We start from the raw sequence: 72,089 nt of genomic DNA, 5'->3' as shown, positions 1-72,089 counted from the left end.
CTGGTAGCAGTTGGAGCTTGCTGGGAGCCTCCTCTCCTCAGTGATGAGGGCCCTCTGGCGTCCGGCCCTAACTGCTGGGCTCCCCACATTTTCTGTTGTGTGCCCACTGGTGCGATGACACTCCTGCTTGGTTCCCTTCCCCATGGGGATGTGGGCCTTGTGCTCTGAGGTCACAACGGCTGGGTTGCTTACAGTATCACGATGAGGGCCCTCTGTTGTGAGTTCATCACTGCCTGGATCCCATAGCCTCGGTGCTCTGGGCCGCCTGCTGGGATGTTCCAACTGCTGGATTCCTCACCTTTTTATACAATGAGCCATGTGTTTTGAGGTTAATCCTGCCTGCCTCGCTCTGAGACCCATGGTGATGTGGGTCTTCTGGTTTGAGGCCACATGTGCTGGGTACCTCAACTTTCGATGATGTGGCCCCACGGGTGTGAGGACACTCGTGCCTGATTCCCAGCCCCTTGCTTATGTGGGCACTCTGGTGAGAGTCTGATCATGACTGGGTTCCTTACCCTTCTGTGAGGTGGGCGCTCTGATGTGAGGTCACTCCTGCCTGGATGGCTCACGTCGCCTTGGCGACGTAGGCCCTCTGTTGGCCACTGAAGCATGCTGGGAGCCTCCTACCCTCTTTAATGAGGGCCCTGGAAGAAACGAATATGCTCTTTTTGACCAAGTGCATCATTGTCGAAGTTCTGCCTCTTCTCCTATACTTTCAGAGGACTTCCCATCTACCTCCTGAAATCGTATTCCTGGAATTCTGCCCCGCGTTCAAGTCCTCTTTGCAGCCTTACTTCAATATATTTTTGGACGATAGCTGTCATTTATAACTCTGCAGGTTTGTGAATTACAGTGCCCCTGAGCTCCATTCTTCAACTCGCTTTCTTGTGAGCTGGCCGCAAAACCGCAGGATTGCTTCAGGCCCTAATCTGGTTCCGGCACGGCATGTTGAGCCTTTGGCTAATTCCTCTTCCTGATGGGAAATGAGCGTTAAATTTGCTCGTGCAGACACCTACAGCTAATCTCTCATTGGTTCTCCCTATTCCTGTTCATCTTGCTCAGAAATTCCAAACTGTGCCAAACAGGAGGTTAAAGGCACTGACTCTCCAATTGGGGAAAGAGTTAGTAAAGCGTCTGGAATGGTAAAACCGAGTATGAGGGGAAGAAAACTGAGATGCATTTAAAAAGGTTTCCCGGTCACACGGTGGACCATATTCTGGGTTTCCCATGCGTGTTTTACCTGAAGGAAGAATCCCTTAAACCTGGAGAGGTGGGACCCATGCAATGGGTACCATGCAGTATGACTTCAAATGGCCTGCATTTTCTCACCGAACCTCACCAATGCTATCAGCCCAAAGTGTCGAACCTTATGTCTCACTCAGCTCTAGGTGTAGATGTGGTAAATCCAGGTTGCATCACAAGCCCTGAATGAATTATTTAAGAATTGCTCTCTATTTCACTGTAATTGTGTTTGTTTTTGTAGTTTATTTTGATAATGGGATTTATCGGATTTTCTCTGCTGCCTTCATGCATGTGTACACACACTTGATTCTCTTACGGAGACATATAAATCCATGGGTTTCAAGATTCTACTAGTCATGTGTAATCCTAGGAGTTGAATATGGTGTGTTTAGTCCATTTCGTTGAGCAAGGTGTAAGTCTTGACTATTACATATTTGGCTTATGGAAAGGTATGTGTGCTAATTTCTATCTCTGGTTTTATGCAGCACCCCACCTCACCTTTCCCCATAAGCAAGCATAAGTTGGTGTTCTAAATTTGAGACCCTGTTCTGTTTTGTAATTCAGTTCATGTGTAGCCAAGTTTACATTCCGTGTATTAGTGATATCTTATGATGTTTCATTTTCTGTGTGACTTATTTCACTTAGAATCATCGTACCTGGATCCACTCAATATGCCGCGACGGGCCTGATGACATAGATTTCATTGGTGAGTGATATTGCATTGTACGTGCGTACCACAACTTCTTTAACCATTTTTCACATTCTGGGATATTTAACTTGGACCGTAGACGACGTTCTTGTAAACAGAGCTGTCCCAAACTTTGGGGTGGCTGTGTGTTTTTGATTTTAATTTCCGTAAGCTATAGGACCATAAGTGGAAGTGACATAGGCTCTGTTGCTTTGTTTCCTACGTGTTTCAGGAAACCCCATAAACTTCTCCAGAGTGGCTGTTTGCAATTTACATCCCCCCCATCAGCATAACAAGTCTCCCTGTTCTCCATGACCTGTCCTGCCTTTCTGGATTTTACCCTTTTTCAGATGCCCCTTTTGACCGGGGGGCAGTGAGACTTCATTGTAGTGCAGATTTCATTTACCTGCTTGCTTGCTTGGCCAAAAATGGCGTATGCGTTTTTTCCTGAATATATTCAGGAAAAAACGCATACGCACTTTTTGGCCAGTGCATCATTGTCGACATTCTGCATCTATTCCTATGCTTTAAGTGCAATTCCAGTCTACCCCCTGAAATCGTTTTCCTGAAATTCTGCCCCGCTTTCAAGTCCTCTTCGAAGACTTACTTCAATACATTTTTGGACGATAGCTGTCATTCATAACTCTGCAGGTTTGTGAATTACAGTGCCCCTGAGCTCCTTTTCTCAACTCGCTTTCTTGTGAGCTGGCCGCAAAACCGCAGGATTGCTTCAGACCCTAATCTGTTTCCGGCAGGGCACGCTGAGCCTTTGTTTAATTCCTCTTCCTGGTGGGAAATGAGCGTTCCATTTGCCCGTGCACACACCTACAGCTAGTCTCTCATTGGTTCTCCCTATTCCTGTTCATCTTACGCAGAAATTGCAAACTGTGCCAAACAGGAGGTTAATGGCACTGACTCTCCAAGTGGGGAGAGTGTTAGTAAAGCGCTGAAATGGTGAACCCGAGTACCAGGGGAAGAAAACTGAGATGCATTTGAAAACGTTTCCCAATCCCACGGTGGACCATACTCTGGGTTTCCCATGCATGTTTTAGCTGAAGGAAGAATCCCTTAAACCTGGAGAGTTGGGCCCCATGGAATGGGTACCATGCAGTGTGACTTCAAAGGGTCTGCGTTTGCTCACCGAACCTCACCAATGGTATCAGCCCGAAGTGTCCAGCCTTATATCTCATCCAGCTCTGGGTGTAGATGTGGTAAATACAGGGTGCATCACAAGCCCTGAATGAATTATTTAAGAATTGCTCTCTATTTCACTGTCATTGTGTTTTGTTTTTGAAATTCATTTTGATAATGGGATTTATCGGATTTTCACTGCTGCTTTTAGGCCACTGTACACACGCTTGATTTCCTTATGGAGACATATAAATCCATGGGTTTTAAGATTCTTACTTGTCAGGTATCTTCCCAGGCAATGAATATAGGGTGTTGAGTCCATTTCGTTGAGCAAGGAGTAGGTCTTGTCTATTATATATTTGGTTTATGGAACGGTATCTGTGCTAATTTCAATCTCTGGTTTTATGCAGCATCCCAACTGACCTTTCCCCATAAGCAAGCATAAGTTGGTTTTCTAAATTTGAGACCCTGTTCTGTTTTGTAATTCAGTTCATGTGTAGCCAAGGTTACATTCCGTGTATTACTGATATATTATGATGTTTCTTTTTCTGTGTGACTTATTTCTCGTAGAATCATCGTACCTGAATCCACTCATTATGCGGCTACGGGCCTGAAAACGTAGATTTCATTGCTGAGTGATATTCCATTGTACGTGCGTACCAGAAATTCTTTATCCATTTTTTCACTTCTCGGGTATTTAACTTGTACCGTAGACGAGGTTCTTGTAAAAAGAGCCATCCCAAACTTTGGGGTGGCTGTGTGTTTTTGATTTTAATTTCCCTAAGCTATAGGACCATAAGTGGAAGTGACATAGGCTGTGTTGCTTTGTTTCCTACGTGTTTCAGGAAACACAATACACTTCTCCAGAGTGGCTGTTGGCAATTTACATCATGCCCATCAGCATAACAAGGCTCCCTGTTCTCCATTACCTGTGGTGCCTTTCTGGATTTTACACATTTTTCCGATGGCCCTTTTGACCGGGGGGCAGTGAGACTTCATTGTAGTGCAGATTTCCTTTACACGCTTGCTTCCTTGGCCAAAAAGGGCGTATGCGTTTTTACCTGAATATATTCAGGAAAAAACGCATACGCCCTTTTTGGCCAAGTGCATCATTGTCGATATTCTGCCTCTTTTCCTATGCTTTAACTGCCATTCCAGTCTGCCCCCTGAAATCGTTTTCCTGAAATTCTGCCCCACTTTCCAGTCCTCTTCGAAGACTTACTTCAGTATATTTTTGGACGATAGCTGTCATTCATAATTCTGCATGTTTGTGAATTACAGTGCCCCTGAGCTCCTTTCTTCAACTCGCTTTCTTGTGAGCTGGCCGCAAAACCGCAGGATTGCTTCAGGCCCTAATCTGTTTCCGGCAGGGCAGGCTGAGCCATTGGTTAATTCCTCTTCCTGGTGCGAAATGAGCGTTCCATTTGCCCGTGCAGACACCTACAGCTAGTCTCTCATTGGTTCTCCCTATTCCTGTTAATCTTGCGCAGAAATTGCAAACTGTGCCAAACAGGAGGTTAAAGGCACTGACTCTCCAAGTGGGGAGAGTGTTAGTAAAGCTTCTGGAATGGTGAACCCGTGTACCAGGGGACGAAAACTGAGATCCATTTGAAAAAGTTTCCCAATCACACGGCGGACGATAGTCTGGGTTTCCCATGCATGTTTTAGCTGAAGGAAGAATCCCTTAAACCTGGAGAGTTGGGACCCATGGAATGGGTACCATGCAGTATGACTTCAAAGGGTCTGCGTCTGGTCACCGAACCTCACCAATGCTATCAGCCGGAAGTGTCCAGCCTTATGTCTCACCCAGCTCTGGGTGTAGATGTGGTAAATACAGGTTGCATCACAAGCCCTGAATGAATTATTTAAGAATTGCTCTCTATTTCACTGTCATTGTGTTTTGTTTTTGAAATTTATTTTGATAATGGGATTTATCGGATTTTCACTGCTGCGTTTAGGCCGCTGTACACACGCTTGATTTCCTTATGGAGACATATAAATCCATGGGTTTTAAGATTCTTACTTGTCAGGTATCTTGCCAGGCGTTGAATATGGGGTGTTGAGTCCATTTCGTTGAGCAAGGAGTAGGTCTTGTCTATTATATATTTGGCTTATGGAACGGTATATGTGTTAATTTCAATCTCTGGTTTTATGCAGCACCCCAACTCACCTTTCCCCATAAGCAAGCATAAGTTGGTTTTCTAAATTTGAGACCCTGTTCTGTTTTGTAATTCATGTGTAGCCAAGTTTACATTCCGTGTATTAGTGATATCTTATGATGTTTCTTTTTCTGTGTGACTTATTTCTCGTAGAATCATCGTACTTGGATCCACTCATTATGCCGCTACGGTCCTGATGACGTAGATTTCATTGCTGAGTGATATTCCATTGTACGTGCGTACCACAACTTCTTTATCCATTTTTTGCTTTCTCGGATATTTAACTTGTACTGTAGACGAGGTTCTTGTAAACTGAGCCGTCCCAAATTTTGGGGTGGCTGTGTGTTTTTGATTTTAATTTCCCTAAGCTATAGGACCATAAGTGGAAGTGACATAGGCTGTGTTGCTTTGTTTCCTACGTGTTTCATGAAACACCATACACTTCTCCAGAGTGGCTGTTGGCAATTTACATCCCACCCATCAGCATAACAAGGCTCCCTGTTCTCCATGACCTGTCCTGCCTTTCTGGATTTTACACTTTTTTCAGATGGCCCTTTTGACCGTGGGGCAGTGAGACTTTATTGTAGTGCAGATTTCCTTTACATGCTTGATTTGTTGGCCAAAAAGTGCGTATGCGTTTTTTCCTGAATATATTCAGGAAAAAACGCATACGCCCTTTTTGGCCATGTGCATCATTGACGGCATTCTGCCCCTTTTCCTATGCTTTAAGTGCAATTCCAGCCTACCCCCTGAAATTGTTTTCCTGAAATTCTGCCCCGCTTTCAAGTCCTCTTCGAAGACTTACTTCAATATATTTTTGGACGATAGCAGTCATTCATAACTCTGCAGGTTTGTGAATGACAGTGACCCTGAGCTCCTTTCTTCAACTCGCTTTCTTCTGAGCTGGCCGTAAAACCGCAGGATTGCTTCAGGCTCTAATCTGTTTCCTGCAGGGCACGCTGAGCCTTTGGTTAATTCCTCTTCCTGGTGGGAAATGAGCATTCCATTTGCCCGTGCAGACACCTACAGCTAGTCTCTCATTGGTTCTCCCTATTCCTGTTCATCTTGCGCAGAAATTGCAAACTGTGCCAAACAGGAGGTTAAAGGCACTGACTCTCCAAGTGGGGAGAGTGTTAGTAAAGCGTCTAGAATGGTGAACCCGAGTACCAGGGTTCGAAAACTGAGATGCATTTGAAAACGTTTCCCAATCACACGGTGGACCATACTCTGGGTTTCCAATGCATGTTTTAGCTGAAGGAAGAATCCCTTAAACCTGGAGAGTTGGGACCCTTGGAATGGGTACCATGCAGTATGTCTTCAAGAGGTCTGCGTTTGCTCACCGAACCTCACCAATGCTTTCAGCCCGAAGTGTCCAGCCTTATGTCTCACCCAGCTTTGGGTGTAGATGTGATAATTCCAGGTTGTATCACAATCCCTGTATGAATTATTTAAGAATTGCTCTCTATTTCACTGTCATGGTGTTTTGTTTTTGAAATTTATTTTGATAATGGGATTTATCGGATTTTCACTGCTGCATTTAGGCCGCTGTACACACGCTTGACTTCCTTATGGAGACATATAAATCCATGGGTTTTAAGATTCTTACTTGTCAGGTATATTCCCAGGCGTTGCGTCCGATTTTTTGAGCAAGGAGTAGGTCTTGTCTATTATATATTAGGCTTATGGCACGGTATCTGTGCTAATTTCAATCTCTGGTTTTATGCAGCACCCCACTTGACCTTTCCGCATAAGCAAGCATAAGTTGATTTTCTCAATTTGAGACCATTTTCTGTTTTGTAATTCAGTTCATGTGTAGCCATGTTTACATTCCGTGTATTAGTCATATCTTATGATGTTTCTTTTTCTGTGTGACTTATTTCTCGTAGAATCATCGTACCTGAATCCACTCATTATGCCGCCACGGGCCTGATGACTTAGATTTCATTGCTGAGTGATATTTCATTGTACGTGCGTACCACAACTTCTTTATCCATTTTTTGCTTCCTCGGATATTTAACTTGTACTGTAGACGAGGTTCTTGTAAACAGAGCCGTCCCAAACTTTGGGGTGGCTGTGTCTTTTTGATTTTAATTTCCCTAAGCTATAGGACCATAAGTGGAAGTGCCATAGGCTGTGTTGCTTTGTTTCCTACGTGTTTCAGGAAACACCATACACTTCTCCAGAGTGGCTGTTGGCAATCTACATCCCGCCCATCAGCATAACAAGGCTCCCTGTTCTCCATGACCTGTCCTGCCTTTCTGGATTTTACACATTTTTCAGATGGCCCTTTTGACCGGGGGGCAGAGAGACTTCATTGTAGTGCAGATTTCCATTACATGCCGGCTTGGTTGGCCAAAAAGGGCGTATGCGTTTTTTCCTGAATATATTCAGGAAAAAACGCATACGCCCTTTTTGGCCAAGTTCATCATTGTCGACATTCTGCCTCTTTTCCTATGCTTTAAGTGCAATTCCAGTCTACCCCCTGAAATCGTTTTCCTGTAATTCTGCCCCGCTTTCAAATCCTCTTCGAAGACTTACTTCAATACATTTTTGGATGATAGCTGTCATTCATAACTCTGCAGGTTTGTGAATTACAGTGCCCCTGAGCTCATGTCTTCAACTCGCTTTCTTGTGAGCTGGCTGCAAAACCGCAGGACTGCTTAAGGCACTAACCTGTTTCTGGCAGGGCACGCTGAGCCTTTGGTTAATTCCTCTTCCTGGTGGGAAATGAGCATTCGATTTGCCCGTGCAGACACCTATAGCTAGTCTCTCATTGGTTCTCCCTATTCCTGTTCATCTTGCGCAGAAATTGCAAACTGTGCCAAACAGGAGTTTAAAGGCTCTGACTCTCCAAGTGGGGAGGGTGTTAGTAAAGTGTCTGGAATGGTGAACCCGAGTACCAGGGTTCGAAAACTGAGATGCGTTTGAAAACGTTTCCCAATCACACGGTGGGCCATGCTCTGGGTTTCCCATGCATGTTTTAGCTGAAGGAAGAATCCCTTAAACCTGGAGAGTTGGGACCGATGGAATGGGTACCATGCAGTATGACCTCAAAGGGTCTGCGATTGCTCACCGAACCTCATCAATGCTATCAGCCCGAAGTGTCCATCCTTATGTCTGACCCAGCTCTGGGTGTAGATGTGGTAAATCCAGGTTGCATCACAAGCCCTGAATCAATTATTTAAAAATTGCTCTCTATTTCACTGTCATTGTGTTCTGTTTTTGAAATTTATTTTGATAATGGGATTTATCGGATTTTCACTGCTGCGTTTAGGCCGCTGTACACATGCTTGATTTCCTTATAGACACATATAAATCCATGGGTTTTAAGATTCTTACTTGTCAGGTATATTCCCAGGCGTTGAATATGGGGTGTTGAGTCCATTTCGTTGAGCAAGGAGTAGGTCTTGACTATTATATATTTGGCTTATGGTACGGTATCTGTGCTAATTTCAGTCTCTGGTTTTATGCAGCACCCCAACTCACCGTTCCCCATATGCAAGCATAAGTTGGTTTTCTAAATTTGACACCCTGTTCTGTTTTGTAATTCAGTTTATGTGTAGCCAACTTTACATTCCGTGTATTAGTGATATCTTATGATGTTTCATTTTCTGTGTGACTTAATTCTTGTAGAATCATCGTACCTGAATCCACTCATTATGCCGCTACGGGCCTGATGACGTAGATTTCATTGCTGAGTGATATTCCATTGTACGTGCGTACCACGACTTCTTTATCCATTTTTTGCATTCTCAGATATTTAACTAGTATCGTAGATGACGTTCTTGTAAACAGAGCCGTCCCAAACATTGGGGTGGCTGTGTGTTTTTGATTTTAATTTCCCTAAGCTATATGACCATATGTGGAAGTGCCATAGGCTGTGTTGCTTTGTTTCCTACGTGTTTCAGGAAACACCATACACTTCTCCAGGGTGGCTGTTGGCAATTTACATCCCGCCCATCAGCATAACAAAGCTCCGTGTTCTCCATGACCTGTCCTGCCTTTCTGGATTTTACACTTTTTTCCGATGGCCCTTTTGACCGGGGGGCAGTGAGACTTCATTGTAGTGCAGATATCCTTTACACGCTTGCTTGGTTGGCCAAAAAGGGCGTATGCATTTTTTCCTGAATATATTCAGGAAAAAACGCATACACCCTTTTTGGCCAAGTTCATTATTGTCGACATTCTGCCTCTTTTCCTATGCTTTAAGTGCAATTCCAGTCTACCCCCTGAAATCGTTTTCCTGTAATTCTGCCCCGCTTTCAAATCCTCTTCGAAGACTTACTTCAATACATTTTTGGATGATAGCTGTCATTCATAACTCTGCAGGTTTGTGAATTACAGTGCCCCTGAGCTCCTTTCTTCCATTCGCTTTCTTGTGAGCTGGCCGCAAAACCGCAGGACTGCTTAAGGCGCTAACCTGTTTCTGGCAGGGCACGCTGAGCCTTTGGTTAATTCCTCTTCCTGGTGGGAAATGAGCGTTCGATTTGCCCGTGCAGACACCTACAGCTAGTCTCTCATTGGTTCTCCCTATTCCTGTTCATCTTGCGCAGAAATTGCAAACTGTGCCAAACAGGAGTTTAAAGGCTCTGACTCTCCAAGTGGGGAGGGTGTTAGTAAAGTGTCTGGAATGGTGAACCCGAGTACCAGGGTTCGAAAACTGAGATGCATTTGAAAACGTTTCCCAATCACACGGTGGACCATGCTCTGGGTTTCCCATGCATGTTTTAGCTGAAGGAAGAATCCCTTAAACCTGGAGAGTTGGGACCGATGCAATGGGTACCATGCAGTATGACCTCAAAGGGTCTGCGATTGCTCACCGAACCTCATCAATGCTATCAGCCCGAAGTGTGCAGCCTTATGTCTCACCCAGCTCTGCGTGTAGATGTGGTAAATCCAGGTTGCATCACAAGCCCTGAGTGAATTATTTAAGAATTGCTCTCTATTTCACTGTCATTGTGATTTGTTTTCAAAATTTATTTTGATAATGGGATTTATCGGATTTTCACTGCTGCGTTTCGGCCGCTGTACACACGCTTGATTTCCTTATGGAGACATATAAATCCATGGGTTTTAAGATTCTTACTTGTCAGGTATGTTCCCAGGCGTTGAATATGGGGTGTTGAGTACATTTCATTGAGCAAGGAGTAGGTCTTGTCTATTATATATTTGGCTTATGGAATGGTATCTGTGCTAATTTCAATCTCTGGTTTGATGTAGCACCCCAACTCACCTTTCCCCAAAAGCAAGCATAATTTGGTTTTCTAAATTTGAGACCCTGTTCTGTTTTGTAATTCAGTTCATGTGTAGCCAAGTTTACATTCCGTGTATTAGTGATATCTTATGATGTTTCTTTTTCTGTGTGACTTATTTCTCGTAGAATCATCGTACCTGAATCTACTCATTATGCCGCTACGGGCCTGATGACGTAGATTTCATTGCTGAGTGATATTCCATTGTACGTGCATACCACAACTTCTTTATCCATTTTTTGCGTTCTCAGATATTTAACTTGTACCGTAGACGAGGTTCTTGTAAACAGAGCCGTCCCAAACTTTGGGGTGGCTGTGTGTTTTTGATTTTAATTTCCCTAAGCTATAGGACCATAAGTGGAAGTGCCATAGGCTGTGTTGCTTTGTTTCCTATGTATTTCAGGAAACACCATACACTTCTCCAGAGTGGCTGTTGGCAACTTACATCCCGCCCATCAGCATAACAAGGCTCCCTGTTCTCCATGACCTCTCCTGCCTTTCTGGATTTTACACTTTTTTCAGATGGCCCTTTTGACCGGGGGGCAGAGAGACTTCATTGTAGTGCAGATTTCCTTTACATGCAGGCTTGGTTGGCCAAAAAGGGCGTATGCGTTTTTTCCTGAATATATTCAGGAAAAAACGCATACGTCCTTTTTGGCCAAGTGCATCATTGTCGACATTCTGCCCCTTTTCCTATGCTTTAAGTGCAAATCCAGTCTACCCCCTGAAATCGTTTTCCTGAAATTCTGCCCCACTTTCAAGTCCTCTTCAAAGACTTACTTCAATACATTTTTGGACGATAGCTGTCATTCATAACTCTGCAGGTTTGTGAATTACAGTAACCCTGAGCTCGTTTCCTCAACTCGCTTTCTTGTGAGCTGGCCGCAAAACCGCAGGATTGCTGCAGGCCCTAATCTGTTTCCGTCAGGGCACGCTGAGCCTTTGGTGAATTCCTCTTCCTGGTGGGAAATGAGCGTTAAATTTGTTCGTGCAGACACCTACAGCTAATCTCTCATTGGTTCTCCCTATTCCTGTTCATCTTGCGCAGAAATTGCAAACTGTGCCAAACAGGAGGTTAAAGGCACTGACTCTCCAAGTGGGGAGAGTGTTAGTAAAGCGTCTGGAATGGTAAAACCGAGTACGAGGGGACGAAAACTGAGATGCATTTGAAAACGTTTCCCAATCACACGGCGGACGATAGGCTGGGTTTCCCATGCATGTTTTAGCTGAAGGAAGAGATCCTTAAACCTGGAGAGTTGGGACCCATGGAATGGGTACCATGCAGTATGACTTCAAAGGGTCTGCGTCTGCTCACCGAACCTCACCAATGCTATCAGCCCGAAGTGTTCAGCCTTATGTCTCACCCAGCTCTGGGTGTAGATGTGGTAAATCCAGGTTGCATCACAAGCCCTGAATGAATTATTTAAGAATTGCTCTCTATTTCACTGTCATTGTGGTTTTTTTTTTGAAATTTATTTTGATAATGGGATTTACCGGATTTTCACTGTTCCGTTTAGGCTGCTGTACACACGCTTGTTTTCCTTATGGAGACATATAAATCCATGGTTTTTAAGATTCTTACTTGTCAGGTATCTTGCCAGGCGTTGAATATGGGGTGTTGAGTCCATTTCTTTGAGCAAGTAGTAGGTCTTGTCTATAATATATTTGGCTTATTGAACGGTACCTGTGCTAATTCCAATCTCTGGTTTTATGCAGCACCCCAACTCACCTTTCTCCATAAGCAAGCATAAGTTGATTTTCTAAATTTGAGACCCTGTTCTGTTTTGTAATTCAGTTTATGTGTAGCCAAGTTTACATTCCGTGTATTACTGATATCTTATGATGTTTATTTTTCTGTGTGACTTATTTCTCGTAGAATCATCGTACCTGAATCCACTCATACTGCTACGGGCCTGAAGACGTAGATTTAATTGCTGAATGATATTCCATTGTACGTGCGTATTAGAACTTCTTTATCCATTTTTTCCTTTCTTGGATATTTAACTTGTACCGTAGACAAGGTTCTTGTAAACAGAGCCATCCCAAACTTTGGGGTGGCTGTGTGTTTTTGATTTTAATTTCCCTAAGCTATAGGACCATAAGTGGAAGTGACATAGGCTGTGTTGCTTTGTTTCCTACGTGTTTCAGGATACACCATACATTTCTCCAGAGTGGCTGTTGGCAATTTACATCCCGCCCATCAGCATAACAAGGCTCCCTGTTCTCCATGGCCTGTCCTGTGTTTCTGGTTTTTACACTTTTTTCAGATGGCCCTTTTGACGAATGGGAAATGAGACTTCATTGTAGTGCGGATTTCCATTTCTCGAGTGCTTGGTTGGCCAAAAAGGGCATATGTGTTTTTTCCTGAATATATTCAGGAAAAAATGTTTACGCACTTTTGTCCAAGTGCATCACTGTCAAAAATCTGCCGCTTTTCACATGCTTTAAATGCAATTCCAATCTACCTCCTGAAATATGATTCCTGCAATTCTGCCTCGTTTTCAAGTCCTCTTTGCAGACTTACTTCCATATATTTTTGCCAATAGCTGTCATTTATAACTCTGCAGGTTTGTGAATTACAGTGCCCGTGATTTCCTTTCTTAACTCGTTTCCTTGAAAACTGGCCACAGAACCGTAGGTTTATTTCAGGCCGTAATCAGGGTCCGGCACGGCACTCTGAGACTTTGGTTCATTCCACTTCCTCGTGGGAAATTAGAGTTAAATGTGCCCCTCCAGACACCTGCCTCACTCCTAGCCCCTTGGTGATGTGTGTCCTCTGGTTTGAGGCCACATGTGCTGGGTTCCTCACCTTTGGCTGATGTGGCCCCACTGATGTGAGGACACTCCTGCCTGGTTCCTATCCCCTTGATGATGTGGGCCCTCTGGTGAGAGTCTGATCCTGGTTGGGTTCCTCACACTTCTGTGAGGTGGGCCCTCTTCTCTGAGGTCACTCCTGCCTGGCTGGCACACCCCACCTTGGCGACGTCGGCCCTCTGGTGGGATTTGGTGCCTGCTGGGTGTCTCCTCCCTTCGGTAATGAGGGCCCTCTGGCGTCAGGCCCTAACTCCTGGGCTCCCAATATTTTCTGATATGCGCCCTGTGGTTCGAGTACACTCCTGCCATGTTCCCAACCCCATGGGAATGTGGGCCTTCTGCTCTGAGGTCCCAGCCGTGGGTTACTCAGTTTCAAGATGAGGGCCCTCTGCTGCGAGTTCTCTCCGGCCTGGATCCCATAGCCTCGCTGCTCTTGGCCACCTGCTGGGAGGTTCCAACTGCGGGATTCCTCACCTTTTTTCTTCTATGGGCCCTCTGTTTTGAGACTCCTCCTGCCTGCCTCACTCCCAGCCCCTTGGTGATGTGTGTCCTCTGGTTTGAGGCCACGTATGCTGGGTCCCACGCCTTTCGATGATGTGGCCCCACTGATGTGAGGACACTCCTGCCTGGTTCCTATCCCCTTGATGATGTGGGCCCTCTGGTGAGAGTCTGATCCTGGCTGGGTTCCTCACCCTTCTGTGAGGGGGGCCCTCTGCTGTGAGGTCACTCCTGCCTGGCTGGCACACCCCACCTGGGCAACATCGGCCCTCTTGTGGCAGTTGGAGCCTGCTGGGAACCTCCCCTCGGTGATGGGGGCCCTCTTGCCTCAGGCCCTAACTGCTGGGTACCCACATTTTCTGATACGTGCTAAGTGGTGCGAGGACACTCCTGCGAGGTTCCCATCCCCATGGGCATGTGGGCCTTCTGCTCTAAGGTCCCAACACCTGTGTTGTTCACCATTTCATGATGTTGGCTCTCTGGTGTTAGTTCACCCAGGCCTAGATCCCATAGACTCTGTGCTCTGAGCGGCCTGCTGGGAGGTTCCTACTGCTGGGTTCCTTACCTCTTTTATTCTTTGGGTCCTGTGTTTTCATGCTCCTACTTCCTGACTCACTTCCAGCCCATTTGTGATGTAGGTCCTCTGGTTTAAGGCCACATGTACCGGTTTCCTCACCTTTATTGATGTGGCCCCACTGGTGTGAGGACACTCCTGCCTGGTTCCCATCCCCTTGGTGATGGGGGCCCTCTGGTGAGAGTCTGATCCTGTCTGGATTCCTCACACTTCTGGGAGGTGGGCCCTCTGCTGTGAGGTCACTCGTGCCTGGCTGGCACACGTCACCTTGGCGATGTGGGCCCTCAGTTGGGAGTTGGTGCCTGCTGGGAGTCTCCTCCCCTCGGTAATGAGGGCCCTCTGGCGTCAGGCCCTAACTCATGGGCTCCCAAAATTTTCTGATGTGCGCCCTGTCGTGCGAGTACACTCCAGCCAGGGTCCCATCCCCATGGGGATGTGGGCTTTCTGCTCTGAGGTCCCAAAGGCTGGGTTGCTCACAGTGTCAGAATGTGGGCCCTCTGCTGTGAGTTCACTCCGGCATGGATCCCATAGCCTCGGTGCTCTGGGCCACCTGCTTGGAGCTTCCAACTGCGGGGTTCCTCACCTTTTTTATTCTATGGGCGCTCTGTTGTGAGTTTCCTCCTGCATGCCTCACTCCCAGCCCTTTCGTGATGTGTGTCCCCTTGTTTGAGGCCACATGTGCTGTGTTCCTCACCTTTCGCTGATGTGGCCCCACTGGTGTGAGGACACTCCTGCCTGGTTTCCATCCCATTGGTGATGTGGGCGCTCTGGTTAGAGTCTGATCCTGTTTGGGCTCCTCACACTTCTGTGAGGTGGGCCCTCTGCTGTGAGGTAACTCCTGCCTGGCTTGCTCCCATTGCCTTGGTGACGTCGGCCCTCTGGTGGCATTTGGAGCCTGCTGGTAGCCTCCTCTCCTCAGTGATGAGGGCCCTCTGGCGTCAGGCCATAACTGCTGGGTTCCCACATTTTCTGATACGTGCTAAGTTGTGCGAGGACACTCCTGCGAGGTTCCCATCCCCATGGGGATGTGGGCCTTCTGCTCTGAGGTCCCACTGGCTGGGTTGCTCACAGTTTCATGATGTGGGCCCTCTGCTGTGAGTTCACTGTGGCCTGGATCCCATAGACTCCATGCTCTGGGCCACCTGCTGGGAGGTTCAAACTGCTGGATTCCTCACATTTTTTATTCTGTGGGCCCTGTGTTGTTAGGCTACTCCTGCCTGCCTCACTCGGAGCACCTTGGAAATGTGCGTCCTCTGGTTTAGGCCACATGTGCTGGGTTCCTCACCTTTCGCTGATGTGGCCCCACTGGTGTGAGGACACTCCTGCCTTGTTCCGATCCCCTTGGTGATGTGGGCCCTCTGGTGAGAGTCTTATCCTGGCTGGGTTCCTCACCCTTCTGTGAGGTAGGCCCTCTGCTGTGAGGTCACTCCTGCCTGGCTGGCCCAGGTCACCTTGGCGACGTGGGCCCTCAGTTGGGAGTTGGTGCCTGCTGGGAGTCTCCTCCCCTCGGTAATGAGGGCCCTCTGGCGTCAGACCCTAACTCCTGGGCTCCCAAAATTTTCTGTTGTGCGCCCTGTGGTGCTAGTACACTCCTGCCAGGTTCCCAACCCCATGGGAATGTGGGCCTTCTGCTCTGAGGTCCCAACCGTGGGTTGCTCAGTTTCTTGATGAGGGCCCTCTGGTGTGAGTTCACTCCAGCATGGATCCCATAGCCTCGCTGCTCCTGGCCACCTGCGGCGAAGTTCCAACTGCGGGATTCCTCACCTTTTTCCTTCTATGGGCCCTCTGTTTTGAGACTCCTCCTGCCTGCCTCACTCCCAGCCCCTTGGTGATGTGTGTCCTCTGGTTTGAGGCCACGTGTGCTGGGTCCCTCACCTTTCGATGATGTGGCCCCACTGGTGTGAGGACACTCCTGCCTGGTTCCTATCCCCTTGGTGATGTGGGCCCTCTGGTGAGAGTCTGATCCTGGCTGGGCTCCTCACCCTTCTGTGAGGTGGGCCCTCTGCTGTGAGGTCACTCCTGCCTGGCTGGCACACCCCGCCTTGGCAATGTCGGCCCTCTTGTGGCAGTTGGAGCCTACTGGGAGCCTCCTCCCCTCGGTGATGAGGGCCCTCTGGCGTCAGGCCCTAACTGCTGGGTACCCACATTTTCTGATACGTGCTAAGTTGTGTGAGGACACTCGTGCCATGTTCCCAACCCCATGGTGATGTGGGCCTTCTGCTCTGAGGTCCAAACGGCTGGGTTGCTCACAGTTTCATGATGTGGGCCCTCTGCTGTGAGTTCACTGTGGCCTGGATCGCATAGACTCGGTGCTCTGGGCCGACCACTGGGAGGTTCCCACTGCAGGATTCCTCAGCTTTTTTATTCTATTCACCCTGTGTTGTGAGGCTACTCCTGCCTGCCTCACTCCGAGCCCCTTGGAGATCTGGATCCTCTGGTTTAGGCCACATGTGCCGGGTTCCTCACCTTTCTATGATGTGGCCACCCTGGTGTGAAGACAGTCCTGCATGGTTCTGATGCCCTTGGTGATGTGGGCCCTCTGGTGAGAGCCTTACCCTGGCTGGGTTCCTCACCATTCTGTGAGGTAGGCCCTCAGCTGTGAGGTCACTCCTGCCTGGCTGTTGCACGTCACATTGTCGACATGGGCCCTCAGTTGGGAGTTGGTGCCTGCTTGGGGTCTCCTCCCCTCGGTAATGAGGGCCCTCTGGCGTCAGGCCCTAACTTCTGGGCTCCCAAAATTCTCTGATGTGCGCCCTGTGGTGCGAGTACACTTCTGCCAGGTTCCCAACCACATGGGAATGTGGGCCTTCTGCTCTAAGGTCCCAACGGCTGGGTTGCTCACAGTTTCATGATGAGGCCCCTCTGTTTTGAGTTCAGTCAGGCCTGGATCCCATAGCCTCGCTGCTCCTGGCCACCTGCTGGGAGGTTCCAACTGCGGGATTCCTCACCTTTTTTACGCTATGGGACCTCTGTTTGGAGGCTCCTCCTGCCTGCCTCACTCCCAGCCCCTTGGTGATGTGTGTCCTGTAGTTTGAGGCCACGTGTGCTGGGTCCGTGACATTTCGGTGATGTGGCCACACTGGTGTGAGGACACTCCTGCCTGGTTTCCATTCCCTTGGTGATGTGGGCCCTCCGGTGAGAGTCTGATCCTCTTTGGGTTCCTCACACTTTTGTGTGATTGGCCCTCTGCTCTGAGGTCACTCCTGCCTGGCTGGCACACCCTGCATTGGTGACGTCGGCCTTCTGGTAGCAGTTGGAGCTTGCTGGGAACCTCCTCTCCTCAGTGATGAGGGCCCTCTGTCGTCCGGCCCTAACTGCTGGGCTCCCCAACTTTTCTGATGTGTGCCCACTGGTGCCATGACACTCCTGCTTGGTTCCCTTCCCCATGGGGATGTGGGCCTTGTGCTCTAAGGTTACAACGGCTGGGTTGCTTACAGTATCACGATGAGGGCCCTCTGTTGTGAGTTCATCACTGCCTGGATCCCATAGCCTCGGTGCTCTGGGCCGCCTGCTGGGATGTTCCAACTGCTGGATTCCTCACCTTTTTTATACAATGGGCCATGTGTTTTGAGGTTAATCCTGCCTGCCTCGCTCCGAGACCCATGGTGATGTGGGTCCTCTGGTTTGAGGCCACATATGCTGGGTACCTCAACTTTCGATGATGTGGCCCCACGGGTGTGAGGACACTCCTGCCTGCTTCCCAGCCCCTTGCTTATGTGGGCACTCTGGTGAGAGTCTGATCCTGACTGGGTTCCTTACCCTTCTGTGAGGTGGGCCCTCTGATGTGAGGTCACTCCTGCCTGGATGTCTCATGTCGCCTTGGCGACGTAGGCCCTCTGTTAGCCACTGAAGCATGCCGGGAGCCTCCTACCCTCTTTAATAAGGGCCCTGGAAGAAACGCATATGCCCTTTTTGACCAAATGCATCATTGTCGAGGTTCTGCCTCTTCTCCTATACTTTCAGAGGACTTCCCGTCTACCTCCTGAAATCGTATTCCTGGAATTCTGCCCTGCGTTCAAGTCCTCTTTGCAGCCTTACTTCAATATATTTTTGGACGATAGCTGTCATTTATAACTCTGCAGGTTTGTGAATTACAGTGCCCCTGAGCTCCTTTCTTCAATTCGCTTTCTTGTGAGCTGGCCGCAAAACCGCAGGATTGCTTCAGGCCCTAATCTGGTTCCGGCACGGCATGCTGAGCCTTTGGCTAATTCCTCTTCCTGGTGGGAAATGAGCGTTACATTTGTTCGTGCAGACACCTACAGCTAGTCTCTCATTGATTCTCCCTATTCCTGTTCATCTTGCGCAGAAATTGCAAACTGTGCCAAACAGGAGTTTAAAGACCCTGACTCTCCAAGTGGAGAGAGTGTTAGTAAAGCGTCTGGAATGGTGAACCCGAGCACCAGGGTTCAAAAACTGAGATGTATTTGAAAACGTTTCCCAATCACACGGTGGACCATACTCTGGGTTTCCCATGCATGTTTTAGCTGAAGGAAGAATCCCTAAAACGTGGAGAGTTGGGACCCAAGGAATGGGTACCATGCTGTATGACTTCAAAGGGTCTGCGTTTGCTCACCGAACCTCACCAATGCTATCAGCCCGAAGTGTCCAGCCTTATGTCTCACCCAGCTCTGTGTGTAGATGTGGGAAATCCAGGTTGCATCACAAGCCCTGAATGAATCATTTAAGAATTGCTCTCTATTTCACTGTCATTGTGTTTTGTTTTTGAAATTTATTTTGATAATGGGATTTATCGGATGTTCACTGCTGCGTTTAGGCCGCTGTACACACGCTTGATTTCCTTATGGAGACATATAAATCCATGGGTTTTAAGATTCTTACTTGTCAGGTATCTTCTCAGGCGTTGAATATGGGGTGTTGAGTCCGTTTCGTTGAGCAAGGAGTAGGTTTTGTCTATTATATATTTGGCTTATGGAACGGTATCTGTGCTAATTTCAATCTCTGGTTTTATGCAGCATCCCAACTGACCTTTCCCCATAAGCAAGCATAAGTTGGTTTGCTAAATTTGAGACCCTGTTCTGTTTTGTAATTCAGTTCATGGGTAGCCAAGTTTACATTCCGTGTATTAGTCATATCTTATGATGTTTCTTTTTCTGTGTGACTTATTTCTCGTAGAATCATCATACCTGAATCCACTCATTATGCCGCTACGGGCCTGATGACGTAGATTTCATTGCTGAGTGATATTCCATTGTACGTGCGTACCACAACTTCTTTATCCATTTTTTGCTTTCTGGGATATTTTACTTGTACCGTAGACGAGGTTCTTGTAAACACAGCCATCCCAAACTCTGGGGTGGCTGTGTGTTTTTGATTTTAATTTCCCTAAGCTATAGGACCATAAGTGGAAGTGACATAGGCTGTGTCGCTTTGTTTCCTACGTGTCTCTGGAAACACCATACACTTCTCCAGAGTGGTTGTTGGCAATTTACATCCCGCCCATCAGCATGACAAGGCTCCCTGTTCTCCATGACCTGTCCTGCCTTTCTGGATTTTACACTTTTTTCAGATGGCCCTTTTCACCGGGGGGGCAGTGAGACTTCATTGTAGTGCAGATTTCCTTTACACGCTTGCTTGGTTGGCCAAAAAGGGCGTATGCGTTTTTTCCTGAATATATTCAGGAAAAAACGCATACGCCCTTTTTGGCCAAGTGCATCGTTGTCGACATTCTGCCTCTTTTCCTATGCTTTTAGTACAATTCCAGTCTACCCTCTGAAATCGTTTTCCTGAAATTCTGCCCCGCTTTCAAGTCCTCTTCGAAGACTTACTTCAATACATTTTTGGACGATAGCTGTCATTCATAACTCTGCAGGTTTGTGAATTACAGTGCCCCTGAGCTCCTTTCCTCAACTCGCTTTCTTGTGAGCTGGCCGCAAAACCGCAGGATTGCTTCAGGCCCTAATCTGTTTAGGGCAGGGCAAGCTGAGCCTTTGGTTAATTCCTCTTGCTGGTGGGAAATGAGCGTTCCATTTGCCCGTGCAGACCCCTACAGCTAGTCTCTCATTGGTCCTCCCTATTCCTGTTCAACTTGCGCAGAAATTGCAAACTGTGCCAAAGAGGAGGTTAAAGGCACTGACTCTCAAAGTGGGGAGAGTGTTATTAAAGTGTCTGGAATGGTGAACCCGAATACCAGGGGACGAAAACTGAGATGCATTGGGAAACGTTTCCCAATCACACGGTGGACCATACTCTGGGTTTCCCATGCATGTTTTAGCTGAAGGAAGAATCCCTTAAACCTGGAGATTTGGGACCCATGGAATGGGTACCATGCAGTATGACTTCAAAGGGTCTGCGTTTGCTCACCGAACCTCACCAATGCTATCAGCCCGAAGTGTCCAGCCTTATGTCTCACACAGCTCTGCGTGTAGATGTGGTAAATCCAGGTTGCATCACAAGCCCTGAATGTATTATTTAAGAATTATTCTCTATTTCACTGTCATTGTGTTTTGTTTTTGAAATTTATTTTTATAATGGGATTTATCAGATTTTCACTGCTGCGTTTAGGCCGCTGTACACACGCTTGATTTCCTTATGGAGACATATAAATCCATGGGTTTTAAGATTCTTACTTATCAGGTGTCGAACCAGGCGTTGAATATGGGGTGTTGAGTCCATTTCGTTGAGCAAGGAGTAGGTCTTTTCTATTATATATTTGGCTTATGGAACGGTATCTGTGCTAATTTCAATCTCTGGTTTTATGCAGCACCCCAACTCACCTTTCCCCATATGCAAGCATAAGTTGGTTTTCTAAATTTGAGACCCTGTTCTGTTTTGTAATTCAGTTCATGTGTAGCCAAGTTTACATTCCGTGTATTAGTGATATCTTATGATGTTTCATATACTGTGTGACTTATTTCTCATAGAATCATCGTACCTGAATCCACTCATTATGCCACTACAGGCCTGATGACGTAGATTTCATTGCTGTGTGATATTCCATTGTACGTACGTAGCACAACTTCTTTATCCATTTTTTGCTTTCTCGGATATTTAACTTGTACCGTAGACAAGGTTCTTGTAAACAGAGCCGTCCCAAATTTTGGGGTGGCTGTGTGTTTTGGATTTTAATTTCCCTAAGCTATAGGACAATAAGTTGAAGTGCCATAGGCTGTGTTGCTTTGTTTCCTATGTGTTTCAGGAAACACCATACACTTCTCCCGAGTGGCTGTTGGCAATTTACATCCCGCCCATCAGCATAACAAGGCTCTCTGTTCTCCATGACCTGTCCTGCCTTTCTGGATTTTACACTTTTTTCAGAGGCTCTTTTGACCGGGGGGCAAAGAGACTTCATTGTAATGCAGATTTCCATTACATGCCGACTTGGTTGGCCAAAAAGGGCGTATGCGATTTTTCCTGAATATATTCAGGAAAAAACGCATACGCCCTTTTTGGCCAAGTGCATCATTGTCGACATTCTGCCTCTTTTCCTATGCTTTAAGTGCAATTCCAGTCTACCCCCTGAAATCGTTTTCCTTAAATTCTGCCCCGCTTTCAAGTCCTCTTCGAAGACTTACTTCAATACATTTTTGGACGATAGCTGTAATTCATAACTCTGCAGGTTTGTGAATTACAGTGCCCCTGAGCTCCTTTCCTCAACACGGTTTCTTGTGATCTGGCCGCAAAATGGCAGGATTGCTTCAGGCCCTAATCTGTTTCTGGTAGGGCACGCTGAGCCTTTGGTAAATTCCTCTTCCTGGTGGGAAATGAGCATTCCATTTTCCCGTGCAGACACCTACAGCTAGTCTCTCATTGGTTCTCCCTATTCCTGTTCATCTTGGGCAGAAATTGCAAACTGTGCCAAACAGGAGGTTAAAGTCCCTGACTCTCCAAGTGGGGAGAGTGTTAGTAAAGCTTCTGGAATTTTGAACCCGAGTACCAGGGTTCGAAAACTGAGATGCATTTGAAAACGTTTCCCAATCACACGGTGGACCATACTCTGGGTTTCCCATGCTTGTTTTAGCTGAAGGAAGAATCCCTTAAACGTGGAGAGTTGGGACCCATGGAATGGGTACCATGCAGTATGACTTCAAAGGGTCTGCGTTTGCTCACCGAACCTCACCAATGCTATCAGCCCGAAGTGTCCAGCCTTAGGTCTCACTCAGCTCTGGGTGTAGATGTGGTAAATCCAGGTTGCATCACAAGCCCTGAATGAATTATTTAAGAATTGCTCTCTATTTCACTGTCATTGTGTTTTGTTTTTGAAATTTATTTTGATAATGGGATTTATCGGATTTTCACTGCTGCATTTAGGCCGCTGTACACACGCTTGATTTCCTTATGGAGACATATAAATCCATGGGTTTTAAGATTCTTACTTGTCAGGTATCTTCCCACTTGTTGAGTCCGTTTCGTTGATAAAGGAATAGGTCTTGTCTATTATATATTTGGCTTATGGAACGGTATCTGTGCTAATTTCAATCTCTGGTTTGATGCAGCACCCCAACTCACCTTTCCCCATAAGCAAGCATAAGTTGGTTTTCTATATTTGAGACCCTGTTCTGTTTTGTAATTCAATTCATGTGTAGCCAAGTTTACATTCCGTGTATTAGTGATATCTTATAATGTTTCTTTTTCTGTGTGACTTATTTCTCGTAGAATCATCGTACTTGGATCCACTCGTTATGCCGCTACGGGCCTGATGACGTAGATTTCATTGCTGAGTAATATTCCATTGTACGTGCGTACCACAACTTCTTTATCCATTTTTTGCTTTCTCGGATATTTAACTTGTACCGTAGACGAGGTTGTTGTAAACAGAGCCGTCCCAAACTTTGGGGTGGCTGTGTGTTTTTGATTTTAATTTCCATAAGCTATAGGACCATAAGTGGAAGTGCCGTAGGCTGTGTTGCTTTGTTTCCTACGTGTTTCAGGAAACACCATACACTTCTCCAGAGTGGCTGTTGGCCATTTACATCCTACCCATCAGCATAACAAGGCTCCCTGTTTTCCATGACCTATCCTGCCTTTATGGATTTTACACTTTTCTCAGATGACCCTTTTGACCGGGGGGAATTAGACTTCATTGTAGTGCAGATTTCATTAACACGCCTGCTTGGTTGGCCAAAAAGGGCGTATGGGTTTTTTCCTGAATATATTCAGGAAAATACGCATACGCCCTTTTTGGCCAAGTGCATCATTGACGACATTCTGCCTCTTTTCCTATGCTTTAAGTGCAATTCCAGTCTACCCCCTGAAATCGTTTTCCTGAAATTCTGCCCCGCTTTCAAGTCCTCTTCGAAGACTTACTTCAATACATTTTTGGACGATAGCTGTCATTCATAACTCTGCAGGTTTGTGAATTTCAGTGGCTCTGAGCTCCTTTCTTCAACTCACTTTCTTGTGAGCTGGCTGCAAAACCGCAGGATTGCTTAAGGCGCTAATCTGTTTCCGCCAGGGCACGCTGACCCTTTGGTTAATTCCTCTTCCTGGTGGGAAATGAGCGTTCCATTTGCCCGTGCAGACACCTACAGCTAGTCTCTCATTGCTTCTCCCTATTCCTGTTCATCTTGCGCAGAAATTGCAAAGTGTGCCAAACAGGAGGTTAAATGCACTGACTCTCCAAGTGGGGAGAGTGTTAGTAAAGCGTCTGGAATGGTGAACCCGAGTACCAGGGGACGAAAATTGAGATGCATTTGAAAACGTTTACCAGTCACACAGTGCACTGTACTGTGGGTTTCCCATGCATGTTTTAGCTGAAGGAAGAATCCCTTAAACGTGGAGAGTTGGGACCCATGGAATGGGTACCATGCATTATGACTGCAAAGGGTCTGCGTTTGCTCACCGAACCTCACCAATGCTATCAGCCCGAAGTGTCCAGCCTTATGTCTCACCCAGCTCTGGGTGTAGATGTGGTAAATCCAGGTTGCCTCACAAGCCCTGAATGAATTATTTAAGAATTGCTCTCTATTTCACTGTCATTGTGTTTTGTTTTTGAAATTTATTTTGATAATGGGATTTATCGGATTTTCACTGCTGCGATTAGTTCGCTGTACACACGCTTGATTTCCTTATGGAGACATATAAATCCATGGGTTTTAAGATTCTTACTTGTCAGGTATCTTGCCAGGCGTTGAATATGGGGTGTTGAGTCCATTTCGTTGAGCAAGGAGTAGGTCTTGTCTATTATATATTTGGCTTATGGAACGGTATCTGTGCTAATTTCAATCGCTGGTTTTATGCAGCACCCCAACTCACCTTTCCCCATAAGCAAGCATAAGTTGGTTTTCTAAATTTGAGACCCTGTTCTGTTTTGTAATTCACTTTATGTGTAAGCAAGTTTACATTCCGTGTACTACTGATATATTATGATGTTTCTTTTTCTGTGTGACTCATTTCTCGTAGAATCATCGTACCTGAATCCACTCATTATGCCGCTATGGGCCTGAAGACGTAGATTTCATTGCTGAGTGATATTCCATTGTACGTGCGTACCAGAACTTCTTTATCCATTTTTTCCTTTCTCGGATATTTAACTTGTACCGTAGACAAGGTTCTTGTAAACAGAGCCATCCCAAACTTTGGGGTGGCTGTGTGTTTTTGATTTTAATTTCCCTAAGCTATAGGACCATAAGTGGAAGTGACATAGGCTGTGTTGCTTTGTTTCCTACGTGTTTCAGGATACACCATACATTTCTCCAGAGTGGCTGTTGGCAATTTACATCCCGCCCATCAGCATAACAAGGCTCCCTGTTCTCCATGACCTGTCCTGTCTTTCTGGATTTTACTCTTTTTTCAGATGGCCCTTTTGACCGGGGGGCAGTGAGACTTCATTGTAGTGCAGATTTCCTTTACACGCTTGCTTGGTTGGCCAAAAAGGGCGTATGCGTTTTTTCCTGAATATATTCAGGAAAAAACGCATACGCCCTTTTTGGCCAAGTGCATCATTGTCGACATTCTGCCTCTTTTCCTATGCTTTAAGTGCAATTCCAGTCTACCCCCTGAAATCGTTTTCCTGAAATTCTGCCCCGCTTTCAAGTCCTCTTTGAAGACTTACTTCAGTACATTTTTGGACGATATCTGTCATTCATAACTCTGCAGGTTTGTGAATTACAGTGCCCCTGAGCTCCTTTCTTCAACTCGTTTTCTTGTGAGCTGGCCGCAAAACCGCAGGATTGCTTCAGGCCCTAATCTGTTTCCGGCATGGCACGCTGAGCCTTTGGTTAATTCCTCTTCCTGGTGGGAAATGAGCGTTCAATTTGCCCGTGCAGACACCAACAGCTAGTCTCTCATTGGTTCACACTATGCCTGTTCATCTTGCGCAGAAATTGCAAACTGTGCCAAACAGGAGGTTAAAGGCACTGACTCTCCAAGTGGGGAGAGTGTTAGTAAAGCGTCTGGAATGGTTAAACCAAGTACCAGAGGATGAAAACTGAGAAGCATTTGAAAACGTTTCCCAATCACACAGCGGACAATAGTCTGGGTTTCCCATGCATGTTTTAGATGAAGGAAAAATCCCTTAAACCTGGAGAGTAGGGACCCATGGAATGGGTACCATGCAGTATGACTTCAAAGGGTCTGCGTTTTCTCACCGAACCTCACCAATGCTATCAGCCCGAAGTGTCCAGCCTTATGTCTCACCCAGCTCTGGGTGTAGATGTGGTAAATCCAGGTTGCCTCACAAGCCCTGAATGAATTATTTAAGAATTGCTCTCTATTTCACTGTCATTGTGTTTTGTTTTTGAAATTTATTTTGATAATGGGATTTATCGGATTTTCACTGCTGCGATTAGTTCGCTGTACACACGCTTGATTTCCTTATGGAGACATATAAATCCATGGGTTTTAAGATTCTTACTTGTCAGGTATCTTGCCAGGCGTTGAATATGGGGTGTTGAGTCCATTTCATTGAGCAAGGAGTAGGTCTTGTCTATTATATATTTGGCTTATGGAACGGTATCTGTGCTAATTTCAATCGCTGGTTTTATGCAGCACCCCAACTCACCTTTCCCCATAAGCAAGCATAAGTTGGTTTTCTAAATTTGAGACCCTGTTCTGTTTTGTAATTCACTTTATGTGTAGCCAAGTTTACATTCCGTGTACTACTGATATATTATAATGTTTCTTTTTCTGTGTGACTCATTTCTCGTAGAATCATCGTACCTGAATCCACTCATTATGCCGCTATGGGCCTGAAGACGTAGATTTCATTGCTGAGTGATATTCCATTGTACGTGCGTACCAGAACTTCTTTATCCATTTTTTCCTTTCTCGGATATTTAACTTGTACCGTAGACAAGGTTCTTGTAAACAGAGCCATCCCAAACTTTGGGGTGGCTGTGTGTTTTTGATTTTAATTTCCCTAAGCTATAGGACCATAAGTGGAAGTGACATAGGCTGTGTTGCTTTGTTTCCTACGTGTTTCAGGATACACCATACATTTCTCCAGAGTGGCTGTTGGCAATTTACATCCCGCCCATCAGCATAACAAGGCTCCCTGTTCTCCATGACCTGTCCTGTCTTTCTGGATTTTACTCTTTTTTCAGATGGCCCTTTTGACCGGGGGGCAGTGAGACTTCATTGTAGTGCAGATTTCCTTTACACGCTTGCTTGGTTGGCCAAAAAGGGCGTATGCGTTTTTTCCTGAATATATTCAGGAAAAAACGCATACGCCCTTTTTGGCCAAGTGCATCATTGTCGACATTCTGCCTCTTTTCCTATGCTTTAAGTGCAATTCCAGTCTACCCCCTGAATACGTTTTCCTGAAATTCTGCCCCGCTTTCAAGTCCTCTTTGAAGACTTCCTTCAGTACATTTTTGGACGATAGCTGTCATTCATAACTCTGCAGGTTTGTGAATTACAGTGCCCCTGAGCTCCATTCTTCAACTCGCTTTCTTGTGAGCTGGCCGAAAACTGCAGGATTGCTTCAGGCCCTAATCTGGTTCCAGCACGGCATGTTGAGCCTTTGGCTAATTCCTCTTCCTGATGGGAAATGAGCGTTAAATTTGCTCGTGCAGACACCTACAGCTAATCTCTCATTGGTTCTCCCTATTCCTGTTCATCTTGCTCAGAAATTGCAAACTGTGCCAAACAGGAGGTTAAAGGCACTGACTCTCCAGTTGGGGAAAGAGTTAGTAAAGCGTCTTGAATGGTAAAACCGAATATGAGGGGAAGAAAACTGAGATGCATTTAAAAAGGTTTCCCGGTCGCACGGTGGACCATATTCTGGGTTTCCAATGCGTGTTTTACCTGAAGGAAGAATCCCTTAAACCTGGAGAGGTGGGACCCATGCAATGTGTACCATGCAGTATGACTTCAAATGGTCTGCATTTTCTCACAGAACCTCACCAATGCTATCAGCCCAAAGTGTCGAACCTTATGTCTCACTCAGCTCTAGGTGTAGATGTGGTAAATCCAGGTTGCATCACAAGCCCTGAATGAATTATTTAAGAATTGCTCTCTATTTCACTGTCATTGTGTTTGTTTTTGTAGTTTATTTTGATAATGGGATTTATCGGATTTTCTCTGCTGCCTTCATGCAGCTGTACACACACTTGATTCTCTTACGGAGACATATAAATCCATGGGTTTGAAGATTCTTACTAGTCATGTGTAATCCTAGGAGTTCAATATGGTGTGTTTAGTCCATTTCATTGAGCAACGTGTAAGTCTTGACTATTACATATTTGGCTTATGGAAAGGTATGTGTGCTAATTTCTATCTCTGGTTTTATGCAGCACCCCACCTCACCTTTCCCCATAAGCAAGCATAAGTTGGTGTTCCAAATTTGAGACCCTGTTCTGTTTTGTAATTCAGTTCATGTGTAGCCAAGTTTACATTCCGTGTATTAGTGATATCTTATGATGTTTCATTTTCTGTGTGACTTATTTCACTTAGAATCATCGTACCTGGATCCACTCAATATGCCGCGACGGGCCTGATGACATAGATTTCATTGGTGAGTGATATTCCATTGTACGTGCGTACCACAACTTCTTTAACCATTTTTCACATTCTGGGATATTTAACTTGTACCGTAGACGACGTTCTTGTAAACAGAGCCGTCCCAAACTTTGGGGTGGCTGTGTGTTTTTGATTTTAATTTCCCTAAGCTATAGGACCATAAGTGGAAGTGCCATAGGCTGTTTTGCTTTGTTTCCTATGTGTTTCAGGAAACACCATACAGTTCTCCAGAGTGGCTGTTGGCAATTTACATCCCGCCCATCAGCATAACAAGTCTCCCTGTTCTCCATGACCTGTCCTGCCTTTCTGGATTTTACACTTTTTTCAGATGGCCCTTTTGACCAGGGGGCAGTGAGACTTCAATGTAGTGCAAATTTCCTTTACACGCCTGCTTGGATGGCCAAAAAGTGCGTATGCGTTTTTTCCTGAATATATTCAGGAAAAAACGCATACGCCCTTTTTGGCCAAGTGCATCATTGTCGACATTCTGCCTATTTTCCTATGCTTTAAGTGCAATTCCAGTCTACCCCTGAAATCGTTTTCCTGAAATTTTGCCCCGCTTTCAAGTCCTCTTCGAAGACTTACTTCAATACATTTTTGGACGATAGCTGTTATTCATAACTCTGCAGGTTTGTGAATTACAGTGCCCCTGAGCTCCTTTCCTCAACTAGCTTTCTTGTGAGCTGGCCGCAAAACCGCAGGATTGCTTCAGGCCATAATCTGTTTCCGGCAGGGCACGCTGAGCCTTTGGTTAATTCCTCTTCCTGGTGGGAAATGAGCGTTCCATTTGCCCGTGCAGACACCTACAGCTAGTCTCTCATTGGTTCTCCCTATTCCAATTCATCTTGCGCAGAAATTGCAAACTGTGCCAAACAGGAGGTTAAAGGCACTGACTCTCCAAGTGGGGAGAATGTTAGTAAAGCGTCTGGAATGGTGAACCCTAGTACCAGGGTTCGAAAATTGAGATGCATTTGAAAACGTTTCCCAATCACACGGCGGACGATAGTCTGGGTATCCCATGCATGTTTTAGCTGAAGGAAGAATCCCTTAAACCTGGAGAGTTGGGACCCATGGAATGGGTACCATGCAGTAAAACTTTAAAAGGTCTGCGTTTGCTCACCGAACCTCACCAATGCTTTCAGCCCGAAGTGTCCAGCCTTATGTCTCACCCAGCTCTGCGTGTAGATGTGGTAAATCCAGGTTGTATCACAATCCCTGAATGAATTATTTAAGAATTGCTCTCTATTTCTCTATCATTGTGTTTTGTTTTTGAAATTTATTTTGATAATGGGATTTATCGGATTTTCACTGCTGCGTTTCGGCCGCTGTACACACGCTTGATTTCCTTATGGAGACATATAAATCCATGGGTTTTAAGATTCTTACTTGTCAGGTATATTCCCAGGCTTTGAGTCCGTTTCGTTGAGCAAGGAGTAGGTTTTGTCTATTATATATTTGGCTTATGGAACGGTATCTGTGCTAATTTCAATCTCTGGTTTTATGCAGCATCCCAACTGACCTTTCCCCATAAGCAAGCATAAGTTGGTTTGCTAAATTTGAGACCCTGTTCTGTTTTGTAATTCAGTTCATGGGTAGCCAAGTTTACATTCCGTGTATTAGTCATATCTTATGATGTTTCTTTTTCTGTGTGACTTATTTCTCGTAGAATCATCATACCTGAATCCACTCATTATGCCGCTACGGGCCTGATGACGTAGATTTCATTGCTGAGTGATATTCCATTGTACGTGCGTACCACAACTTCTTTATCCATTTTTTGCTTTCTGGGATATTTTACTTGTACCGTAGACGAGGTTCTTGTAAACAGAGCCGTCCCAAACTCTGGGGTGGCTGTGTGTTTTTGATTTTAATTTCCCTAAGCTATAGGACCATAAGTGGAAGTGACATAGGCTGTGTCGCTTTGTTTCCTACGTGTCTCTGGAAACACCATACACTTCTCCAGAGTGGTTGTTGGCAATTTACATCCCGCCCATCAGCATGACAAGGCTCCCTGTTCTCCATGACCTGTCCTGCCTTTCTGGATTTTACACTTTTTTCAGATGGCCCTTTTCACCGGGGGGCCAGTGAGACTTCATTGTAGTGCAGATTTCCTTTACACGCTTGCTTGGTTGGCCAAAAAGGGCGTATGCGTTTTTTCCTGAATATATTCAGGAAAAAACGCATACGCCCTTTTTGGCCAAGTGCATCGTTGTCGACATTCTGCCTCTTTTCCTATGCTTTTAGTACAATTCCAGTCTACCCCCTGAAATCGTTTTCCTGAAATTCTGCCCCGCTTTCAAGTCCTCTTCGAAGACTTACTTCAATACATTTTTGGACGATAGCTGTCATTCATAACTCTGCAGGTTTGTGAATTACAGTGCCCCTGAGCTCCTTTCTTCAACTCGTTTTTTTGTGAGCTGGCCGCAAAACCGCAGGGTTGCTTCAGGCCATAATCTCTTTCCGGCAGGGCTTGCTGAGCCTTTGTTTAATTCCTCTTCCTGGTCGGAAATGAGCGTTCCTTTTGCCCGTGCAGGCACCTACAGCTAGTCTCTCATTGGTTCTCCCTATTCCTGTACATCTTGCGCAGAAATTGCAAACTGTGCGAAACAGGAGGTTAATGGCACTGACTCTCCAAGTGGGGAGAGTGTTAGTAAAGCGTCTGGAATGGTGAACCCGAGTACCAGGGGACGAAAACTGAGATGCATTTGAAAACGTTTCCCGGTCACACAGTGCACTGTACTGTGGGTTTCCCATGCATGTTTTAGCTGAAGGAAGAATCCCTTAAACCTGGAGAGTTGGGACCCATGGAATGGGTACCATGCAGTATGACTTCAAAGTGTCTGCGTCTGCTCACCGAACCTCACCAATGCTATCAGCCCGAAGTGCCCAGCCTTATGTCTCAACCAGCTCTGGGTGTAGATGTGGAAAATCCAGGTTGCATCACAAGCCCTGAATGAATTATTTAAGAATTGCTCTCTATTTCACTGTCATTGTGTTTTGTTTTTGAAATTTATATTGATAATGGGATTTATCGGATTTTCACTGCTGCGTCTAGGCCGCTGTACACATGCTTGATTTCCTTATGGAGACATATAAATCCATGGGTTTTAAGACTCTTACTTGTTAGGTATCTTGCCAGGCGTTGAATATGGGGTGTTGAGTCCATTTCGTTGAGCAACGAGTAGGGCTTGTCTATTATATATTTGGCATATGGAACGGTATCTGTGCTAATTTCACTCTCTGGTTTTATGCAGCACCCCAACTCACCTTTCCCCATAAGCAAGCATAAGTTGGTTTTCTAAATTTGAGACCCTGTTCTGTTTTGTAATTCAGTTCATGTGTATCCAACTTTCCATTCCATGTATTAGTGATATCTTATGATGTTTCTTTTTCTGTGTGACTTATTTCTCGTAGAATCATCGTACCTGAATCCACTCATTATGCCGCTACGGGCCTGATGACGTAGATTTCATTGCTGAGTGATATTCCATTATACGTGCGTACCACAACTTCTTTATCCATTTTTTGCTTTCTGGGATATTTTACTTGTACCATAGACGAGGTTCTTGTAAACAGAGCGGTCCCAAATTCTGGGGTGGCTGTGTGTTTTTGATTTTAATTTCCCTAAGCTATAGGACCATAAGTGGAAGTGCCATAGGCTGTGTTGCTTTGTTTCCTACGTGTTTCTGGAAACACCATACACTTCTCCAGAGTGGTTGTTGGCAATTTACATCCCGCCCATCAGCATGACAAGGCTCCCTGTTCTCCATGACCTGTCTTGACTTTCTGGATTTTACATTTTTATCAGATGGCCCTTTTGACCGGGGGACAGTGAGACTTCATATTAGTGCAGATTTCCATTACACGCTTGCTTGGTTGGCCAAAAAGGGCGTATGCGTTTTTTCCTGAATATATTCAGGAAAAAACGCATACGCCCTTTTTGGCCAAGTGCATCATTGTTGACATTCTGCCTCTTTTCCTATGCTTTAAGTGCAATTCCAGTCTACCCCCTGAAATCGTTTTCCTGAAATTCTGCCCCGCTTTCAAGTCCTCTTTGAAGACTTACTTCAGTACATTTTTGGACGATAGCTGTCATTCATAACTCTGCAGGTTTGTGAATTACAGTGCCCCTGAGCTCCTTTCTTCAACTCGTTTTCTTGTGAGCTGGCCGCAAAACCGCAGGATTGCTTCAGGCCCTAATCTATTTCCGGCCGGGCACGCTGAGCCTTTGGTTAATTCCTCTTCCTGGTGGGAAATGAGCGTTCCATTTGCCCGTGGAGACACCAACAGCTTGTCTCTCATTGGTTCTCCCTATGCCTGTTCATCTTTCGCAGAAATTGAAAACTGTGCCAAACAGGAGGTTAAATGCACTGACTCTCCAAGTGGGGAGAGTGTTAGTAAAGCGTCTGGAATGGTGAACCCGAGTACCAGGGTACGAAAACTGAGATGCATTTGAAAACGTTTACCAATCACACGGTGGACCATACTATGGGTTTCCCATGCATGTTTTAGCTGAAGGAAGAATCCCTTAAACCTGGAGAGTTGGGACCCATGGAATGGGTACCATGCAGTATGACTTCAAAGGGTCTGCGTTTGCTCACCGAACCTCACCAATGCTATCAGCCCGAAGTGTCCAGCCTTATGTCTGACCCAGCTCTGGGTGTAGATGTGGTAAATCCAGGTTGCATCACAAGCCCTGAATGAATTATGTAAGAATTGCTCTCTATTTCACTGTCATTTTGTTTTGTTTTTGAAATTTATTTTGATAATGGGATTTATCGGATTTTCACTGCTGCGTTTAGGCCGCTGTACACACGCTTGATTTCCTTATGGAGACATATAAATCCATGGGTTTTAAGATTCTTACTTGTCAGGTATCTTGCCAGGCGTTGAATATGGGGTGTTGAGTCCATTTCGTTGAGAAAGGAGTAGGTCTTGTCTATTATATATTTGGCTTATGGAACGGTATCTGTGCTAATTTCAATCTCTGGTTTTATGCAGCACCCCAACTCACCTTTCCCCATAAGCAAGCATAAGTTGGTTTTCTAAATTTGAGACCCTGTTCTGTTTTGTAATTCAGTTCATGGGTAGCCAAGTTTACATTCCGTGTATTAGTGATATCTTATGATGTTTCTTTTTCTGTGTGACTTATTTCTCGTAGAATCATCGTACCTGAATCCACTCATTATGCCGCTACAGGCCTGATGACGTAGATTTCATTGCTGAGTGATATTCCATTGTACGTGCGTACCACAACTTCTTTATCCATTTTTTGCTTTCTGGGATATTTTACTTGTACCGTAGACGAGGTTCTTGTAAACAGAGCCGTCCCAAACTCTGGGGTGGCTGTGTGTTTTTGATTTTAATTTCCCTAAGCTATAGGACCATAAATGGAAGTGCCATAGGCTGTGTTGCTTTGTTTCCTACGTGTTTCTGGAAACACCATACACTTCTCCAGAGTGGTTGTTGGCAATTTACATCCCGCCCATCAGCATGACAAGGCTCCCTGTTCTCCATGACCTGTGCTGACTTTCTGGATTTTACATTTTTTTCAGATGGCCCTTTTGACCCGGGGGCAGTGAGACTTCATTGTGGTGCAGATTTCCATTACAAGCTTGCTTGGTTGGCCAAAAAGGGCGTATGCGTTTTTCCCTGAATATATTCAGGAAAAAACGCATACGCCCTTTTTGGCCAAGTGCATCGTTGTCGACATTCTGCCTCTTTTCCTATGCTTTTAGTACAATTCCAGTCTACCCCCTGAAATCGTTTTCCTGAAATTCTGCCCCGCTTTCAAGTCCTCCTCGAAGACTTACTTAAATATATTTTTGGACGATAGCTGTCATTCATAACTCTGCAGGTTTGTGAATTACAGTGCCCCTGAGCTCATGTCTTCAACTCGCTTTCTTGTGAGCTGGCCGCAAAACCGCAGGATTGCTTCAGGCCATAATCTCTTTCCGGCAGGGCATGCTGAGCCTTTGTTTAATTCCTCTTCCTTGTCGGAAATGAGCGTTCCTTTTGCCCGTGCAGGCACCTACAGCTGGTCTCTCATTGGTTCTCCCTATTCCTGTACATCTTGTGCAGAAATTGCAAACTGTGCCAAAAGGAGGTTAATGTCACTGACTCTCCAAGTGGGGAGAGTGTTAGTAAAGCGTCTGGAATGGTGAACCCGAGTACCAGGGGATGAAAACTGAGATGCATTTGAAAACGTTTCCCAATCACACGGTGGACCATACTATGGGTTTCCCATGCATGTTTTAGCTGAAGGAAGAATCCCTTAAACCTGGAAATTTGGAACCCATGGAATGGGTACCATGCAGTATGACTTCAAAGGGTCTGCGTTTGCTCACCGAACCTCACCAATGCTATCAGCCCGAAGTGTCCAGCCTTATGTCTCACCCAGCTCTGGGTGTAGATGTGGGAAATCCAGGTTGCATCACAAGCCCTGAATGAATTATTTAAGAATTGCTCTCTATTTCACTGTCATTGTGTTTTGTTTTTGAAATTTATTTTGATAATGGGATTTATCGGATTTTCACTGCTGCATTTAGGCCGCTGTACACACTCTTGATTTCCTTATGGAGACATATAAATCCATGGGTTTTAAGATTCTTACTTGTCAGGTATCTTGCCAGGCGTTGAATATGGGGTGTTGAGTCCATTTCGTTGAGCAAGGAGTAGGTCTTGTCTATTATATATTTGGCTTATGGAACGGTATCTGTGCTAATTTCAATCTCTGGTTTTATGCAGCACCCCAACTCACCTTTCCCCATAAGCAAGCAAAAATTTGTTTTCAGAATGTGAGACCCTGTTCTGTTTTGTAATTCAGTTTATGTGTAGCCAACTTTACATTCCGTGTATTACTGATATATTATGATGTTTCTTTTTCTGTGTGACTTATTTCTCGTAGAATCATCGTACCTGAATCCAGTCATTATGCCGCTACGGGCCTGAAGACGTAGATTTCATTGCTGAGTGATATTCCATTGTACGTGCGTACCAGAACTTCTTTATCCATTTTGTCCTTTCTCGGATATTTAACTTGTACCGTAGACAAGGTTCTTGTAAACAGAGCCATCCCAAACTTTGGGGTGGCTGTGTGTTTTTGATTTTAATTTCCCTAAGCTATAGGACCATAAGTGGAAGTGACATAGGCTGTGTTGCTTTGTTTCCTACGTGTTTCAGGATACACCATATATTTCTCCAGAGTGGCTGTTGGCAATTTACATCCCGCCCATCAGCATAACAAGGCTCCCTGTTCTCCATGACCTGTCCTGTCTTTCTGGATTTTACTCTTTTTTCAGATGGCCCTTTTGACCGGGGGGCAGTGAGACATCATTGTAGTGCAGATTTCCTTTACACGCTTGCTTGGTTGGCCAAAAAGGGCGTATGGGTTTTTTCCTGAATATATTCAGGAAAAAACACATACACCCTTTTTGGCCAAGTGCATCATTGTCGACATTCTGCCTCTTTTGCTATGCTTTAAGTGCAATTCCAGTCTACCCCCTGAAATCGTTTTCCTGAAATTCTGCCCCGCTTTCAAGTCCTCTTCGAAGACTTACTTCAGTACATTTTTGGACGATAGCTGTCATTCATAACTCTGCAGGTTTGTGAATTACAGTGCCCCTGAGCTCCTTTCTTCAACTCGTTTTCTTGTGAGCTGGCCGCAAAACCGCAGGATTGCTTCAGGCCCTAATCTGTTTCCGGCATGGCATGGTGAGCCTTTGGTTAATTCCTCTTCCTGGTGGGAAATGAGCGTTCCATTTGCCCGTGCAGACACCAACAGCTAGTCTCTCATTGGTTCTCCCTATGCCTGTTCATCTTGCGCAGAAATTGCAAACTGTGCCAAACAGGAGGTTAAAGGCACTGACTCTCCAAGTGGGGAGAGTGTTAGTAAAGCGTCTGGAATGGTGAAACCAAGTACCAGGGGACGAAAACTGAGATGCATTTGAAAACGTTTCCCAATCACACAGCGGATGATAGTCTGGGTTTCCCATGCATGTTTTAGCTGAAGGAAGAATCCCTTAAACCTGGAGAGTTGGGACCCATGGAATGGGTACCATGCAGTATGACTTCAAAGTGTCTGCGTCTGCTCACTGAACCTCACCAATGCTATCAGCCCGAAGTGCCCAGCCTTATGTCTCAACCAGCTCTGGGTGTAGATGTGGAAAATCCAGGTTGCATCACAAGCCCTGAATGAATTATTTAAGAATTGCTCTCTATTTCACTGTCATTGTGTTTTGTTTTTGAAATTTATATTGATAATGGAATTTATCGGATTTTCACTGCTGCGTCTAGGCCGCTGTACACACGCTTGATTTCCTTATGGAGACATATAAATCAATGGGTTTTAAAATTCTTACTTGTCAGGTATCTTGCCAGGCGTTGAATATGGGGTGTTGAGTCCATTTCGTTGAGCAAGGAGTAGGGCTTGTCTATTATATATTTGGCTTATGGAACGGTATCTGTGCTAATTTCAATCTCTGGTTTTATGCAGCACCCCAACTCACCTTTCCCCATAAGCAAGCATAAGTTGGTTTTCTAAATTTGAGACCCTGTTCTGTTTTGTACTTCAGTTCATGTGTATCCAACTTTACATTCCGTGTATTAGTGATATCTTATGATGTTTCTTTTTCTGTGTGACTTATTTCTCGTAGAATCATCGTACCTGAATCCACTCATTATGCCGCTACGGGCCTGATGACGTAGATTTCATTGCTGAGTGATATTCCATTGTACGTGCGTACCACAACTTCTTTATCCATTTTTTGCTTTCTGGGATATTTTACTTGTACCGTAGACGAGGTTCTTGTAAACAGAGCCATCCCAAACTCTGGGGTGGCTGTGTGTTTTTGATTTTAATTTCCCTAAGCTATAGGACCATAAGTGGAAGTGCCATAGGCTGTGTTGCTTTGTTTCCTACGTGTTTCTGGAAACACCATACACTTCTCCAGAGTGGTTGTTGGCAATTTACATCCCGCCCATCAGCATGAAAAGGCTCCCTGTTCTCCATGACCTGTCCTGACTTTCTGGATTTTACATTTTTTTCAGATGGCCCTTTTGACCGGGGGGCAGTGAGACTTCACTGTAGTGCAGATTTCCTTTACACGCTTGCTTGGTTGGCCAAAAAGGGCGTATGCGTTTTTTCCTGAATATATTCAGGAAAAAACGCATACGCCCTTTTTGGCCAAGTGCATCATTGTTGACATTCTCCCTCTTTTCCTATGCTTTTAGTACAATTCCAGTCTACCCCCTGAAATCGTTTTCCTGAAATTCTGCCCCGCTTTCAAGTCCTCTTCGAAGACTTACTTCAATACATTTTCGGACGATAGCTGTCATTCATAACTCTGCAGGTTTGTGAATTACAGTGCCCCTGAGCTCATTTCTTCAACCCGCTTTCTTGTGAGCTGGCCGCAAAACCGCAGGATTGCTTCAGGCCCTAATCTGTTTCCGGCAGGGCACGCTGAGCCTTTGGTTAATTCCTCTTCCTGGTGGGAAATGAGCGTTCCATTTGCCCGTGCAGACACCTACAGCTAGTCTCTCATTGCTTCTCCCTATTCCTGTTCATCTTGCGCAGAAATTGCAAACTGTGCCAAACAGGAGGTTAATGGCACTGACTCTCCAAGTGGGGACAGTGTTAGTAAAGCGTTCAAATGTTGATCCCGAGTACCAGGGGACGAAAACTGAGATGCATTTGAAAACGTTTCCCAATCACATGGTGGACCATACTCTGGGTTTCCCATGCATGTTTTAGCTGAAGGAAGAATCCCTTAAACCCGGAGAGTTGGGACCCATGGAATGGGTTCCATGCAGTGTGACTTCAAAGGGTCTGCGTTTGCTCACCGAACCACACCAATGCTATCAGCCCGAAGTGTCCAGCCTTATGTCTCATCCAGCTCTGGGTGTAGATGTGGTAAATACAGGTTGCATCACAAGCCCTGAATGAATTATTTAAGAATTGCTCTCTATTTCACTGTCATTGTGTTTTGTTTTTGAAATTCATTTTGATAATGGGATTTTTCGGATTTTCACTGCTGCTTTTAGGCCACTGTACACACGCTTGATTTCCTTATGGAGACATATAAATCCATGGGTTTTAAGATTCTTACTTGTCAGGTATCTTCCCAGCCGTTGAATATAGGGTGTTGAGTCCATTTCGTTGAGCAAGGAGTAGGTTTTGTCTATTATATATTTGGCTTATGGAACGGTATCTGTGCTAATTTCAATCTCTGGTTTTATGCAGCCTCCCAACGGACCTTTCCCCATAAGCAAGCATAAGTTGGTTTGCTAAATTTGAGACCCTGTTCTGTTTTGTAGTTCAGTTCATGGGTAGCCAAGTTTACATTCCGTGTATTAGTGATAATTTATGATGTTTCTTTTTCTGTCTGACTTATTTCTCATAGAATCATCGTACCTGAATCCACTCATTATGCCGCTACGGTCCTGATGACGTAGATTTCATTGCTGAGTGATATTCCATTGTACGTGCGTACCACAACTTCTTTATCCATTTTATGCTTTCTCGGATATTTAAGTTCTACCGTAGATGAGGTTCTTGTAAACAGAGCCATCCCAAACTTTGGGGTGGCTATGTGTTTTTGATTTTAATTTCCCTAAGCTATAGGACCATAAGTGGAATTGCCATAAGCTGTGTTGCTTTGTTTCCTACGTGTTTCCGGAAACACCATGCAGTTTTCCAGAGTGGCTGTTGGCAATTTAAATCCGCCCATCAGCATAAAAGTCTCCCTGTTCTCCAAGACCTGTCCTGCCTTTCTGGATTTTACACTTTTTTCAGATGGCCCTTTTGACCGGGGAACAGTGAGACTTCATTGTAGTGCGGATTTCCTTTACACGCTTGCTTCGTTGGCCAAAAGGGGCGTATGCTTTTTTTCCTGAACATATTCAGGAAAAAACGCATACGCCCTTTTTGGCCCAGTGCATCATTGTCGACATTCTGCCTCTTTTCCTATGCTTTAAGTGCAATTCCAGTCTACCCCCTGAAATCGTTTTCCTGAAATTCTGCCCCGCTTTCAAGTCCTCTCCGAAGACTTACTTCTATACATTTTTGGACGATAGCTGTCATTCATAACTCTGCAGGTTTGTGAATTACAGTGTCCCTGAGCTCCTTTCTTCAACTCCTTTTCTTGTGAGCTGGCCGCAAAACCGCAGGATTGCTTCAGGCCCTAATATGTTTCCGGCCGGGCACGCTGAGCCTTTGGTTAATTCCTCTTCCTGGTGGGAAATGACCGTTCCATTTGCCCGTGCAGACACCAACAGCTAGTCTCTCATTGGTTCTCCCTATGCCTGTTCATCTTGCGCAGAAATTGCAAACTGTGCCAAACAGGAGGTTAAAGGCACTGACTCTCCAAGTGGGGAGAGTGTTAGTAAAGCGTCTGGAATGGTGAACCCGAGTACCAGGGGACGAAAACTGAGATGCATTTGAAAACGTTTCCCAATCACACGGCGGACGATAGCCTGGGTATCCCATGCATGTTTTAGCTGAAGGAAGAATCCCTTAAACCTGGAGAGTTGGGACCCATGGAATGGGTACCATGCAGTATGACTTCAAAGGGTTTGCGTTTGCTCACCGAACCTCACCAATGCTATCAGCCCGAAGTGTCCAGCCTTATGTCTCACCCAGCTCTGGGTGTAGATGTAGTAAATCCAGGTTGCATCACAAGCCCTGAATGAATTATTTAAGAATTGCTCTCTATTTCACTGTCATTGTGTTTTGTTTTTGAAATTTATTTTGATAATGGGATTTATCGGATTTTCACTGCTGCGTTTAGGCCGCTGTACACACGCTTGATTTCCTTATGGAGACATATAAATCCATGGGTTTTAAGATTCTTACTTGTCACGTATCTTGCCAGGCGTTGAATATGGGGTGTTGAGTCCATTTCGTTGAGCAACGAGTAGGGCTTGTCTATTATATATTTGGCTTATGGAACGGTATCTGTGCTTATTTCAATCTCTGGTTTTATGCAGCACCCCAACTCACCTTTCCCCATAAGCAAGCATAAGTTGGTTTTCTAAATTTGAGACCCTGTTCTGTTTTGTAATTCAGTTCATGTGTATCCAGCTTTACATCCCGTCTATTAGTGATATCTTATGATGTTTCCTTTTCTGTGTGACTTATTTCTCGTAGAATCATCGTACCTGAATCCACTCATTATGCCGGTACGGGCCTGATGACGTAGATTTCATTGCTGAGTGATATTCCATTGTACGTGTGTACCACAACTTCTTTATCCATTTTTTACTTTCTGGGATATTTTACTTGTACCGTAGACGAGGTTCTTGTAAACAGAGCCATCCCAAACTTTGGGGTGGCTGTGTGTTTTTGATTTTAATTTCCCTAAGCTATAGGACCATAAGTTGAAGTGACATAGGCTGTGTTGCTTTGTTTCCTATGTGTTTCAGGATACACCATACATTTCTCCAGAGTGGCTGTTGGCACTTTACATCCCACCCATCAGCACAAGAAGGCTCCCTGTTCTCCAAGACCTGTCCTGCCTTTCTGGATTTTACACTTTTTTCAGATGGCCCTTTTGACCGGGGGGCAGTGAGACTTCATTGTAGTGCAGATTTCCTTTACACGCTTGATTGGTTGGCCAAAAAGGGCGTATGCGTTTTTTCCTGAATATATTCAGGAAAAAACGCATACGCCCTTTTTGGCCAAGTGCATCATTGTCGACATTCTGCCTCTTTTCCTATGCTTTAAGTGCAATTCCACTCTACCCCCTGAAATCGTTTTCCTGAAATTCTGCCCCGCTTTCAAGTCCTCTTTGAAGACTTACTTCAGTACATTTTTGGACGATAGCTGTCATTCATAACTCTGCAGGTTTGTGAATTACAGTGCCCCTGAGCTCCTTTCTTCAACTCGTTTTCTTGTGAGCTGGCCGCAAAACCGCAGGATTGCTTCAGGCCCTAATATGTTTCCGGCCGGGCACGCTGAGCCTTTGGTTAATTCCTCTTCCTGGTGGGAAATGATCGTTCAATTTGCCCGTGCAGACACCAACAGCTAGTCTCTCATTGGTTCTCCCTATGCCTGTTCATCTTGTGCAGAAATTGCAAACTGTGCCAAACAGGAGGTTAAAGGCACTGACTCTCCAAGTGGGGAGAGGGTTAGTAAAGCGTCTGGAATGGTGAACCCGAGTACCAGGGGACGAAAACTGAGATGCATTTGAAAACGTTTCCCCATCACACGGCGGACGATAGTCTGAGATTCCCATGCATGTTTTAGCTGAAGGAAGAATCCCTTAAACCTGGAGAGTTGGGACCCATGGAATGGGTACCATGCAGTATGACTTCAAAGGGTCTGCGTTTGCTCACCGAACCTCACCAATGCTATCAGCCCAAAGTGTCCAGCCTTATGTCTCACCCAGCTCTGGGTGTAGATGTGGTAAATCCAGGTTGCATCACAAGCCCTGAATGAATTATTTAAGAATTGCTCTCTATTTCACTGTCATTGTGTTTTGTTTTTGAAATTTATTTTGATAATGGGATTTATCGGATTTTCACTGCTGCGTTTAGGCCGCTGTACACACGCTTGATTTCCTTATGGAGACATATAAATCCATGGGTTTTAAGATTCTTACTTGTCAGGTATCTTGCCAGGCGTTGAATATGGGGTGTTGAGTCCATTTCGTTGAGCAAGGAGTAGGGCTTGTCTATTATATATTTGGCTTATGGAACGGTATCTGTGCTAATTTCAATCTCTGGTTTTATGCAGCACCCCAACTCACCTTTCCCCATAAGCAAGCATAAGTTGGTTTTCTAAATTTGAGACCCTGTTCTGTTTTGTAATTCAGTTCATGTGTATCCAACTTTACATTCCGTGTATTAGTGATATTTTATGATGTTTCTTTTTCTGTGTGACTTATTTCTCGTAGAATCATCGTACCTGAATCCACTCATTATGCCGCTACGGGCCTGATGACGTAGATTTCATTGCTGAGTGATATTCCATTGTACGTGCGTACCACAACTTCTTTATCCATTTTTTGCTTTCTGGGATATTTTACTTGTACCGTAGACGAGGTTCTTGTAAACATAGCCGTCCCAAACTCTGGGGTGGCTGTGTGTTTTTGATTTTAATTTCCCTAAGCTATAGGACCATAAGTGGAAGTGCCATAGGCTGTGTTGCTTTGTTTCCTACGTGTTTCTGGAAACACCATACATTTCTCCAGAGTGGTTGTTGGCAATTTACATCCCGTCCATCAGCATGACAAGGCACCCTGTTCTCCATAACCTGTCCTCACTTTCTGGATTTTACATTTTTTTCAGATAGCCCTTTTGACCGGGGGGCAGTGAGACTTCACTGTAGTGCAGATTTCCTTTACACGCTTGCTTGGTTGGCCAAAAAGGGCGTATGCGTTTTTTCCTGAATATATTCAGGAAAAAACGCATACGCCCTTTTTGGCCAAGTGCATCATTGTCGACATTCTCCCTCTTTTCCTATGTTTTTAGTACAATTCCAGTCTACCCCCTGAAATCGTTTTCCTGAAATTCTGCCCCGCTTTCAAGTCCTCTTCGAAGACTTACTTCAATACATTTTCGGACGATAGCTGTCATTCATAACTCTGCAGGTTTGTGAATTACAGTGCCCCTGAGCTCATTTCTTCAACCCGCTTTCTTTTGAGCTGGCCGCAAAACCGCAGGATTGCTTCAGGCCCTAATCTGTTTCCGGCAGGGCACGCTGAGCCTTTGGTTAATTCCTCTTCCTGGTGGGAAATGAGCGTTCCATTTGCCCGTGCAGACACCTACAGCTAGTCTCTCATTGCTTCTCCCTATTCCTGTTCATTTTGCGCAGAAATTGCAAACTGTGCCAAACAGGAGGTTAATGGCACTGACTCTCCAAGTGGGGACAGTGTTAGTAAAGCGTTCAAATGTTGAACCCGAGTACCAGGGCACGAAAACTGAGATGCATTTGAAAACGTTTCCCAATCACATGGTGGACCATACTCTGGGTTTCCCATGCATGTTTTAGCTGAAGGAAAAATCCCTTAAACCCGGAGAGTTGGGACCCATGGAATGGGTTCCATGCAGTGTGACTTCAAAGGGTCTGCGTTTGCTCACCGAACCTCACCAATGCTATCAGCCCGAAGTGTCCAGCCTTATGTCTCATCCAGCTCTGGGTGTAGATGTGGTAAATCCAGGTTGCATCACAAGCCCTGAATGAATTATTTAAGAATTGCTCTCTATTTCACTGTCATTGTGTTTTGTTTTTGAAATTCATTTGGTAATGGGATTTATCGGATTTTCACTGCTGCTTTTAGGCCACTGTACACACGCTTGATTTCCTTATGGAGACATATAAATCCATGGGTTTTAAGATTCTTACTTGTCAGGTATCTTCCCAGGCGTTGAATATAGGGTGTTGAGTCCATTTCGTTGAGCAAGGAGTAGGTTTTGTCTATTATATATTTGGCTTATGGGACGGTATCTGTGCTAATTTCAATCTCTGGTTTTATGCAGCATCCCAACTGACCTTTCCCCATAAGCAAGCATAAGTTGGTTTGCTAAATTTGAGACCCTGTTCTGTTTTGTAGGTCAGTTCATGGGTAGCCAAGTTTACATTCCGTGTATTAGTGATAACTTATGATGTTTCTTTTTCTGTCTGACTTATTTCTCATAGAATCATCGTACCTGAATCCACTCATTATGCCGCTACGGTCCTGATGACGTAGATTTCATTGCTGAGTGATATTCCATTGTACGTGCGTACCACAACTTCTTTATCCATTTTTTGCTTTCTCGGATATTTAACTTCTACCGTAGATGAGGTTCTTGTAAACAGAGCCATCCCAAACTTTGGGGTGGCTGTGTGTTTTTGATTTTAATTTCCCTAAGCTATAGGACCATAAGTGGAATTGCCATAAGCTGTGTTGCTTTGTTTCCTACGTGTTTCAGGAAACACCATACACTTTTCCAGAGTGGCTGTTGGCAATTTAAATCCGCCCATCAGCATAACAAGGCTCCCTGTTCTCCATGACCTGTCCTGCCTTTCTGGATTTTACACTTTTTTCAGATGGCCCTTTTGACCGGGGGGCAGTGAGACTTCATTGTAGTGCAGATTTATTTACACGCTTGCTTGGTTGGCCAAAAAGGGCGTATGCGTTCTTTCCTGAATATATTCAGGAAAAAACGGATACGCCCTTTTTGGCCAAGTGCATCATTGTCGACATTCTGCCTCTTTTACTATGCTTTAGTGCAATTCCAGTCTACCCCCTGAAATCGTTTTCCTGAAATTCTGCCCCGCTTTCAAGTCCTCTTCGAAGACTTACTTCTATACATTTTTGGACGATAGCTGTCATTCATAACTCTGCAGGTTTGTGAATTACAGTGCCCCTGAGCTCCTTTTTTCAACTCGCTTTCTTGTGAGCTGGCCGCTAAACCGCAGGATTGCTTCAGGCCCTAATCTCTTTCCGGCAGGGCACGCTGAGCCTTTGGTTAATTCCTCTTCCTGGTGGGAAATGAGCGTTCCATTTGCCCGTGCAGACACCTACAGCTAGTCTCTCATTGCTTCTCCCTATTCCTGTTCATCTTGCGCAGAACTTGCAAAGTGTGCCAAACAGGAGGTTAAATGCACTGACTCTCCAAGTGGGGAGAGTGTTAGTAAAGCGTCTGGAATGGTGAACCCGAGTACCAGGGGACGAAAACTGAGATGCATTTGAAAACGTTTCCCAATCACACGGTGGACCATACTATGTGTTTCCCATGCATGTTTTAGCTGAAGGAAGAATCCCTTAAACCTGGAGAGTTGGGACCCATGGAATGGGTACCATGCAGTATGACTTCAAAGGGTCTGCATTTGCTCACCGAACCTCACCAATGCTATCAGCCCGAAGTGTCCAGCCTTATGTCTCACCCAGCTCTGGGTGTAGATGTGGTAAATCCAGGTTGCATCAAAAGCCCTGAATGAATTATTTAAGAATTGCTCTCTATTTCACTGTCATTGTGTTTTGTTTTTGAAATTTATTTTGATAATGGGATTTATCGGATTTTCACTGCTGCGTTTAGGCCGCTGTACACACGCTTGATTTCCTTATGGAGACATATAAATCCATGGGTTTTAAGATTCTTACTTGTCAGGTATATTGCCAGGCATTGAATATGGGGTGTTGAGTCCATTTCGTTGAGCAAGGAGTAGGGCTTGTCTATTATATATTTGGCTTATGGAACAGTATCTGTGCTAATTTCAATCTCTGGTTTTATGCAGCACCCCAACTCACCTTTCGCCATAAGCAAGCATAAGTTGGTTTTCTAAATTTGAGACCCTGTTCTGTTTTGTAATTCAGTTCATGTGTAGCCATGTTTACATTCCGTGTATTAGTGATATCTTATGATGTTTCTTTTTCTGTGTGACTTATTTCTCGTAGAATCATCGTACCTGAATCCACTCATTATGCCACTACGGGCCTGATGACGTTGATTTCATCGCTGAGTGATATTCCATTGTACGTGCGTACCACAACTTCTTTATCCATTTTTAACTTTCTGGGATATTTTACTTGTACCGTAGACGAGGTTCTTGTAAACAGAGCCATCCCAAACTTTGGGGTGGCTGTGTGTTTTTGATTTTAATTTCCCTAAGCTATAGGACCATAAGTGGAAGTGACATAGGCTGTGTTGCTTTGTTTCCTACGTGTTTCAGGATACACCATACATTTCTCCAGAGTGGCTGTTGGCACTTTACATCCAACCCATCAGCATAACAAGGCTCCCTGTTCTCCAAGACCTGTCCTGCCTTTCTGGATTTTACACTTTTTTCAGATGGCCCTTTTGACCGCGGGGCAGTGAGACTTCATTGTAGTGCAGATTTCCTTTACACGCTTGCTTGGTTGGCCAAAAAGGGCGTATGCATTTTTTCCTGAATATATTCAGGAAAAAACGCATACGCCCTTTTTGGCCAAGTGCATCATTGTCGACATTCTGCCTCTTTTCCTATGCTTTAAGTGCAATTCCAGTCTACCCCCTGAAATCGTTTTCCTGAAATTCTGCCCCGCTTTCAAGTCCTCTTTGAAGACTTACTTCAGTACATTTTTGGACGATAGCTGTCATTCATAACTCTGCAGGTTTGTGAATTACAGTGCCCCTGAGCTCATGTCTTCAACTCGCTTTCTTGTGAGCTGGCCACAAAACCGCAGGATTGCTTCAGCCCAAAGTCTCTTTCCGGCAGGGCACGCTGAGCCTTTGTTTAATTGCTCTTCCTGGAAGGAAATGAGCGTTCCATTTGCCCGTGCAGACACCTACAGCTACTCTCTCATTGCTTCTCCCTATTCCTGTTCATCTTGCGCAGAAATTGCAAAGTGTGCCAAACAGGAGGTTAAATGCACTGACTCTCCAAGTGGGGAGAGTGTTAGTAAAGCGTCTGGAATGGTGAACCCGAGTACTAGGGGATGAAAACTGAGATGCATTTGAAAACGTTTCCCAATCACACGGTGGACCATACTATGGGTTTCCCATGCATGTTTTAGCTGAAGGAAGAATCCCTTAAACCTGGAAATTTGGAACCCATGGAATGGGTACCATGCAGTATGACTTCAAAGGGTCTGCGTTTGCTCACCGAACCTCACCAATGCTATCAGCCCGAAGTGTCCAGCCTTATGTCTCACCCAGCTCTGGGTGTAGATGTGGGAAATCCAGGTTGCATCACAAGCCCTGAATGAATTATTTAAGAATTGCTCTCTATTTCACTGTCATTTTGTTTTGTTTTTGAAATTTATTTTGATAATGGGATTTATCGGATTTTCACTGCTGCATTTAGGCCGCTGTACACACGCTTGATTTCCTTATGGAGACATATAAATCCATGGGTTTTAAGATTCTTACTTGTCAGGTATCTTGCCAGGCGTTGAATATGGGGTGTTGAGTCCATTTCGTTGAGCAAGGGGTAGGTCTAGTCTATTATATATTTGGCTTATGGAACGGTATCTGTGCTAATTTCAATCTCTGGTTTTATGCAGCACCCCAACTCACCTTTCCCCATAAGCAAGCATAAGTTGGTTTTCTAAATTTGAGAACCTGTTCTGTTTTGTAATTCAGTTCATGGGTAGCCAAGTTTACATTCCGTGTATTAGTGATATCTTATGATGTTTCTTTTTCTGTGTGACTTATTTCTCGTAGAATCATCATACCTGAATCCACTCATTATGCCGCTACGGGCCTGATGACGTAGATTTCATTGCTGAGTGATATTCCATTGTACGTGCGTACCACAACTTCTTTATCCATTTCTTACTTTCTGGGATAATTTACTTGTACCGTAGACGAGGTTGTTGTAAACAGAGCCGTCCCAAACTCTGGGGTGGCTGTGTGTTTTTGATTTTAATTTCCCTAAGCTATAGGACCATAAGTGGAAGTGCCATAGGCTGTGTTGCTTTGTTTCCTACGTGTTTCTGGAAACACCATACACTTCTCCAGAGTGGTTGTTGGCAATTTACATCCCGCCCATCAGCATGACAAGGCTCCCTGTTCTCCATGACCTGTCCTGCCTTTCTGGATTTTACACTTTTTTCAGATGGCCCTTTTGACCGGGGGGGCAGTGAGACTTCATTGTAGTGCAGATTTCCTTTACACGATTGCTTGGTTGGCCAAAAATGCGTATGCGTTTTTTCCTGAATATATTCAGGAAAAAACGCATACGCCCTTTTTGGGCAAGTGCATCGTTGTCGACATTCTGCCTCTTTTCCTATGCTTTTAGTACAATTCCAGTCTACCCCCTGAAATCGTTTTCCTGAAATTCTGCCCCGCTTACAAATCCTCTTGGAAGACTTACTTCAATACATTTTTGTACGATAGCTGTCATTTATAACTCTGCAGGTTTTTGAATTACAGTGCCCTGAGCTCATGTCTTCAACTCGCTTTCTTGTGAGCTGGCCGCAAAACCTCAGGATTGCTTCAGGCCAAAATCTCTTTCCGGCAGAGCATGCTGAGCCTTTATTTAATTCCTCTTCCTGGTCGGAAATTAGCGTTCCTTTTGCCCGTGCAGGCACCTACAGCTAGTCTCTCATTGGTTCTCCCTATTCCTGTACATCTTGCGCAGAAATTGCAAACTGTGCCAAACAGGAGGTTAATGGCACTGACTCTCCAAGTGGGGAGAGTGTTAGTAAAGCGTCTGGAATGGTGAACCCGAGTACCAGGGGACGATAACTGAGATGCATTTGAAAACGTTTCCTGGTCTCACAGTGCACTGTACTGTGGGTTTCCCATGCATGTTGTAGCTGAAGGAAGAATTCCTTAAACCTGGAGAGTTGGGACCCATGGAATGGTTACCATGCAGTATGACTTCAAAGGGTCTGCGTTTGCTCACCGAACCTCACCAATGCTATCAGCCCGAAGTGTCCAGCCTTATGTCGCACCCAGCTCTGGGTGTAGATGTGGTAAATCCAGGTTGCATCACAAACCCTGAATGAATTATTTAAGAATTGCTCTCTATTTCACTGTCAATTTGTTTTGTTTTTGAAATTTATTTTGAAAATGGGATTTATCGGATTTTCACTGCTGCGTTTAGGCCGCTGTACACACGCTTGATTTCCTTATGGAGACATATAAATCCATGGGTTTTAAGATTCTTACTTGTCAGGTATCTTGCCAGGCGTTAAATATGGGGTGTTGAGTCCATTTCGTTGAGCAAGGAGTAGGGGTTGTCTATTATATATTTGGCTTATGGAACGGTATCTGTGCTAATTTCAATCTCTGGTTTTATGCAGCACCCCAACTCCCCTTTCCCCATAACCAAGCATAAGTTGGTTTTCTAAATTTCAGACCCTGTTCTGTTTTGTAATTCAGTTTATGTGTAGCCAAGATTACATTCCGTGTATTACTGATATATTATGGTGTTTCTTTTTCTGTGTGACTTATTTCTCGTAGAATCATCGTACCTGAATCCACTCATTATGCCGCTATGGGCCTGAAGACGTAGATTTCATTGCTGTGTGGTATTCCATTGTACGTACGTAGCACAACTTCTTTATCCATTTTTTGCTTTCTCGGATATTTAACTTGTACCGTAGACAAGGTTCTTGTAAACAGAGCCGTCCCAAACTTTGGGGTGGCTCTGTGTTTTGGATTTTAATTTCCCTAAGCTATAGGACCATAAGTTGAAGTGCCATAGGCTGTGTTGCTTTGTTTCCTATGTGTTTCAGGAAACACCATACACTTCGCCAGAGTGGCTGTTGGTAATTTACATCCCGCCCATCAGCATAACAAGGCTCCCTGTTCTCCATGACCTGTCCTGCCTTTCTGGATTTTACGCTTTTTTCAGATGGCTCTTTTGACAGGGGGGCAGAGAGACTTCATTGTAGTGCAGATTTCCATTACATGCCGGTTTGGTTGGCCAAAAAGGGCGTATGCGTTTTTTCCTGAATATATTCAGGAAAAAACGCATACGCACTTTTTGGCCAAGTGCATCATTGTCGACATTCTGCCTCTTTTCCTATGCTTTAAGTGCAATTCCAGTCTACCCCCTGAAATCGTTTTCCTGAAATTTTGCCCCGCTTTCAAGTCCTCTTCAAAGACTTACTTCAATACATTTTTGGACGATAGCTGTCATTCATAACTCTGCAGGTTTCTGAATTACACTGCCCCTGAGCTCCTTTCTTCAACTCGCTTTCTTGTGAGCTGGCCGCAAAACCGCAGGATTGCTTCAGGCCATAATCTCTTTCTGGCAGGGCACGCTGAGCTTTTGGTTAATTCCTCTTCCTGGTGGGAAATGAGCGTTCCATTTGCCCGTGCAGACACCTACAGCTAGTCTCTCATTGGTTCTCCCTATTCCTGTTCATCTTGCGCAGAAATTGCAAATTGTGCCAAACAGGAGGTTAAAGGCACTGACTCTCCAAGTGCGGATAGTGTTAGTAAAGCGTCTAGAATGGTGAACCCGAGTACCAGGGGACGAAAACTGAGATGCATTTGAAAACATTTACCGGTCACACAGTGCACTGTACTGTGGGTTTCCCATGCATGTTTTAGCTGAAGTAAGAATCCCTTAAACCTGGAGAGTTGGGACCCATGGAATGGGTACCATGCAGTATGACTTCAAAGGGTCTGCATTTGCTCACCGAACCTCACCAATGCTATCAGCCCGAAGTGTCCAGCCTTATGTCTCACCCAGCTCTGGGTGTAGATGTGGGAAATCCAGGTTGCATCACAAGCCCTGAATGAATTATTTAAGAATTGCTCTCTATTTCACTGTCATTGTGTTTTGTTTTTGAAATTTATTTTGATAATGGGATTTATCGGATTTTCACTGCTGCGTTTAGGCCGCTGTACACACGCTTGATTTCCTTATGGAGACATATAAATCCATGGGTTTTAAGATTCTTACTTGTCAGGTATCTTGCCAGGCATTGAATATGGGGTGTTGAGTCCATTTCGTTGAGCAAGGAGTAGGGCTTGTCTATTATATATTTGGCTTATGGAACGGTATCTGTGCTAATTTCAATCTCTGGTTTTATGCAGCACCCCAACTCACCTTTCGCCATAAGCAAGCATAAGTTGGTTTTCTAAATTTGAGACCCTGTTCTGTTTTGTAATTCAGTTCATGTGTAGCCATCTTTACATTCCGTGTATTAGTGATATCTTATGATGTTTCTTTTTCTGTGTGACTTATTTCTCGTAGAATCATCGTACCTGAATCCACTCATTATGCCGCTACGGGCCTGAGGACGTTGATTTCATCGCTGAGTGATATTCCATTGTACGTGCGTACCACAACTTCTTTATCCATTTTTAACTTTCTGGGATATTTTACTTGTACCGTAGACGAGGTTCTTGTAAACAGAGCCATCCCAAACTTTGGGGTGGCTGTGTGTTTTTGATTTTAATTTCCCTAAGCTATAGGACCATAAGTGGAAGTGACATAGGCTGTGTTGCTTTGTTTCCTACGTGTTTCAGGATACACCATACATTTCTCCAGAGTGGCTGTTGGCACTTTACATCCAACCCATCAGCATAACAAGGCTCCCTGTTCTCCAAGACCTGTCCTGCCTTTCTGGATTTTACACTTTTTTCAGATGGCCCTTTTGACCGCGGGGCAGTGAGACTTCATTGTAGTGCAGATTTCCTTTACACGCTTGCTTGGTTGGCCAAAAAGGGCGTATGCATTTTTTCCTGAATATATTCAGGAAAAAACGCATACGCCCTTTTTGGCCAAGTGCATCATTGTCGACATTCTGCCTCTTTTCCTATGCTTTAAGTGCAATTCCAGTCTACCCCCTGAAATCGTTTTCCTGAAATTCTGCCCCGCTTTCAAGTCCTCTTTGAAGACTTACTTCAGTACATTTTTGGACGATAGCTGTCATTCATAACTCTGCAGGTTTGTGAATTACAGTGCCCCTGAGCTCATGTCTTCAACTCGCTTTCTTGTGAGCTGGCCACAAAACCGCAGGATTGCTTCAGCCCAAAGTCTCTTTCCGGCAGGGCACGCTGAGCCTTTGTTTAATTGCTCTTCCTGGAAGGAAATGAGCGTTCCATTTGCCCGTGCAGACACCTACAGCTACTCTCTCATTGCTTCTCCCTATTCCTGTTCATCTTGCGCAGAAATTGCAAAGTGTGCCAAACAGGAGGTTAAATGCACTGACTCTCCAAGTGGGGAGAGTGTTAGTAAAGCGTCTGGAATGGTGAACCCGAGTACCAGGGGATGAAAACTGAGATGCATTTGAAAACGTTTCCCAATCACACGGTGGACCATACTATGGGTTTCCCATGCATGTTTTAGCTGAAGGAAGAATCCCTTAAACCTGGAAATTTGGAACCCATGGAATGGGTACCATGCAGTATGACTTCAAAGGGTCTGCGTTTGCTCACCGAACCTCACCAATGCTATCAGCCCGAAGTGTCCAGCCTTATGTCTCACCCAGCTCTGGGTGTAGATGTGGGAAATCCAGGTTGCATCACAAGCCCTGAATGAATTATTTAAGAATTGCTCTCTATTTCACTGTCATTTTGTTTTGTTTTTGAAATTTATTTTGATAATGGGATTTATCGGATTTTCACTGCTGCATTTAGGCCGCTGTACACACGCTTGATTTCCTTATGGAGACATATAAATCCATGGGTTTTAAGATTCTTACTTGTCAGGTATCTTGCCAGGCGTTGAATATGGGGTGTTGAGTCCATTTCGTTGAGCAAGGGGTAGGTCTAGTCTATTATATATTTGGCTTATGGAACGGTATCTGTGCTAATTTCAATCTCTGGTTTTATGCAGCACCCCAACTCACCTTTCCCCATAAGCAAGCATAAGTTGGTTTTCTAAATTTGAGAACCTGTTCTGTTTTGTAATTCAGTTCATGGGTAGCCAAGTTTACATTCCGTGTATTAGTGATATCTTATGATGTTTCTTTTTCTGTGTGACTTATTTCTCGTAGAATCATCATACCTGAATCCACTCATTATGCCGCTACGGGCCTGATGACGTAGATTTCATTGCTGAGTGATATTCCATTGTACGTGCGTACCACAACTTCTTTATCCATTTCTTACTTTCTGGGATAATTTACTTGTACCGTAGACGAGGTTGTTGTAAACAGAGCCGTCCCAAACTCTGGGGTGTCTGTGTGTTTTTGATTTTAATTTCCCTAAGCTATAGGACCATAAGTGGAAGTGCCATAGGCTGTGTTGCTTTGTTTCCTACGTGTTTCTGGAAACACCATACACTTCTCCAGAGTGGTTGTTGGCAATTTACATCCCGCCCATCAGCATGACAAGGCTCCCTGTTCTCCATGACCTGTCCTGCCTTTCTGGATTTTACACTTTTTTCAGATGGCCCTTTTGACCGGGGGGGCAGTGAGACTTCATTGTAGTGCAGATTTCCTTTACACGCTTGCTTGGTTGGCCAAAAATGCGTATGCGTTTTTTCCTGAATATATTCAGGAAAAAACGCATACGCCCTTTTTGGGCAAGTGCATCGTTGTCGACATTCTGCCTCTTTTCCTATGCTTTTAGTACAATTCCAGTCTACCCCCTGAAATCGTTTTCCTGAAATTCTGCCCCGCTTACAAATCCTCTTGGAAGACTTACTTCAATACATTTTTGTACGATAGCTGTCATTTATAACTCTGCAGGTTTTTGAATTACAGTGCCCTGAGCTCATGTCTTCAACTCGCTTTCTTGTGAGCTGGCCGCAAAACCTCAGGATTGCTTCAGGCCAAAATCTCTTTCCGGCAGAGCATGCTGAGCCTTTATTTAATTCCTCTTCCTGGTCGGAAATTAGCGTTCCTTTTGCCCGTGCAGGCACCTACAGCTAGTCTCTCATTGGTTCTCCCTATTCCTGTACATCTTGCGCAGAAATTGCAAACTGTGCCAAACAGGAGGTTAATGGCACTGACTCTCCAAGTGGGGAGAGTGTTAGTAAAGCGTCTGGAATGGTGAACCCGAGTACCAGGGGACGATAACTGAGATGCATTTGAAAACGTTTCCCGGTCTCACAGTGCACTGTACTGTGGGTTTCCCATGCATGTTGTAGCTGAAGGAAGAATTCCTTAAACCTGGAGAGTTGGGACCCATGGAATGGTTACCATGCAGTATGACTTCAAAGGGTCTGCGTTTGCTCACCGAACCTCACCAATGCTATCAGCCCGAAGTGTCCAGCCTTATGTCTCACCCAGCTCTGGGTGTAGATGTGGTAAATCCAGGTTGCATCACAAACCCTGAATGAATTATTTAAGAATTGCTCTCTATTTCACTGTCAATTTGTTTTGTTTTTGAAATTTATTTTGAAAATGGGATTTATCGGATTTTCACTGCTGCGTTTAGGCCGCTGTACACACGCTTGATTTCCTTATGGAGACATATAAATCCATGGGTTTTAAGATTCTTACTTGTCAGGTATCTTGCCAGGCGTTAAATATGGGGTGTTGAGTCCATTTCGTTGAGCAAGGAGTAGGGGTTGTCTATTATATATTTGGCTTATGGAACGGTATCTGTGCTAATTTCAATCTCTGGTTTTATGCAGCACCCCAACTCCCCTTTCCCCATAACCAAGCATAAGTTGGTTTTCTAAATTTCAGACCCTGTTCTGTTTTGTAATTCAGTTTATGTGTAGCCAAGATTACATTCCGTGTATTACTGATATATTATGGTGTTTCTTTTTCTGTGTGACTTATTTCTCGTAGAATCATCGTACCTGAATCCACTCATTATGCCGCTATGGGCCTGAAGACGTAGATTTCATTGCTGTGTGGTATTCCATTGTACGTACGTAGCACAACTTCTTTATCCATTTTTTGCTTTCTCGGATATTTAACTTGTACCGTAGACAAGGTTCTTGTAAACAGAGCCGTCCCAAACTTTGGGGTGGCTCTGTGTTTTGGATTTTAATTTCCCTAAGCTATAGGACCATAAGTTGAAGTGCCATAGGCTGTGTTGCTTTGTTTCCTATGTGTTTCAGGAAACACCATACACTTCGCCAGAGTGGCTGTTGGTAATTTACATCCCGCCCATCAGCATAACAAGGCTCCCTGTTCTCCATGACCTGTCCTGCCTTTCTGGATTTTACGCTTTTTTCAGATGGCTCTTTTGACAGGGGGGCAGAGAGACTTCATTGTAGTGCAGATTTCCATTACATGCCGGTTTGGTTGGCCAAAAAGGGCGTATGCGTTTTTTCCTGAATATATTCAGGAAAAAACGCATACGCACTTTTTGGCCAAGTGCATCATTGTCGACATTCTGCCTCTTTTCCTATGCTTTAAGTGCCATTCCAGTCTACCCCCTGAAATCGTTTTCCTGAAATTTTGCCCCGCTTTCAAGTCCTCTTCAAAGACTTACTTCTATACATTTTTGGACGATAGCTGTCATTCATAACTCTGCAGGTTTCTGAATTACACTGCCCCTGAGCTCCTTTCTTCAACTCGCTTTCTTGTGAGCTGGCCGCAAAACCGCAGGATTGCTTCAGGCCATAATCTCTTTCTGGCAGGGCACGCTGAGCTTTTGGTTAATTCCTCTTCCTGGTGGGAAATGAGCGTTCCATTTGCCCGTGCAGACACCTACAGCTAGTCTCTCATTGGTTCTCCCTATTCCTGTTCATCTTGCGCAGAAATTGCAAATTGTGCCAAACAGGAGGTTAAAGGCACTGACTCTCCAAGTGCGGATAGTGTTAGTAAAGCGTCTAGAATGGTGAACCCGAGTACCAGGGGACGAAAACTGAGATGCATTTGAAAACATTTACCGGTCACACAGTGCACTGTACTGTGGGTTTCCCATGCATGTTTTAGCTGAAGTAAGAATCCCTTAAACCTGGAGAGTTGGGACCCATGGAATGGGTACCATGCAGTATGACTTCAAAGGGTCTGCATTTGCTCACCGAACCTCACCAGTGCTATCAGCCCGAAGTGTCCAGCCTTATGTCTCACCCAGCTCTGGGTGTAGATGTGGGAAATCCAGGTTGCATCACAAGCCCTGAATGAATTATTTAAGAATTGCTCTCTATTTCACTGTCATTGTGTTTTGTTTTTGAAATTTATTTTGATAATGGGATTTATCGGATTTTCACTGCTGCGTTTAGGCCGCTGTACACACGCTTGATTTCCTTATGGAGACATATAAATCCATGGGTTTTAAGATTCTTACTTGTCAGGTATCTTGCCAGGCGTTGAATATGGGGTGTTGAGTCCATTTCGTTGAGCAAGGAGTAGGTCTTGTCTATTATATATTTGGCTTATGGAACGGTATCTGTGCTAATTTCAATCTCTGGTTTTATGCAGCACCCCAACTCACCTTTCCCCATAAGCAAGCATAAGTTTGTTTTCTAAATTTGAGACCCTGTTCTGTTTTGTAATTCAGTTTATGTGTAGCCAAGTTTACATTCCGTGTATTACTGATATATTATGATGTTTCTTTTTCTGTGTGACTTATTTCTCGTAGAATCATCGTACCTGAATCCACTCATTATGCCGCTATGGGCCTGAAGACGTAGATTTCATTGCTGAGTGATATTCCATTGTACGTGCGTACCAGAACTTCTTTATCCATTTTTTCCTTTCTCGGATATTTAACTTGTACCGTAGACAAGGTTCTTGTAAACAGAGCCCTCCCAAACTTTGGGGTGGCTGTGTGTTTTTGATTTTAATTTCCCTAAGCTATAGGACCATAAGTGGAAGTGACATAGGCTGTGTTGCTTTGTTTCCTACGTGTTTCAGGATACACCATACATTTCTCCAGAGTGGCTGTTGGCAATTTACATCCCGCCCATCAGCATAACAAGGCTCCCTGTTCTCCATGACCTGTCCTGTCTTTCTGGATTTTACTCTTTTTTCAGATGGCCCTTTTGACCGGGGGGCAGTGAGACTTCATTGTAGTGCAGATTTCCTTTACACGCTTGCTTGGTTGGCCAAAAAGGGCGTATGCGTTTTTTCCTGAATATATTCAGGAAAAAACGCATACGCCCTTTTTGGCCAAGTGCATCATTGTCGACATTCTGCCTCTTTTCCTATGCTTTAAGTGCAATTCCAGTCTACCCCCTGAAATCGTTTTCCTGAAATTCTGCCCCGCTTTCAAGTCCTCTTTGAAGACTTACTTCAGTACATTTTTGGACGATAGCTGTCATTCATAACTCTGCAGGTTTGTGAATTATACAGTGCCCCTGAGCTCCTTTCTTCAACTCGTTTTCTTGTGAGCTGGCCGCAAAACCTCAGGATTGCTTCAGGCCCTAATCTCTTTCCGGCATGGCATGATGAGCCTTTGGTTAATTCCTCTTCCTGGTGGGAAATGAGCGTTCAATTTGCCCGTGCAGACACCAACAGCTAGTCTCTCATTGGTTCTCCCTATGCCTGTTCATCTTGCGCAGAAATTGCAAACTGTGTGAAACAGGAGGTTAAAGGCACTGACTCTCCAAGTGGGGAGAGTGTTAGTAAAGCGTCTGGAATGGTGAAACCAAGTACCATGGGACGAAAACTGAGATGCATTTGAAAACGTTTCCCAATCACACAGCGGACGATAGTCTGGGTTTCCCATGCATGTTTTAGCTGAAGGAAGAATCCCTTAAACCTGGAGAGTTGGGACCCATGGAATGGGTACCATGCAGTATGACTTCAAAGGGTCTGCGTTTGCTCACCGAACCTCACCAATGCTATCAGCCCGAAGTGCCCAGCCTTATGTCTCACCCAGCTCTGGGTGTAGATGTGGAAAATCCAGGTTGCATCACAAGCCCTGAATGAATTATTTAAGAATTGCTCTCTATTTCACTGTCATTGCGTTTTGTTTTTGAAATTTATTTTGATAATGCGATTTATCGGATTTTCACTGCTACGTTTAGGCCGCTGTACACACGCTTGATTTCCTTATGGAGACATATAAATCCATGGGTTTTAAGATTCTTACTTGTCAGGTATCTTGCCAGGCGTTGAATATGGGGTGTTGAGTCCATTTCGATGAGCAAGGAGTAGGTCTTGTCTATTATATATTTGGCTTATGGTACGGTATCTGTGCTAATTTCAATCTCTGGTTTTATGCAGCACCCCAACTCACCTTTCCCCATAAGCAAGCATAAGTTGGTTTTCTAAATTTGTGACCCTGTTCTGTTTTGTAATTCAGTTCATGTGTAGCCAACTTTACATTCCGTGTATTATTGATATCTTATGATGTTTCATTTTCTGTGTGACTTAATTCTTGTAGAATCATCGTACGTGAATCCACTCATTATGCCGCTGCAGGCCTGATGACGTAGATTTCATTGATGAGTGATAATCTATTGTACGTGCGTACCAGAACTTCTTTATCCATTTTTTGCATTCTCAGATATTTAACTAGTATTGTAGATGACGTTCCTGTAAACAGAGCCGTCCCAAATTTTGGGGTGGCTGTGTCTTTTTGATTTTAATTTCCCTAAGCTATAGGACCATAAGTGGAAGTGCCATAGGCTGTGTTGCTTTGTTTCCTATGCGTTTCAGGAAACACCATACACTTCTCCAGAGTGGCTGTTGGCAATTTACATCCCGCCCATCAGCATAACAAGGCTCCGTGTTCTCCATGACCTGTCCTGCCTTTCTGGATTATACACTTTTTTCAGATGGCCCTTTTAACCGGGGGGCAGTGAGACTTCATTGTAGTGCAGATTTCCTTTACACGCTTGCTTGGTTGGCCAAAAAGGGCGTATGCTTTTTTTCCTGAATATATTCAGGAAAAAAAGCATACGCCCTTTTTGGCCAAGTGCATCATTGTCGACATTCTGCCTCTTTTCCTATGCTTTAAGTGCAATTCCAGTCTACCCCCTGAAATCGTGTTCCTGAAATTCTGCCCCGCTTTCAAGTCCTCTTCGAATACTTAATTCAGTACATTTTTGGACGATAGGTGTCATTCATAACTCTGCAGGTTTGTGAATTACAGTGCCCCTGAGCTCCTTTCTTCAACTCGCTTTCTTGTGAGCTGGCCGCAAAACCGCAGGATTGCTTCACGCCATAATCTCTTTCTGGCAGGGCACGCTGAGCCTTTGGTTAATTCCTCTTCCTGGTGGGAAATGAGCGTTCCATTTGCCCGTGCAGACACCTACAGCTAGTCTCTCATTGGTTCTCCCTATTCCTGTTCATCTTGCACAGAAATTGCAAACTGTGCCAAACAGGAGGTTAAAGGCACTGACTCTCCAAGTGGGGAGAGTGTTTGTAAAGCGCCTGGAATGGTGAACCCGAGTATCAGGAGCGAAAACTGAGATGCATTTGAAAACGTTTCCCAATCACACGGTGGACCATACTCTGGGTTTCCCATGTATGTTTTAGCTGAAGGAAGAATCCCTTAAACCTAGAGAGTTGGGACCCATGGAATGGGTACCATGCAGTATGACTTCAAAGGGTCTGCGTTTGCTCACCGAACCTCACCAATGCTATCAGCCCGCAGTGTCCAGCCTTATGTCTCACCCAGCTCTGGGTGTAGATGTGGTAAATCCAGGTTGCATCACAAGCCCTGAATGAATTATTTAAGAATTGCTCTCTATTTCACTGTCATTGTGTTTTGTTTTTGAAATTCATTTTGATAATGGGATTTATCGGATATTCACTGCTGCGTTTAGGCCGTTGTACACACGCTTGATTTCCTTATGGAGACATATAAATCCATGGGTTTTAAGATTCTTACTTGTCAGGTATCTTCCCAGGCGTGGAATATGGGGTGTTGAGTCCATTTCGTTGAGCAAGGAGTAGGTCTTGTCTATTATATATTTGCCTTATGAAACGGTATCTGTGCTAATTTCAATCTCTGGTTTTATGCAGCACCCCAACTCACCTTTCCCCATAAGCAAGCATAAGTTGGTTTTCTAAATTTGTGACCCTGTTCTGTTTTGTAATTCAGTTCATGTGTAGCCAAGTTTACATTCCGTGTATTAGTGATATCTTATGATGTTTCTTTTTCTGTGTGACTTATTTCTCGTAGAATCATCATACCTGAATCCACTCATTATGCCGCTACGGGCCTGATGACGTAGATTTCATTGCTGAGTGATATTCCATTGTACGTGCGTACCACTACATCTTTTTGCATTTTTTGCTTTCTGGGATATTTAACTTGTACCGTAGACGAGGTTGTTGTAAACAGAGCCCTCCCAAACTTTGGGGTGGCTGTGTGTTTTTGATTTTAATTTCCCTAAGCTATAGGAACATAAGTGGAAATGCCATAGGCTGTGTTGCTTTGTTTCCTACGTGTTTCAGGAAACACCATACACTTCTCCAGAGTGGTTGCTGGCAATTTACATCCCGCCCATCAGCATAACAAGGCTCCCTGTTCTCCATGACCTGTCCTGCCTTTCTGGATTTGACACTTTTTTCAGATGGCCCTTTTGACCGGGGGGCAGTGAGACTTTATTGTAGTGCAGATTTCTTTACACGCTTGCTTGGTTGGCCAAAAAGGGCGTATGCGTTTTTTCCTGAATATATTCAGGAAAAAACGCATACGCCCTTTTTGGCCAAGTGCATCATTGTCGACATTCTGCCTCTTTTCCTATGCTTTAAGTGCAATTCCAGTCTACCCCCTGAAATCGTTTTCCTGAAATTCTGCCCCGCTTTCATGTCATCCTTGAAGACTTACTTCAGTACATTTTTGGACGATAGCTGTCATTCATAACTCTGCAGGTTTGTGAATTATACAGTGCCCCTGAGCTCCTTTCTTCAACTCGTTTTCTTGTGAGCTGGCCGCAAAACCGCAGGATTGCTTCAGGCCCTAATCTCTTTCCGGCATGGCATGATGAGCCTTTGGTTAATTCCTCTTCCTGGTGGGAAATGAGCGTTCAATTTGCCCGTGCAGACACCAACAGCTAGTCTCTCATTGGTTCTCCCTATGCCTGTTCATCTTGCGCAGAAATTGCAAACTGTGCGAAACAGGAGGTTAAAGGCACTGACTCTCCAAGTGGGGAGAGTGTTAGTAAAGCGTCTGGAATGGTGAAACCAAGTACCAGGGGACGAAAACTGAGATGCATTTGAAAACGTTTCCCAATCACACAGCGGACGATAGTCTGGGTTTCCCATGCATGTTTTAGCTGAAGGAAGAATCCCTTAAACCTGGAGAGTTGGGACCCATGGAATGGGTACCATGCAGTATGACTTCAAAGGGTCTGCGTTTGCTCACCGAACCTCACCAATGCTATCAGCCCGAAGTGCCCAGCCTTATGTCTCACCCAGCTCTGGGTGTAGATGTGGAAAATCCAGGTTGCATCACAAGCCCTGAATGAATTATTTAAGAATTGCTCTCTATTTCACTGTCATTGCGTTTTGTTTTTGAAATTTATTTTGATAATGGGATTTATCGGATTTTCACTGCTACGTTTAGGCCGCTGTACACACGCTTGATTTCCTTATGGAGACATATAAATCCATGGGTTTTAAGATTCTTACTTGTCAGGTATCTTGCCAGGCGTTGAATATGGGGTGTTGAGTCCATTTCGTTGAGCAAGGAGTAGGGCTTGTCTATTATATATTTGGCTTATGGAACGGTATCTGTGCTAATTTCAATCTCTGGTTTTATGCAGCACCCCAACTCACCTTTCCCCATAAGCAAGCATAAGTTGGTTTTCTAAATTTGAGACCCTGTTCTGTTTTGTAATTCAGTTCATGGGTATCCAACTTTACATTCCGTGTATTAGGGATATCTTATGATGTTTCTTTTTCTGTGTGACTTATTTCTCGTAGAATCATCGTACCTGAATACACTCATTATGTCGCTACGGGCCTGATGACGTAGATTTCATTGCTGAGTGATATTCCATTGTACGTGCGTACCACAACTTCTTTATCCATTTTTTGCTTTCTGGGATATTTTACTTGTACCATAGACGAGGTTCTTGTAAACAGAGCCGTCCCAAACTCTGGGGTGGCTGTGTGTTTTTGATTTTAATTTCCCTAAGCTATAGGACCATAAGTGGAAGTGCAATAGGTTGTGTTGCTTTGTTTCCTATGTGTTTCTGGAAACACCATACACTTCTCCAGAGCGGTTGTTGGCAATTTACATCCCGCCCATCAGCATGACAAGGCTCCCTGTTCTCCATGACCTGTCTTGACTTTCTGGATTTTACATTTTTTTCAGATGGCCCTTTTGACCGGGGGGCAGTGAGACTTCATTGTAGTGCAGATTTCCATTACAAGCATGCTTGGTTGGCCAAAAAGGGCGTATGCGTTTTTTCCTGAATATATTCAGGAAAAAACGCATACGCCCTTTTTGGCCAAGTGCATCATTGTCGACATTCTGCCTCTTTTCCTATGCTTTAAGTGCAATTCCAGTCTACCCCCTGAAATCGTTTTCCTGAAATTCTGCCCCGCTTTCAAGTCCTCTTCGAAGACTTACTTCAATACATTTTTGGACGATAGCTGTCATTCATAACTCTGCAGGTTTGTGAATTACAGTGCCCCTGAGCTCATTTCTTCAACTCGCTTTCTTGTGAGCTGGCCGCAAAACCGCAGGATTGCTTCAGGCCCTAATCTGTTTCCGGCAGGGCACGCTGAGCCTTTGGTTAATTCCTCTTCCTGGTGGGAAATGAGCGTTCCATTTGCCCGTGTAGACACCAACAGCTAGTCTCTCATTGCTTCTCCCTATTCCTGTTCATCTTGTGCAGAAATTGCAAAGTGTGCCAAACAGGAGGTTAATGGCACTGACTCTCCAAGTGGGGAGAGTGTTAGTAAAGCGTTCAAATGTTGAACCCGAGTACCAGGGTCGAAAACTGAGATGCATTTGAAAACGTTTCCCAATCACATGGTGGACCATACTCTGGGTTTCCCATGCATGTTTTAGCTGAAGGAAGAATCCCTTAATCCTGGAGAGTTGGGACCCATGGAATGGGTACCATGCAGTATGACTTCAAAGGGTTTGCGTTTGCTCATCAAACCTCACCAATGCTATCAGCCCGAAGTGTCCAGCCTTATGTCTCACCCTGCTCTGCGTGTAGATGTGGTAAATCCAGGTTGCATCACAAGCCCTGAATGAATTATTTAAGAATTGCTCTCTATTTCACTGTCATTGTGTTTTGTTTTTGAAATTTATTTTGATAATGGGATTTATCGGATTTTCACTGCTGCGTTTAGGCCGCTGTACACACGCTTGATTTCCTTATGGACACATATAAATCCATGGGTTTTAAGATTTTTACTTCTCAGGTATATTCCCAGGCGTTGAATATGGGGTGTTGAGTCCATTTCGATGAGCAAGGAGTAGGTCTTGTCTATTATATATTTGGCTTATGGTACGGTATCTGTGCTAATTTCAATCTCTGGTTTTATGCAGCACCCCAACTCACCTTTCCCCATAAGCAAGCATAAGTTGGTTTTCTAAATTTGTGACCCTGTTCTGTTTTGTAATTCAGTTCATGTGTAGCCAACTTTACATTCCGTGTATTATTGATATCTTATGATGTTTCATTTTCTGTGTGACTTAATTCTTGTAGAATCATCGTACGTGAATCCACTCATTATGCCGCTGCAGGCCTGATGACGTAGATTTCATTGATGAGTGATAATCTATTGTACGTGCGTACCAGAATTTCTTTATCCATTTTTTGCATTCTCAGATATTTAACTAGTATCGTAGATGACGTTCCTGTAAACAGAGCCGTCCCAAATTTTGGGGTGGCTGTGTCTTTTTGATTTTAATTTCCCTAAGCTATAGGACCATAAGTGGAAGTGCCATAGGCTGTGTTGCTTTGTTTCCTACGCGTTTCAGGAAACACCATACACTTCTCCAGAGTGGCTGTTGGCAATTTACATCCCGCCCATCAGCATAACAAGGCTCCGTGTTCTCCATGACCTGTCCTGCCTTTCTGGATTTTACACTTTTTTCAGATGGCCCTTTTAACCGGGGGGCAGTGAGACTTCATTGTAGTGCAGATTTCCTTTACACGCTTGCTTGGTTGGCCAAAAAGGGCGTATGCTTTTTTTCCTGAATATATTCAGGAAAAAACGCATACGCCCTTTTTGGCCAAGTGCATCATTGTCGACATTCTGCCTCTTTTCCTATGCTTTAAGTGCAATTCCAGTCTACCCCCTGAAATCGTGTTCCTGAAATTCTGCCCCGCTTTCAAGTCCTCTTCGAATACTTAATTCAGTACATTTTTGGACGATAGGTGTCATTCATAACTCTGCAGGTTTGTGAATTACAGTGCCCCTGAGCTCCTTTCTTCAACTCGCTTTCTTGTGAGCTGGCCGCAAAACCGCAGGATTGCTTCACGCCATAATCTCTTTCTGGCAGGGCACGCTGAGCCTTTGGTTAATTCCTCTTCCTGGTGGGAAATGAGCGTTCCATTTGCCCGTGCAGACACCTACAGCTAGTCTCTCATTGGTTCTCCCTATTCCTGTTCATCTTGCACAGAAATTGCAAACTGTGCCAAACAGGAGGTTAAAGGCACTGACTCTCCAAGTGGGGAGAGTGTTTGTAAAGCGCCTGGAATGGTGAACCCGAGTATCAGGGGCGAAAACTGAGATGCATTTGAAAACGTTTCCCAATCACACGGTGGACCATACTCTGGGTTTCCCATGTATGTTTTAGCTGAAGGAAGAATCCCTTAAACCTAGAGAGTTGGGACCCATGGAATGGGTACCATGCAGTATGACTTCAAAGGGTCTGCGTTTGCTCACCGAACCTCACCAATGCTATCAGCCCGAAGTGTCCAGCCTTATGTCTCACCCAGCTCTGGGTGTAGATGTGGTAAATCCAGGTTGCATCACAAGCCCTGAATGAATTATTTAAGAATTGCTCTCTATTTCACTGTCATTGTGTTTTGTTTTTGAAATTCATTTTGATAATGGGATTTATCGGATATTCACTGCTGCGTTTAGGCCGTTGTACACACGCTTGATTTCCTTATGGAGACATATAAATCCATGGGTTTTAAGATTCTTACTTGTCAGGTATCTTCCCAGGCGTGGAATATGGGGTGTTGAGTCCATTTCGTTGAGCAAGGAGTAGGTCTTGTCTATTATATATTTGCCTTATGAAACGGTATCTGTGCTAATTTCAATCTCTGGTTTTATGCAGCACCCCAACTCACCTTTCCCCATAAGCAAGCATAAGTTGGTTTTCTAAATTTGTGACCCTGTTCTGTTTTGTAATTCAGTTCATGTGTAGCCAAGTTTACATTCCGTGTATTAGTGATATCTTATGATGTTTCTTTTTCTGTGTGACTTATTTCTCGTAGAATCATCATACCTGAATCCACTCATTATGCCGCTACGGGCCTGATGACGTAGATTTCATTGCTGAGTGATATTCCATTGTACGTGCGTACCACTACATCTTTTTGCATTTTTTGCTTTCTGGGATATTTAACTTGTACCGTAGACGAGGTTGTTGTAAACAGAGCCCTCCCAAACTTTGGGGTGGCTGTGTGTTTTTGATTTTAATTTCCCTAAGCTATAGGAACATAAGTGGAAATGCCATAGGCTGTGTTGCTTTGTTTCCTACGTGTTTCAGGAAACACCATACACTTCTCCAGAGTGGTTGCTGGCAATTTACATCCCGCCCATCAGCATAACAAGGCTCCCTGTTCTCCATGACCTGTCCTGCCTTTCTGGATTTGACACTTTTTTCAGATGGCCCTTTTGACCGGGGGGCAGTGAGACTTCATTGTAGTGCAGATTTCCTTTACACGCTTGCTTGGTTGGCCAAAAAGGGCGTATGCGTTTTTTCCTGAATATATTCAGGAAAAAACGCATACGCCCTTTTTGGCCAAGTGCATCATTGTCGACATTCTGCCTCTTTTCCTATGCTTTAAGTGCAATTCCAGTCTACCCCCTGAAATCGTTTTCCTGAAATTCTGCCCCGCTTTCAAGTCCTCCTTGAAGACTTACTTCAGTACATTTTTGGACGATAGCTGTCATTCATAACTCTGCAGGTTTGTGAATTATACAGTGCCCCTGAGCTCCTTTCTTCAACTCGTTTTCTTGTGAGCTGGCCGCAAAACCGCAGGATTGCTTCAGTCCCTAATCTCTTTCCGGCATGGCATGATGAGCCTTTGGTTAATTCCTCTTCCTGGTGGGAAATGAGCGTTCAATTTGCCCGTGCAGACACCAACAGCTAGTCTCTCATTGGTTCTCCCTATGCCTGTTCATCTTGCGCAGAAATTGCAAACTGTGCGAAACAGGAGGTTAAAGGCACTGACTCTCCAAGTGGGGAGAGTGTTAGTAAAGCGTCTGGAATGGTGAAACCAAGTACCAGGGGACGAAAACTGAGATGCATTTGAAAACGTTTCCCAATCACACAGCGGACGATAGTCTGGGTTTCCCATGCATGTTTTAGCTGAAGGAAGAATCCCTTAAACCTGGAGAGTTGGGACCCATGGAATGGGTACCATGCAGTATGACTTCAAAGGGTCTGCGTTTGCTCACCGAACCTCACCAATGCTATCAGCCCGAAGTGCCCAGCCTTATGTCTCACCCAGCTCTGGGTGTAGATGTGGAAAATCCAGGTTGCATCACAAGCCCTGAATGAATTATTTAAGAATTGCTCTCTATTTCACTGTCATTGCGTTTTGTTTTTGAAATTTATTTTGATAATGGGATTTATCGGATTTTCACTGCTACGTTTAGGCCGCTGTACACACGCTTGATTTCCTTATGGAGACATATAAATCCATGGGTTTTAAGATTCTTACTTGTCAGGTATCTTGCCAGGCGTTGAATATGGGGTGTTGAGTCCATTTCGTTGAGCAAGGAGTAGGGCTTGTCTATTATATATTTGGCTTATGGAACGGTATCTGTGCTAATTTCAATCTCTGGTTTTATGCAGCACCCCAACTCACCTTTCCCCATAAGCAAGCATAAGTTGGTTTTCTAAATTTGAGACCCTGTTCTGTTTTGTAATTCAGTTCATGTGTATCCAACTTTACATTCCGTGTATTAGTGATATCTTATGATGTTTCTTTTTCTGTGTGACTTATTTCTCGTAGAATCATCGTACCTGAATCCACTCATTATGCCGCTACGGGCCTGATGACGTAGATTTCATTGCTGAGTGATATTCCATTGTACGTGCGTACCACAACTTCTTTATCCATTTTTTGCTTTCTGGGATATTTTACTTGTACCATAGACGAGGTTCTTGTAAACAGAGCCGTCCCAAACTCTGGGGTGGCTGTGTGTTTTTGATTTTAATTTCCCTAAGCTATAGGACCATAAGTGGAAGTGCAATAGGCTGTGTTGCTTTGTTTCCTACGTGTTTCTGGAAACACCATACACTTCTCCAGAGTGGTTGTTGGCAATTTACATCCCGCCCATCAGCATGACAAGGCTCCCTGTTCTCCATGACCTGTCTTGACTTTCTGGATTTTACATTTTTTTCAGATGGCCCTTTTGACCGGGGGGCAGTGAGACTTCATTGTAGTGCAGATTTCCATTACAAGCATGCTTGGTTGGCCAAAAAGGGCGTATGCGTTTTTTCCTGAATATATTCAGGAAAAAACGCATACGCCCTTTTTGGCCAAGTGCATCATTGTCGACATTCTGCCTCTTTTCCTATGCTTTAAGTGCAATTCCAGTCTACCCCCTGAAATCGTTTTCCTGAAATTCTGCCCCGCTTTCAAGTCCTCTTCGAAGACTTACTTCAATACATTTTTGGACGATAGCTGTCATTCATAACTCTGCAGGTTTGTGAATTACAGTGCCCCTGAGCTCATGTCTTCAACTCGCTTTCTTGTGAGCTGGCCGCAAAACCGCAGGATTGCTTCAGGCCCTAATCTGTTTCCGGCAGGGCACGCTGAGCCTTTGGTTAATTCCTCTTCCTGGTGGGAAATGAGCGTTCCATTTGCCCGTGTAGACACCAACAGCTAGTCTCTCATTGCTTCTCCCTATTCCTGTTCATCTTGCGCAGAAATTGCAAAGTGTGCCAAACAGGAGGTTAATGGCACTGACTCTCCAAGTGGGGAGAGTGTTAGTAAAGCGTTCAAATGTTGAACCCGAGTACCAGGGTCGAAAACTGAGATGCATTTGAAAACGTTTCCCAATCACATGGTGGACCATACTCTGGGTTTCCCATGCATGTTTTAGCTGAAGGAAGAATCCCTTAAACCTGGAGAGTTGGGACCCATGGAATGGGTACCATGCAGTATGACTTCAAAGGGTTTGCGTTTGCTCATCAAACCTCACCAATGCTATCAGCCCGAAGTGTCCAGCCTTATGTCTCACCCTGCTCTGCGTGTAGATGTGGTAAATCCAGGTTGCATCACAAGCCCTGAATGAATTATTTAAGAATTGCTCTCTATTTCACTGTCATTGTGTTTTGTTTTTGAAATTTATTTTGATAATGGGATTTATCGGATTTTCACTGCTGCGTTTAGGCCGCTGTACACACGCTTGATTTCCTTATGGACACATATAAATCCATGGGTTTTAAGATTTTTACTTCTCAGGTATATTCCCAGGCGTTGAATATGGGGTGTTGAGTCCATTTCGATGAGCAAGGAGTAGGTCTTGTCTATTATATATTTGGCTTATGGTACGGTATCTGTGCTAATTTCAATCTCTGGTTTTATGCAGCACCCCAACTCACCTTTCCCCATAAGCAAGCATAAGTTGGTTTTCTAAATTTGTGACCCTGTTCTGTTTTGTAATTCAGTTCATGTGTAGCCAACTTTACATTCCGTGTATTATTGATATCTTATGATGTTTCATTTTCTGTGTGACTTAATTCTTGTAGAATCATCGTACGTGAATCCACTCATTATGCCGCTGCAGGCCTGATGACGTAGATTTCATTGATGAGTGATAATCTATTGTACGTGCGTACCAGAACTTCTTTATCCATTTTTTGCATTCTCAGATATTTAACTAGTATCGTAGATGACGTTCCTGTAAACAGAGCCGTCCCAAATTTTGGGGTGGCTGTGTCTTTTTGATTTTAATTTCCCTAAGCTATAGGACCATAAGTGGAAGTGCCATAGGCTGTGTTGCTTTGTTTCCTACGCGTTTCAGGAAACACCATACACTTCTCCAGAGTGGCTGTTGGCAATTTACATCCCGCCCATCAGCATAACAAGGCTCCGTGTTCTCCATGACCTGTCCTGCCTTTCTGGATTTTACACTTTTTTCAGATGGCCCTTTTAACCGGGGGGCAGTGAGACTTCATTGTAGTGCAGATTTCCTTTACACGCTTGCTTGGTTGGCCAAAAAGGGCGTATGCTTTTTTTCCTGAATATATTCAGGAAAAAACGCATACGCCCTTTTTGGCCAAGTGCATCATTGTCGACATTCTGCCTCTTTTCCTATGCTTTAAGTGCAATTCCAGTCTACCCCCTGAAATCGTGTTCCTGAAATTCTGCCCCGCTTTCAAGTCCTCTTCGAATACTTAATTCAGTACATTTTTGGACGATAGGTGTCATTCATAACTCTGCAGGTTTGTGAATTACAGTGCCCCTGAGCTCCTTTCTTCAACTCGCTTTCTTGTGAGCTGGCCGCAAAACCGCAGGATTGCTTCACGCCATAATCTCTTTCTGGCAGGGCACGCTGAGCCTTTGGTTAATTCCTCTTCCTGGTGGGAAATGAGCGTTCCATTTGCCCGTGCAGACACCTACAGCTAGTCTCTCCTTGGTTCTCCCTATTCCTGTTCATCTTGCACAGAAATTGCAAACTGTGCCAAACAGGAGGTTAAAGGCACTGACTCTCCAAGTGGGGAGAGTGTGTGTAAAGCGCCTGGAATGGTGAACCCGAGTATCAGGGGCGAAAACTGAGATGCATTTGAAAACGTTTCCCAATCACATGGTGGACCATACTCTGGGTTTCCCATGTATGTTTTAGCTGAAGGAAGAATCCCTTAAACCTAGAGAGTTGGGACCCATGGAATGGGTACCATGCAGTATGACTTCAAAGGGTCTGCGTTTGCTCACCGAACCTCACCAATGCTATCAGCCCGAAGTGTCCAGCCTTATGTCTCACCCAGCTCTGGGTGTAGATGTGGTAAATCCAGGTTGCATCACAAGCCCTGAATGAATTATTTAAGAATTGCTCTCTATTTCACTGTCATTGTGTTTTGTTTTTGAAATTCATTTTGATAATGGGATTTATCGGATATTCACTGCTGCGTTTAGGCCGTTGTACACACGCTTGATTTCCTTATGGAGACATATAAATCCATGGGTTTTAAGATTCTTACTTGTCAGGTATCTTCCCAGGCGTGGAATATGGGGTGTTGAGTCCATTTCGTTGAGCAAGGAGTAGGTCTTGTCTATTATATATTTGCCTTATGAAACGGTATCTGTGCTAATTTCAATCTCTGGTTTTATGCAGCACCCCAACTCACCTTTCCCCATAAGCAAGCATAAGTTGGTTTTCTAAATTTGTGACCCTGTTCTGTTTTGTAATTCAGTTCATGTGTAGCCAAGTTTACATTCCGTGTATTAGTGATATCTTATGATGTTTCTTTTTCTGTGTGACTTATTTCTCGTAGAATCATCATACCTGAATCCACTCATTATGCCGCTACGGGCCTGATGACGTAGATTTCATTGCTGAGTGATATTCCATTGTACGTGCGTACCACTACATCTTTTTGCATTTTTTGCTTTCTGGGATATTTAACTTGTACCGTAGACGAGGTTGTTGTAAACAGAGCCCTCCCAAACTTTGGGGTGGCTGTGTGTTTTTGATTTTAATTTCCCTAAGCTATAGGAACATAAGTGGAAATGCCATAGGCTGTGTTGCTTTGTTTCCTACGTGTTTCAGGAAACACCATACACTTCTCCAGAGTGGTTGCTGGCAATTTACATCCCGCCCATCAGCATAACAAGGCTCCCTGTTCTCCATGACCTGTCCTGCCTTTCTGGATTTGACACTTTTTTCAGATGGCCCTTTTGACCGGGGGGCAGTGAGACTTCATTGTAGTGCAGATTTCCTTTACATGCTTGCTTGGTTGGCCAAAAAGGGCGTATGCGTTTTTTCCTGAATGTATTCAGGAAAAAACGCATACGCCCTTTTTGGCCAAGTGCATCATTGTCGACATTCTGCCTCTTTTCCTATGCGTTAAGTGCAATTCCAGTCTACCTCGTGAAATCGTTTTCCTGAAATTTTGCCCCGCATTCAAGTCCTCTTCAAAGACTTACTTCAATACATTTTTGGACGATAGCTGTCATTCATAACTCTGCAGGTTTCTGAATTACACTGCCCCTGAGCTCCTTTCTTCAACTCGCTTTCTTGTGAGCTGGCCGCAAAAGCGCAGGATTGCTTCAGGCCATAATCTCTTTCTGGCAGGGCACGCTGAGCTTTTGGTTAATTCCTCTTCCTGGTGGGAAATGAGCGTTCCATTTGCCCGTGCAGACACCTACAGCTAGTCTCTCATTGGTTCTCCCTATTCGTGTTCATCTTGCGCAGAAATTGCAAATTGTGCCAAACAGGAGGTTAAAGGCACTGACTCTCCAAGTGCGGATAGTGTTAGTAAAGCGTCTGGAATGGTGAACCCGAGTACCAGGGGACGAAAACTGAGATGCATTTGAAAACATTTACCGGTCACACAGTGCACTGTACTGTGGGTTTCCCATGCATGTTTTAGCTGAAGTAAGAATCCCTTAAACCTGGAGAGTTGGGACCCATGGAATGGGTACCATGCAGTATGACTCAAAGGGTCTGCATTTGCTCACCGAACCTCACCAATGCTATCAGCCCGAAGTGTCCAGCCTTATGTCTCACCCAGCTCTGGGTGTAGATGTGGGAAATCCAGGTTGCATCACAAGCCCTGAATGAATTATTTAAGAATTGCTCTCTATTTCACTGTCATTGTGTTTTGTTTTTGAAATTTATTTTGATAATGGGATTTATCGGATTTTCACTGCTGCGTTTAGGCCGCTGTACACACGCTTGATTTCCTTATGGAGACATATAAATCCATGGGTTTTAAGATTCTTACTTGTCAGGTATCTTGCCAGGCGTTGAATATGGGGTGTTGAGTCCATTTCGTTGAGCAAGGAGTAGGTCTTGTCTATTATATATTTGGCTTATGGAACGGTATCTGTGCTAATTTCAATCTCTGGTTTTATGCAGGACCCCAACTCACCTTTCCCCATAAGCAAGCATAAGTTGGTTTTCTAAATTTGAGACCCTGTTCTGTTTTGTAATTCAGTTTATGTGTAGCCAAGTTTACATTCCGTGTATTACTGATATATTATGATGTTTCTTTTTCTGTGTGACTTATTTCTCGTAGAATCATCGTACCTGAATCCACTCATTATGCCGCTATGGGCCTGAAGACGTAGATTTCATTGCTGAGTGATATTCCATTGTACGTGCGTACCAGAACTTCTTTATCCATTTTTTCCTTTCTCGGATATTTAACTTGTACCGTAGACAAGGTTCTTGTAAACAGAGCCATCCCAAACTTTGGGGTGGCTGTGTGTTTTTGATTTTAATTTCCCTAAGCTATAGGACCATAAGTGG

Source organism: Delphinapterus leucas, unplaced genomic scaffold (genome assembly GCF_059928025.1).
Source record: "Delphinapterus leucas isolate spDelLeu-1000000601 "Yukka" unplaced genomic scaffold, BTC_Dleu_Yukka2 spDelLeu_asBTCV2_sq31, whole genome shotgun sequence".
NCBI lineage: Eukaryota > Metazoa > Chordata > Mammalia > Artiodactyla > Monodontidae > Delphinapterus > Delphinapterus leucas.
The sequence above is the reverse complement of the archived record's forward strand: the minus strand, read 5'-3'. Positions refer to the sequence as shown.